This window comes from Emydura macquarii, unplaced genomic scaffold (genome assembly GCF_026122565.2).
Source record: "Emydura macquarii macquarii isolate MOO-44397 ecotype Brisbane River unplaced genomic scaffold, CSIRO-AGI_Emac_v2 contig_2825, whole genome shotgun sequence".
Classification (NCBI taxonomy): domain Eukaryota; kingdom Metazoa; phylum Chordata; order Testudines; family Chelidae; genus Emydura; species Emydura macquarii.
Window position 1 is genome coordinate 3,743,325 of NW_027132962.1, and position 72,089 is coordinate 3,815,413.

General features: G+C 38.1%; 2 long non-coding RNA genes across 3 annotated transcripts; both read left to right on the forward strand.

The window, feature by feature from the left end:
* The first annotated feature begins 9,333 nt into the window (after positions 1-9,333).
* LOC137166282 (uncharacterized) lies at positions 9,334-26,536 on the forward strand. Of its 2 annotated transcripts, none has more exons than XR_010923625.1 (3): positions 9,334-9,539; positions 23,480-23,643; positions 26,175-26,536. It is a non-coding gene; the product is annotated as an uncharacterized lncRNA (long non-coding RNA). The 2 variants fall into 2 exon arrangements; XR_010923626.1 differs by having other exon boundaries at positions 23,480-23,639.
* A 706-nt stretch (positions 26,537-27,242) lies between these two features.
* Positions 27,243-42,939, forward strand: LOC137166269 (uncharacterized). Its single transcript, XR_010923609.1, has 3 exons — positions 27,243-27,428; positions 42,325-42,419; positions 42,836-42,939. It is a non-coding gene; the product is annotated as an uncharacterized lncRNA (long non-coding RNA).
* Positions 42,940-72,089: the final 29,150 nt, after the last annotated feature.

Consider the following 72,089-nt stretch of genomic DNA (forward strand, 5'->3'; position numbering starts at 1 on the left):
GACTCAAGGTTGCTCACCCCCCCAGCCAGCTGGCAGGCACACTGACCCTGCTTGGCCATGCCGCTCTCTCCTGGGTGGCTACTCTGGCCTATATAACCTCCCCTGGACAAGTCACCAGCTGTTCCTCCTTTGACTTGTTAGTCAGGGCTCTGGCTCAGCCTAATCAGTGCAGCCAGCTGCTACCTACTCCCCTTGTAATTCCTGGCTCCACTGGCCTGCACTGCATGAGCCTATCCCCTTGAGTTAGGGGCCACAGAGGCAGCTGAGGGGTTTACCACCCTCCGCTCTGCCACACTCCTTTAAATACTTTTTGTGTCTCAGAGTGTGTAGAATGCTTTGCAGATACATTTTCAGTCAGTGTTACTGCAGCAGTGTCGTCTTTGCTTTCAAACTCAGTCTGCAATTACTTTAAAGAAAGAAGAAAAAACGGTGGCAACACTGAGCTTATACTACTTACTTACATTATCACTGCTCCCTTGTCCTTCAAATGGAACGTGATCAAACTTGCAATAGTAAAAATGTTCTAGAGAGTGGGAGCAGAAGGCAGTCTCTTTGCTACAATATTATGCCATTCCATCACTTCAGACATTGGATAGACTCTCTTGCTTCATGGGACCTCCAAAATCCATCCTATGCTTTAATTCTGCTGAAGAAAAAAAACTTTTGCATTGAACACTTGAAGAGTTAAAAATGTTTCTTTTACTTTTATCAATGTCTCTCGTCTAGCACATTTAAAATGTGAATATTCACACTAGAATAAAGATGGAAAAACCAAAGATTGCTGAAGGGAAGGAATCCAAAATGATATTAAAAATGTGACAAGAAGGGCTTCATCTGCATGATACTGCAAAATCTGACTTTTTTTTTCCCCTTCATTTTTTTTCTGGCTCTGTCAAACATTTCAAGTGTCAATGCTATGCTTAGATAGCATTTAAACAGGATCATTATACAGTCAGTTTTGGGGCAGGAGTCTTTCAGTAATCAATTTAGATTGTTTCCTCGGAGATAATTCAAGAATAAGTATAATTAAGAATGTGTACTTGTTTCTGACACTAAGTGAAATTGGTCATGGGTGAAATTTTATTATTAAACATTATTTTTAGTAGCACCTAGAGATGCCACTCAGGAGTGAGGCGACATTGTGTTAGGTGCTGTACAAACACATAAGATGACACAGTCTTTACCCTCAGGAGCTTACCATATAAGGATAATTTCAGTTCTAAGAACATGTTATGTGGCAGAACTTCCAATTACAATTGTTTGAGTTCAGATCCAGCCATTCATATATTTCTCTAATCCTTAAGAAGTGGACATCTGTAGCACAACAATGACCCACAGGCTCCCTTATATTTAATACCAGGCTTTATATGATGGCATAATAGAAATATCTATTTGTGGAATTGAGATAGGACATAAATTTATTTGTACCATCTGATGTTGCTTTAGTACAAAGAAGATTTACAAATTAAGATCTATCCCAATAGTTTTCTATTTATCCAATTCTAGTTGCTGGTTCTATGCATTAAACCTGTGCTAATTGTCCTTTCCCCAGCTTCACTTGTGCCCCCATAATGGCACTTCACTAGTGCCCTCTACCATGCAGCCAATTAAAATCCTTTATTAGAACAAAGCTATTTTTTTCTTTTGCCACTCTAACATTAAAAATCCTTCAACATTGGAAAAGTTAGAGTGATAAAAAGAAATGCAAACCTCTATAACTCAGCCACTCTGTAACTTTTCCAAAGTTGGAAAAGTTTTTTTAAAAAGTTTAAGTGTAGCAGAAAGAAAAAGTGAAAAAAAAAATCAAGCAATAAAATAACCTAAACTAGGCCCTGGACATCATTCATTTTACTGCACACAGTCGCAACAACAGAGGAGAAAATGAAAATGTGAAATGAAAAGTTTAATGACAAATTTTGAAAAGAAGGAAAAATTATTTCATTTCAAAACCTGCAAAGTGGGAATGACCTTCACATTTCAAAAGTTTTGTGCAGTTTTTTTTTCCCGTTTACAGCCAGTTCTACAAAAGGTACATATACAGACCATTGCCACATTATAGATTTTCACCCTCTAAGGACAAAGAAACCAATTGCCTCCTATAGGTTGAAAATTCCTTTCTCTTTGTGTCCTTTAGTAGCAAAACTAACTTAGAAATCTACAAGGAAAATATCGTGTGCAAACTCTCTTGCTGTGCAGGAAGACAATGAATAATGTAGGTTCAGAGGCTCTGAGATACTAATTTATTTTGGGAAATGGATGATCTCACTTTCCTCAGTTCTTTAAATACTTACACTGGAAGGGAAGTTTTTTGTATTGGTACATTAGGGAAATGAGGAAAAATAAGCATATTGGAAATAATAGCTTCAATATCTGTAAGAAAATCCTGATCATCACACCCTAAGAATTCTGTCTAATAAATATTAAATCCCTGTAGGAAGATTTATTTTTAATGCCTGCATTCTATATATATCAAGACATGAAACAGAAAGAGACAAGTGTAAATGATATGTAAATCTGACCATGTAGAAACGCAACGTATTCATAGAGCTGACTGGAGGACAACAAATCTATTTTGCACAACTTTCAAAGTGTAGACATTTCTTTTCATTCTATTTTGGAATTAGATCAAAACCTTTGAACCTTTTAAGTGTCTTTGTGAAAACCAAATTTTGTTGAAATGTCTATTTTCAGACCAAACTCAAAGCTGTGTGTGTCCTGGGGGTTAGAGCACTGGCCTAGGATGTGGGGGATCCAGGTTAAATTCCTAGTTGCGTGTGACTCATAGCAGTTTTTCATCCCAGATCATTCTCAGTCAAGTTAAGGAAGGACTTAAACCTGGATCTTCCACATCCCAGGCCAGTGCCCTAACCAGCAGGCTATAAAGTATCAGTCTTCTTTTGCCTTCCCTCTTCTGAAAACATTGTAGAAACTGATACATCTTCACAAAATATTTCATATTTGACAAAAGGACATTTTGCTGAAAATGTTCCTACCAGTTCTATTCATCATATTCTTGTCAAGGTTAGATTTACTGATAATTCCAGTTTGGCTCTTCAGAGGAAGATTCTCTAAGAGTCACATCACATTTAAAGAGGAGACTATGATAACTTTAAATCACCTTTATTTCCTACCAATCTGGGACTGCTGCGGATAAACTCGAAGGTCAGAAGGGAGCAATATGAGCACCTAGTCTGACCTCTTGCACAATGCAGGCCACAGAATCTCACTCCCCCCAGTCACACACACACACTCTTGTAATAAACCTCTAATCTATGACTGAGTTATTAAAGTCCTCTAATCATGGTTTAAAGACTTTAAGGTAGAGAGAATCTACCAGCAAGTCAGCCATGCCCCTTGCTACAGAGGAAGGCGAAAAATCCCCAGAGCCTTTGCCAATCTGCCCTGGGGGAAAATTCCTTCCCGACCCCAAATATGGCGATCAGTTAAATCTTGAGCTTGTGGGCAAGACTCAGCAGCCAGACACCCAAGAAAGAAATTCTCTGTAGTAACTCAGAACTACCCCATCTAACATCCCTTCACAGGCCATTGGCATATCTACCACCAATAATCAAAGATCAGTCAATTGTCAAACTAGGCTGTCCCATCATGCCATTCTCTCTATAAATGTATCGAGCTCAGTTTTGAAGTCAGCTAGGTTTTTTGCCCCCACTGCTCCCGTTGGAAGGCTATTCCAGAACTTCACTTCTCTGATGCTTAGAAACCTTTATCTAATTTCAAGTCTAAACTTCCTGATGGTCAGTTTATATCCATCAGTTCTTGTGTCCACATTGGCACTGAATTTAAATAATTCCTCTCCCTCCCTGGTATTTATCCCTCCGATGTATTTATAGAGAGCAATCATATCTCCCCTCAACCTTCTTTCGGTTAGGCTAAACAAGCCAAGCTCTTTGAGTCTCCTTTCATAATATATGAGGGAGATGAGCTTTAGCAACTGACAAAAATTTCACAGAGCCAGGTTCAAACTACCTTCCCCAACAGCAATGGGCAGGCCTATGCGAGATTAATCAACTTAATGAGTTAAGCAGATGCTCAGAGAAGACCCCATGGAATGCTGTGTTTAGGGCTTGAAAATAGGAAAACTCCCACTGAGGTGAAGGTGACTGAGCTCAGGGGATTGGACATTTCTGGTTTTGGGGAGAAAGGTGACCTTGCCTAGTATGGTAATGGAGTGCAATACCTAAGCCTTGGAAAACAGGCTTGCTGAGAGAGAGGATCTCTCTCTCTCTCTGGACACAGAGTAAGGCTGGAACTATGGGAAAGCAGTGGTCAGCCATGATTGGTCTTTGGTATATAGGATTTTTGGTTGTTTTGTTTTGTTTTTTGCTGTAACAACTAGAAATGCCTTACTTAGTTTAATTTATGGGGAGTTCAAAGCTAGCTATATTAGGCAAATTGTTTCTTTTGTTTAAAATCCTTTTTCCCAGTTTTAAAAAAATCTTGTTTTGAGGAAGAATACCGTTGTGTGGGTGTTTCAAGCAGTTCATCCCTAAGGAAAAAAGGACCTTGGAGAGGTGCTAAGGGGTAAATAGTTACAAGACCAAAACCACCCACTCAACCTTTAACCAAAGGCCATGATCAGAGCTGCTTCTCTCATTGAGGTGTGTTGCCTTCAGGCTGTGGTGGTGAATGCTAGGGGAAGCTTCAGCATCACCAAGGAAGAGACATGAGTTGGGTTACACTAACTTTCAGCATTCATATATAACTGCTAATATTTTGGCTAATCATCATTTTAAATACCTGCCTGAAGATCTAAGCACTTTGAATAAAGGCATATACAGAAGACATTCCATGATGGAAGTCTAGCAGAATAACATAGGACTGTTTCTGATAGTTTTCAGGGTACCCAGGATTGTCACCTTATCGCCGTCTATTTCTAATGTGAGGGAGTCTTGCTTGTGGTAACTGGATGTCAGCTCCCTAACACCACTAGTTAATTAGCCACACAAGCACTCTCCTCTGGGCTATGCCACCTCTGTCTTTGCCTTGCAGACTAACAATAGGTGCCCTCCAATACCTAAGTCCCTTTCAAGTGTTCTCTTTTGATATCTAACCTCTGACAACTATCAGAAATCCTAGATCCTCTGTCTCCAAAGAAGCAGTGTACCCAGTTTACCAATTTTCCTTAAACCACCACTCCTGTAAACCACACAGCAGTTGTAATGAAGCAAAAAGGTTTATTTAAGAAAGAATAGAGATTCCTCTAGAAATGAGAGAGCAGTAGAAACAAATAGCTACAATGCAAAACAAAATAATAAAACACAAAGTTGGGTCTTACCTTTCCTATCTAATAAAGTAGGTCCCTCCCCACCAATGTTCAGTCTGTTGGAGACCTGGCTGGCTTCACAAGAACTATGATCCAATATTTAACAAGAGCACTCCCACTCTTCAATGTATCTCCTCAGTAAATGGATCCAGAGTGCCTTTCTCCACCCTGTTTTATGATGAAACAGTCTTTTGTCTTTATTCAGAGCCAGGGTGATTCTCCATCTGTTGTAATGTTCCTTTTTTTACCTCCAAGTGGTTTAGATGGTTCACAGTTATCTCTGATGGTTTTCCATTGATGGTTGTGGGGTGGATCAAGGTTAGACAACTGAACTTTGCATTACATAACCAGTTAAACAGGGAAGGGTGACAACTCCCTCCTGCTAGAATAGAGCGTCACCAAGACACATTATCCCACAGTGACAAACTTTCACTCCAAGGCCAAGCACTCTGTCAATATCCCTATATTATTCCTTAAATATTACCCCTATATGCATCTCACAATGATTATGAATCTTGACAGGTTATGATGAGCTTTCTGTAGACATCTTACATGTTATACTCTTTATAGACAAATATCCCGCAAGTCATGTGTTTGGTATGGTGAGTTTCTTGGATCTGAGGTGAGAATTGTTTGCAAAGAACAGGGGACTCTTTGCCACTGAGTCTTTGTGTCACACTGTTCCAGTTATGATACAAGCAAGAAACTTGGTATGAATGTTGTTTTTTGGACTTGTGTTAGAGTGGCAGACTAAGACTTTCAAAAGGGATGCAAGGTTCCTCTGATGATTTATCCTGATGTCAGTTGCCTGAGCCCTGCATAAAGTGGCACTGTAATTATTGCTGCATTTTAGTGGCAGGTGCTGTTAGTTAGGCTATAAGATGATTGTGTGTCGTGGCTCTCTACAACAGCAGGGGACTGGATTCAGTGACCTGAAAGAGCTCTTCCAATCCAATGTTCTTATATGAAAAGGGTTGGACCAACTTTCCACTCATGAAAGAAGGCCTCATTCTCTCCTATTACTAGGTTATACCATTTGGATACAGACTATCATGCCTCCTAGTCATCCCTTTTAGGAGCCTGCACACCCCCGAGGAGGGAGGAGCAGTTCACTTCCAATACATCGGTGTAATTCCATTGACTTTAATAGGATTACTTCTGATTTACATCTGCATAAGTGAGATCAGAATCAGCAGACTGCTATTCTATTTGGTCTTAGCATAGGCCATGCTAGAGAGGGAAGGCCCTTCCACCTTCCCTTCCCACAATTCACCCATGTAGGTCAGATAGAATCTGGCTTTTACTTTCCAGAAAGCCTGCATATTATTCCACTCGTATGTTGTCACTATATATAAGAAGGCAGAGCTTAGTTTTTTTTCTCCCTGGTGTGCTGCTTTTTAACTTCTCGGAATTGTTTCCTTCTGTTGTGCAGCTAAGACAAACGAAACCTTTGCCCTTATGTTCCCATTGTTCTTGTTTTCTCATCCATTCCAGGATTTTCATTTTTATCATTGAAATTGGGAACATGGAGAATTGTAGCTCTTGGTGATTAACAGGGCTACCTTTAAATCAAAACATTTAAAATAATGAGATGGTCTAATTTGATTTCCCTGCTGTCAACAAATGTCTTCTTTCTCAATGGGCAGCTCTTTTCTCTAATTGGAAACCTAGTTCCCTGGGTAGACAAAGGGGTAGATCTTTCATGATTTTACATGTTTTTGCAGCTTCTCATATGGTTTTATAGCATTTCTCACATGGTTTAATATTTTGGTATCTTAATTCTTCATTTCACTGGAAGTCCTACATAACTGGAAGTCATATGTCCACAGGTGCTAGATGTATTTGCTGTGAAATGACTTCCAAATGAAGATAAGGAGGTTTTTTAACAATATATGAAGGTGAAACGTTTGAAACTGAAACAAAAACTACTTTTATTTTTTTAAACTGATGACTCATTTACAGTGTAGGTCATTGATATTTCACCTTTCATGAGCTTTAACTGATGCATGTAGTCATATACTCACATACATTGTATTTATGAGTTATGTTAGCTCACACTCTTATTGGCCCTTTTATCATATGAAATAAAATCTCAACCTGGAAGAGAGAATCTTTTGGAATCTCACAGGCCTCCTTTCTGTTAAAAAGTGGCACGGACAAATCCTCTAACACCCAGGCCCTAGTTAACACCACACTAATAATATAATAGGCACTGGTACTAAAGTTTTAGGCCTTAGAATTTTTGCAGAGGACCATAGCAGTTACTTCAAGTTAAAACAAAAATATAAAATTGAAAAATGCCTCTTCAGGAGACTGTGCTTCATGTAGCACTTATAGCTGAAATATATTTTGTGAAAGAAAGACATGCTAATCTTAAACAGAATTTTTAAAGTTAGGAAACATGTTTGATAGTAATTGTATCCATGCCTTTATTTAAATGGTAAATCTTTTGTTCTGACCTTCTGTGCATACAGAAATGAAACAATACTCTCAAGCTTTATATACTACTTTTCTTAAGTGCAAATGTTTAATTTCTGAACATAGGCATTTCCTGTTGTCATTTCTCGATAATATTCTAAAGTGGACAGTGGCACACATTGGCTACATGCTCAGCTCCAAAGATTTTAAAAGATTTTGTTTAACATCTAAAAATGTAGTGATCTATATGAAGATCTATAGTAGATTGGGAATTTACTTAGAGGCAATTTTCTGCAGCTTATCAAGCTTAGGGCAAGATTGTGCCTGCCTTTCCGTGGTATAGCAGAACACAAGAATTTTCTGACCCCACTTTGCAGATCCTACATTAGGACAAGGTTACCTATATTGCACCTCTGGTGCCTGAGGGGAGTGGATAAGCTACTCAACAGCTATTCAGTGCAAGGAGCAACTGGGCAGGGAGCAAGCAGAATCATGAGTCTGCATCTCCCTACACACCAGGCAGAAGAGTTGGTTGGCTGACCAAGGGAAGTATGCTTCACCCTCTATAAAGATGCCCCATATTACAGCACTTTGAGAAATAGTTCAGTTTGGGATATGTTTATGAGCCATAGAAGCAGGTTGGTTAAACATGCTCTGTAGGTATAAGACACTATTGTGGTGGATTTACCATGAATGGAATCAGCTATTATGACAGTGTAGGACTGAGTGCATGATTAAGGCTGTTGCTTTCAGATATAAGTGTGTAACAGGGCCAGCCATCTCCTGCATACTGGCTAGAGGTCACTCTGCAATATCCTAATACCAGCATCTCTTCTCTTCAGTCCCATTTAATAACTCACCATCCACCAGTAATTAAAACATTCCCCACATGGTATCCCATTTATTGAGCCATACATACTAGCCTTCCAGGCCCCAACTCCAGTTCAGTCATGCTCTTCTTTTACATAGGGCATCCCCAGCCCTTCTTCCCAGAGTGAGGTCCTAGTTCAAAGTCTCCCAGACTGTACCTGGATGAAGCTCAGCCTTCCTCCTGAGAGAAGGCCCAAATCCTTCTCCTCAGGTTATGTCTATTCTCCAAGCCCTAGAGGACCCCTTACTGCATAGTCATTTACTAGATGAACAGAAAGCTTCCCCCCAGTAAATCCACACACTCAAGAGGCAGCAACTGGGTTGATAAAAGAATGCTTCCATTGTTGTAGTGATGCCTACAGTAGTACTTAAGGCAGCTTAACTACGTTTCTCAGAGATGTGAATTTGTAATACCCCTGAGCAACATTCCTAAGTTTTAGGTACAAATCAAATCTTAGTCAAGGTTTCTAGAAAGATCCTCCTACTCACAACAACTCATTTCTGTTATAGTTTCCCTACAGCAACTTTCACACACTATATCACTGCCTAAGTTCCTTTTCATTACAGCCTCCTGATGCCCTTTATATGGCAGTCATCCTGATCTCACCCAGGTGTGGCTCATTCTGTACCAGGATTGGCTAGTTCCTGCACTTAAAGGGTGAGTCATGCTATTACAAAGCCCAATTTTGATCCCTCTCTTCTATCTCTAATTTCCTGAAATATGCTGCCTTCTAGAAAAGAATGCTGGGCAGTGAGCTAGGTGTAATGCCAAAGTGCCTTTTTCTTTAGTGAATCTCTCATTGTTCATGAATTGTAGTTGTATAAGAACTTCCCCTGCCCTTTGGTTACTCCCCTCTTCATTCCTTTCTGGGCCTGATCCTTTAAATCAGGTAGAGCTAAGCAGCCGTACTTCTAAAGTGGCCATTTTGTAATTAACTGCTCTAGTTTCTATCTCCTCTTCTAGATAGTAAGTACCTGTTTTGTTTTCGTCTGACTTTTCCTTTCTTATTGCTGAAGTGATGATGTATTGTGCTAAAAATGGTTTAGGCTGCTCAGAAAGGGTTTTCTTGAGTTTATGGGAATTTGAAAAATCAGTTGTTTTTTGGGGGGTGGGGGGAGGATAGACTGGGGAAATAAATATCTCAAAAGTTATAAAACTTTAAATTTGTTTTCCATTCAGTAGTCCTGAACTAGATCTGATGCATAGGCTTGCCTTTATGTAAAACTGGGTTTCACTCTTATGGTTACAAATACCTGAACGTCTGAGATGTGTGCCAGGTCTTGCACTCATGATATAATTTTTTTTCATAGGGATTACAGAGCTTATAAACTGTGTGGATAAAGTTAGTGTTTGGAAACACTGTAAATCAAATAGTCCTTCCTGTAGGAGCTTAAAATCTCTACAACCATGACCTATGGTTTTGAGTTGAGGAACTGAACACCTCTGGTTCAAAGAACTTCAGCTCTACTGACTATGCTGGTTAATCCTGTAAATTCTATGAGTAGCACCACAGAGTCTATATAAAAATTTTTATACAACATAAACTTTATAGAGAACTGTTTGTTTACCAATGGATCTGCAAATAACTGTGTACCCCAGAATCTGCAGAAAAATGAGTAGGCACCAGTCTTTAGAAGAGTATTTAATTCCTGTTGTATGTGGTATATCAATAGTTAATTATAATATGGAACAAAAATTCAAAATGTGCATGATTAATTTTTTAAAAATGTTTGCGACAATGATGTCATAAAGAAAACCAACCAAGTCACTGACCCTGGAAGAAATGAGCTGCTCGTGCCAGCATTCCAGTTACCATCAGCAGACTCAGAAGAATCCATTATAATTAAAAGCATTAATTTCAAATAGAAATGGTTGCTTCTATAAAGCAAAGGTTACCTGCTAGCTTTCAGGTTAGAGCTCACTTGATAGTAGTTTTCTTTTGACGGTGATGCTTGTCAGTGTTAACTGACCTGGTGGCTGATTCATTAATTTGAATGTATGCTAATCATTTGATGAGCACCTCTAATGGTCATTGTATGACCATATGCCTTCAGGAATCAGTGGATATCTTTATCTTTAGTTTTTCTGTCAGTAAGATATATGTGTAGTACATATTTCCTATATCTGGACATTCTATCAGAGTAAAAATGTTTGTTTCCAAGTGGGTATTTCAGCAAGGAAACCCTTCTAACCTGTTTTGATACTGCTGTATATTAAACCCCACTGATCTATAATATTATTCTGAAGCTTGGCTTGTGAACTTGCTGTAGGCTTCTTGTCAAGTCGTTCAACTGCGAGATATTGTCATTTTCCATTTTCCTGTTCTAGTGTAATTTTACTCTAACTGATCCAAAGAAAATTGCTCAAGATACAGATAGTGAAGCTAAGGGTTTCTGAAAAAGCCATAGGAGAAAAGTTCACCTGAATTTGGTCCTAATAAAGACTAGCCGGTTGTGAGATGTTCTGGGTGGGAAGGGGCTGAAGTGCATAGAAATGAAGCAGACATTTCACCTCAACTTTTTACTAGCTAGTTGATATATCTTTCAATGCCGCTGGAGTCTCTTGTGTTCTCTCTCCTGGTCCCATCTGTATGTGTGTTTCACCTATGTATTTACTGAACAGAGAGAGTAGTTGAATGGATGAATAGTTTTGGATTAGATTTGTGCCTCAGTTGTAACATTTGGATTTGTATCGAAACTTTTTCTCAAAGGCATTGGAGAGAAAAGGTGGGTGAGGTAACATCTTTTATTGGGCCATCTTCTGTTTTCAAGACACACAGGTTGTCTCTCTCACTAACAACTTATCCCAATAAAAGATATTACTTCACCCACCTTGTACCTCTTTAATATCCTGGGAACAACACAGCTACAACTACACTGCATACATCAAAGGCATAGGATCATGCCATCATGCTATCTAGAATGTGAGACCATTCGGCAGACACCCCACACTAATGGTGTTTTCTATAATTAAATTTCACTAAGCCAGTGACAAATAGTGATTCAGGAGTTCACATATCTGTTTTACCACGGAGTCACAGATAGCCTGGGTGGTAAAATAGACTGAGGAGACTAACTGGACTTTGTGATAAAAGGTCACTTAAACCAAAAATCATACTCCATTAGGTTGCTCCAAGTCCCAAGAGACCAGTCACATACTCCAGATCAATTTATACGCTGGATCTTACACTGAAGACAATACTGATAGCCAATTATATAGTAAATTAACTAAAAGTTTATTAGCTAAGAAAATGGAGTGAATGTTATAGAGATGTTAAAGCAGGTAATATATATATATATATAGACTTATATATAAGTGAATCACAGTTTATAATTCCAAATGGTAGCAGAAAAGTAGCAATCTGCCAGTTTCCCAAAAGTCTCTTAGGGCTACCCAGAATAACTCTGGGGATCTCCATCTTCTTGTTGAGTTATTCTGTCTTATTAGAATCCAAAGAGTCCAGCGATACAGGATCTTTCCTTGAATGCATAATTTATGGTTTCTTCTCACAGAAAACAAGCTGACAGGCTCACTACCCACATGGACATTTCCTTTGACAGAGAGTCAGGAATGTGTTAGTCTTTGACCTCTGGTCATCACACACAATGACCACTTGCTTTGAAAGTTCTGCATTTGCATTCCACATGACTTCTGTGTTTGATGGGTTATTTAGTTACAGGACTACATACAATGTAAATGTTTGCTACTACATTATGATAAGATATGGACTGGAGGTTTTTTTCCCCCCCCTCTTTACTGAATAGGTTACCTCAAATGATCCCGTAATGTGGTATGTGTCTGGTCACATGGTGCTAGCTCTGTTTCCTTGTTTCAGCTGTTAAATTGCATTAAAAACATGAATCAAGTTCCTAATATTTCTTTTTCATGTAAGCAATTTCTGTAGATGTGGTCTGTATAATTGCAAATGGGAGGGCAGGTGTTCATGACTCAGTCTTCTGCTTACAATGTGGTCTGCCTTATGGAAGTTGGAGAACTCATGGTTTAGGTTCTGTATTAGTCAGTGGGTGCACAATTATTGCTATGTTTCAGTTACATACATCGTATTTCTCTCAAGATTTTGCCACAATATTCAATTATTGAGTAAGATTCCCAACTGTAGCTCCATTCATTCTAGTGTGAGGCATGGCCCTTGCTCTGGCTGCTTCCTATTGGACAAGTAGAGCAAAACAGTTAGGAATCTCCCTTTATGGATATTTATTGCATCTGCTCTTAGCTCCTGGAGAAGGGGTAGACCATGGGCATGCCCAGACCACACTATTGTCTAGTGATCCCTGATCAGTGGAACAGCCCCAAGGGGATCATTCATGCTGGTGTAATTTAGAGGAGCCCTGGCAGCAGATCAAACCTGGCTACAGCAGATTCCAATGTCAGAAAAGTGGAAAAATTGTGGCTTAAGACATTTTGCTTCCCTCCTCTCCCACCTCTCCCATTTCACCAAATGCCTCACTGCTGAACCTAAGAATGAGGGTCCTAGAATTTAAGGCTGGAAGGGACTTCAAGAGGTCATCTCATCCAGCCTCCTACATTGAGGCAGGATTAAATATATCCCGGTCATCCCAGACAGGTGTCTGTCATTCTGTCTAACATTCTCTTAAAACCTCCAGCGATTGGGATTGCACCATCTCCGAAGGTAACCATTTCCAGTTCTTGAATAATTGAACCCTGAATATGTCCCTTAACTCCTACAAATTATATCACTTAAAGCAATCTAATGTTAGATGGTGGCATAAAGTGGTTCATTATATTTATGTAGAAAGAGTAAATAAACTCTAGAAAGTGTGGTTATAGTCCCCATCGCAGTCCCCTCCCAAAGATCAGGCACTTTAGTTTTTTATTTAATGATTCTTAATGCCCCTAGGGGGCTATTTTCCCCCTAACAACTATTGTAAACCCCCGCCATATTTCAATGTTTTAATTAGTTAAGGATCCTAATAAAATCTGATTAATAAAACATTTTAGATTAACTGTAAAAGCAGATCTGTAGAAGCAGATCTGTTGTACTTTTTGTGAAAGTATATTTCCTTAGGTTAAAAATACCCTGAATGCTGCCAATTTGTGAAAATTCATGCCATATTTATTTGTAGCATCTTGAATTGCAACTTAATCACATAGGGACTCATTATTAATTATTATTATTATTGGTGCTAGTTTGACTTCAATCAATGGGATTCGATCCGGATGTAAAATGGTACAGAAATTGGCCCCAAATATTTAACATTTAAGATATAGACAGTTTAATATAAAATAAGACCTTTGACAATGAATCACATTCGTATTGGTTGGTAGTTCAGATAATGTTTTGTTTGTCTTAGTAGTTTAGTTATTATACTGCATGCAAATATTGAAACAAAGTAAGTTCAGTGGCTAAGGCTGCTGGATTGTGATCCCTGAGTTCTATTATTGACTCTGCTACTGACTATATGTGAGCTTGAGTAAGTCACCTGACAGCCCTGTGCCTCAGCTTTCTATCCTTAGAATGGGGATAAGGACCCTTATTTATCTTTGAAAAATGCTTTGTGGGCCAGGGGTTACAGAAGAGCTATAGAAGTGCAAAGTAATATGAACAGCAAAATGCTGAAGTTAGAGATCTGGGCTCATCTTTAGATATGAGACTTAACTGAGCTCTGAGTCCCTGGGCAGCATATGGACCAACATGGCAGACGCAGAAAAGAACAAATCCATTCATATTCAACAGTGGGGCCCTACAGGGGGTGAGTAGTTTATATTCAGTATGCTTGCCTGGCCAGGGCCAGAGGGAAGTGGACAGAGAATAGCCACACTCCTGTGTCATGCTCCAATTCCCAAAAGTGCAGCCATTCTACACAAAATGATAGTGTTTCTTTTCTTTTCTTTTCTTTTCTTTTCTTTTCGATTTCTCTTTCTACTGCATTCACTTCTATTCATATCAGATTGTGGGACCCTTTCTCATTTATTCAGTTTCTTCACTCAAGCAGTCCCATTGTCTTCAAGTGCTACTTGACATAAGTAAAATTTCCAAAACTGGCTTTTTAGCTTTTTTCCCCTACTCTGTTATATTTTTCTCTGTTCTTATTTGACGCATTTTTCCTTTCTTTATATATTTATTTTCTCTCCTGTGACCCAGACATTAACAATTTCACTGAACCTTGCTTTGTGTGTCACACTTGTTCTGTTCCATCCACTTAAAGCTATCTGATATCCCCTTATTATACCTGTAACTATTGAGATAGGAACAGGAGGCATGGCAAAGAACTGTGATCTCTGAAAGGAAGCTGAAACATGGATTGGGCAGCTGAAAGAGGGATTGTTGGTACATGCATAGATAGGTTTGAATAGGCTTGTTTGTCCAAATAGCAACAGAGTCCCCAGGCAATGACTTTCTAATTTAACTGAGAGTCACAAAACTACCTTCTCCTAAGTTATGTCTATTATGGCTGACACTTTCAAAGCTGGCGTGGGGATTTAGCCACACAACGCCCATTCACTTCAATGGGATCTCTAAATTCCTTAGTTAGCTTTGAAAATTCATCTTTTGTCTTCTGTGTTAAATTTTGCTTCTACTCCCCCCAATGCAATTCTATTGTTAATATTCTGAAATATCGTCAAGGCAACCGGATTGTGCAAATGTATCAGAAGGCACAGTTGGTATACGAATAATAAAAGAAAAATGGTCCTTTAGCTGCATGGTGGACTAATGCTATACTGCATAACTTCCTGAATTTGAAGTCAGGTAATATATTCCAGAATTTTGCCTAGGTGGGAAAAAAATCAGAATTAATCGGCTGGAATGTAGTTGTTGGCTGAGGGTCAGAGAACATATGTTTCGATTCAGGTATGGCACTTTATTTCTCCAAAGGCGCAAACTGGAGAACCTTACTGCAAAATAAATTATAGAATGAAAGAAAAAAAAATTACAAATATTGCTGCGACTCTCACATTAAATTCAGACTCTTTTTAGAGACCTTTCTGGGCATCATTTCACTTGTTTCCCTCCCCCTTGCTACTTATATAAAAATATTAGCAGGTGCAGTGGTGCCCATTTCATTCAGCTAGAAAGAAAGTGTTGCTGAGGTCTGATAAAATCCAAATTATCTAACCCAAAAGCAAGGGAAACGGGGCTGTGAGCACATAAAAGAATCTCTCCCCCCTTTTTTTAATGTGAGACCATTTTTACCATCCTGTTCTGAACAGAAAATTTACACACACTGCTTTCTCAAAATTATCCCCTTCAAGGGGTTTGTCTTTATCTGTAATTCACAACTACCTGCAAGATTGAAGTTTATATTTTGTTTTGAACAGTGTTTCTTGGTCTTAGATGCCTCTGCTCAGAAAGCCATTCCCACTGACCTTATATTGGTCTGGCATTAATAAGCTGAATGAGCCACACTGAGCCAGTATCTCTCTGCTAGATTCTAAAACCTGCTGACTCGATGGGCCACCAGAAAAGTTCAACCTTGGATTTTAAAAGGGGTTCGTTTTATTTGTGTTAGACATTTTAATTCTGAAAAAGAGGTTCCATTCAGCTGGGATGACATTTTTGGTTGTATGCCTAAACTGGATTTTATTTAACCTGAACCCCTTAGCACTACACAACAAACCTAGGAAATGCTCAGCATGGAATGCATTAAATTGGCAAGTACTTTGCATTCTTAAGGGCACTACACAAAAGATACGGAATGCTGTTGTCGCCATGGTGTTATGTAAACCACCTTTTGCTTAATGGCTAAGCCAGAAAAGAGGCCTTATGACAAGGCCAAATCCATTCTTCATTGGGGTGCCCTCCAGAAACACTGTAAAAAATAAAAAGCTGGCTAAGGCAACAATAAAATGGCATTTTTTCCATTCTACACCTGAATACGCAACCATCAATGCTACTGCTATGGGGTCACAAGCCACTGAGACACTTTTACTTTCAAGACAAACCATTACAATATTGTTTAAAAAAACAAACAAACCACAATAACCGGGGATAATCATACTGACCTCCTTTATAACATGCTTTGAAATCTATCGATGAACCTAGCTACATAAGAGCTAGTTGTTACTATAACTGATTGTTGCTGGTAATATATATTTAACTATTTTCTTTTTGTGTCCTATTGATATGTGAGGGAATAAATGTTGGAACATTGTCTGTTTTTTTTAATTCATAAAAGGCAGCATGCCTCTTGCACATGTGACTGTCCTTCCTAGTTTTTGATGGTAGATATTAAGCAACCTTTTCTTGGTTGCATGCTATACACAAGGCAGGTGTATTGTTTGCATTCATTTCTCTAGTTGCTTCTGATCTTGACTTGTTCCACCCTTAAGACGCAACCATATTCTATATAAGATAATAGAGCCGCAACAGGGATTCACACTATGCCTTGAAGTGGCATGACTTCACTGCGTGGTGGTGATGACACGACTCATTTTAGCAAATCTTTCATATCCAAATTGAGTGATCTATAATTGTACCTAGACATCTGTTACCTTCAAAATGTGGCTTGTACCTAATCCCGGTTGACTGATTTATAGCAATGTATTAATAGTACAAAATATATATTTATATAAAACAGAAGCCATGATTTACTAACTGGACTCCATTACCATAATACAATTCTTATAATATCCTTAATTTAAGATACACAGGGCACACTTAAAATAAAGTGTTGAGATTTGTCATAGTTGATTGTCTGGCAAAGGAGGAGAGAGAAATGTAATCTATTCTAGATTTGGAGTGTTGCATATACAACATTTTATATATACACCATTCCTCTTTTGTGCTAAGTCAGCAGCTCAGGCATGCCTACAGACAATCTGTTGACTTACATTGCCTCTTTGATTAACATAACAGGGATTTTTTCACAGCAGGGCTGGCTGGTATGCTTAAACAAAGTCTGATACATTTGTGGGTTTCCAGAAATGGTCTTTTGGAATGGTGTGCAGTAGCTTCTCCTGACCCTGTTCCGAACAGTCCATGTTTTACCCCTTTTGGCGTATTGGCTTTATCTACAAAAAGAATTTAAAAATGAAATGTCACAAAATCCAGTTCAAGCCTTGTCCACAAGTATGAATTCTCCCAGGTTTCCACTGTGATGACTGTTCAACTCACTCTCAGGGTCCTCTTTCTCCACAGAGCCATTTCCACCTTCTGTGTGATAGCACATTATCATTATCTCAATCTGCCGCAACGAATCAGCAGAACTCCTCTCTCCTTTCCTCAGAGGGAAAAATATCTATAAACTGGGTGGTGTGCTCTAGAAAAACACTGTCAGGTAGTTAGAATTACCTCTTCTTAATTGGGCCTTGCCTGCTGACTGAAAGCACAACCACAGGAATTCAGCTGGGCAGTAAAAGTGAATGAAAAGACTCCTAGTGATTTTTGCTGGGAACAGGCCAGATCCCTAGAACTGATGAGGAGGTAGGGAGTATCTTATGTTGTGTTTGTGAGTAGGTTTTAGTGTGTCCTTTCACCCTATTTGCTGCCTCTGCTACAAGGGAAAAGTTTGACTCCTTCTTTCTCAAAACCAAAGAACCTGCATAATACATTCTTAGTGAATTCATAGTTACTATTTATCATTACTTTCTGATTGGCCAAACACCCCTCTTTAGGGTTATTTGGAAAGCTAATATTTTTGTCTATGACCTCTTAAAAGGAAAGACAAGCTAAAGCAAAATAGCTGAAATCTTCTGTGCAATATTCTGCCCTTCTCCGTGTTCCAACAACAACAAAATAAAAGCCTTGAGTAAGCAGAAACAAACTACAGAGCTATGTCAAGCTAAAAGTAACTTGCAACAGAGCATACCTTCAGAAGCACACAAATCATATTGTTTTATCCATCAATGGATAGGATTTAAAAAGAGAAGCAGAAATGATCCGACACCTTGTGTCAGGCAAAGTTCATAGTAGTTCACTAAGGTTAGTAACAGTTATGATTGCTGACACAGACCTGACTTTATACAGTACAGTCATGAGCCCTATCAGGCATCACACAATCTGACCGTCCGGGGCAACTCCAGAGTCATCCAAAAATTGCCTGTGAAATCCATCTAGGACTCTCACACAGACAAACAAAAGAATACTGTGTGTGCCATGGGAGGGCATTCTGATTAGTAGAAAAAGGTCCTGCTTAGTAACTTTCTGTGGTTGACTATATCTGCATTAGTGATGGGGGAAAAAGTAGATATGGTGGAAAACCGTGAGGCAATATCTAAAAAATAATCAACTATTTGGGGCAAAGAGTATTTTTCCTCCCTGTGTTTGTACAGCTGCTAGGACAATTAGGTCCTGATCTCTGACTTGGGTTACTAGGCAATATATCTAATGTATTGTAAGAATAGTTTGATATGGGAATAGAAAATATGGTTACAATATCTGATTAGACTTGACAGTATCTGACCAAAGACACTTTATAGAAGATCCAAATGGGTTTCAGATTTATCATGCTTAACTCAAAACTCATTGTTTCCATTCACTCATGCTGTTTTCTGAGTATCATTGGTACAAAGTAAATGTCTTAATATTTGACTCCTCCCACTCATAATCCTATGCCCCTTGCTTGGTATTGCTAAGGCACTCCACTAGCTCTGAGTGCACTGATATTTTTTTTTAGGTTCAGTTTCCTGTCACTGTGCTTCATGGGATATGTGTTGTAATATTCACTCTGCAGTGTATGAAACCCTGCAACCCTTTGAATTTACCAGGAGGAAATTGGAAATGTATTTAATGAATGCATTTAATGAATTTTTCGCTACTTATACAAATGCAGTATTCCCTCAGAAAAAGTCACTTATGCTTTGTGTAACTTGATTTGTGTTACATTGCTTAGGGATATGGCTGTAAAATATATAAGAAAGAAAGTCCTTGAATTTCTTCTGCTTCAGTTGCAACTCTATTAATAGAATGGGCCGAGAATTGTAATGCTTCATTGCTTTTGGCTGATGGAGAGGAATACAAGGACCTTCCTACTTTCAAAGTGGCTTTGAAATAGTGTTACCAGCAACAAGGCATCAGAGGAGTTCAGCACTGTGAAGAAAAAATGGCATTTTTTTTAAAACCAAAAAAAAGTGCAACTTTTCCCTTTTACTTTATCAGCAGAAAACTTGGTTAACTGGCTCTGTCACTCTCCCTCCCCAGGTTTCACAGCTTCTAAATGATTGGTGTCATAAAGATCTACTAATGAACATAAAATGTAATAGTAAAAGCTCTCTGGTAATAGGTTGATTAAAGTGGACAGTGCATGGCCTTGCAGAATAATCACAATCAGTTTCTCGTCCAAGAGGAAATGAATAAACAAACAGCTGATTACGTGATTATATAAGATTGCCAGTAATTTCACAGCAGCTGACTCTCCAGTCTACCTGAAATGTTTGGCCTGACCTTGGCAAGAGTTTATACAGTGATATTCCTGTGGATTACTGACATCCTGCAGTTTTCCCATTAAGACAAATTAGAGAGCCTTGACCATTGCAATTTGCATCATAAAGTCCATTATGATTTCCCTAACGGTAATTCTGTATGTTCCTTATTACAAGAGATCTAGAATAGCTGAGAGAGAATTGTCCTGCAGTATCATTGTCAAACCTCACCCATTTGTGTCCAATATTGTTACATTTTCAAAGTGGCACAATAGCGATTAAGCCATGTGAGTTCCATTAATATCAGTAGGAAAGGAATGATTAAATATTCACACACCACTTTGAAAAAGAATTATCACAACCATTATCTTGCGCTGAAACAATGCATAAATGTACAAAGATTTGCAGTCACTTTAACAAAGCCTCTCTGGTTGCCCCTAAAGAAGAAAACTATCTTGTTTATAACCAGACAGCTAAATAGACACTTGCACAAATGATTGAAATGTGAATGGTAACTATAATTAACAAATTAACTATAATTAACAAATGGTCATAACTGTGTAGCATTTCTCAGAATAGAATTTAAAATGATTCATTGACACATTTCTCCTTTCTTTCCTTACGGAAGATATACATTTCTGAATTTGTTGATATAATGCTAACCTGAAAAGAATCTTTTCACATTGCCAGTCTAATGTAGCACTATTTGATTTAATTCTGTGTGGTTTTTGTAGCAACATCATAGCTGGTGTCAGCAGAAGGGAATGCACAGTTTAGGGAGCCAGCATAGCCAGCAGAGGGAGCTGATGTATTGTTTTTGGTGTGACTCACAAAAAACAAAGAGGTTTATTTTTAAAATTGTTTGAAGAAGTGGAATTATTTGAATGAGACTGAATATGCATGAGTGTGTGGTACTGCAGGAAGGTTTGATCAACATAAGTTTTGGATTACTGCAGTGTGAGTGAGTTCTGCAAGTTTTAACAAATAAGTGGTGATTTGTACCCTTTGGTACATTCTGTATAGTTATTTATTTACTTACATCAACAAACCTAAAAAAAGGAACATCTCAATTAAAAAAAGAAAAAAACTCAGAGTGCCTTTAACAATTCAGATTCCAGGTGCTTTACGACGCTGCCATAAGTAGATCTCTCTGAAGTAATCTAATTTTGAAGTGATAAATGCATAATAGTGAGGTTTGCATTGAAAGGGGAAAAGCTGCAACCCTCTATCCAGATGCAAATGGAAACAGTCTGCCACTTAATGCCCTGGTAATAATTGGGAATCTTACCAGACTATCAAATTGCAAACTTAATCAACCTATGTGTTATGAAGCAACACTACTCTTAGAATGTTTTCAAATTTATTTGGGTGGCTTCTTGTATCCTTCCACCTGAAAAGGCAACTGACTAAATTGCCATAACTCCAGTACTTCAAAAACATCCTCTAACAGTTTTTTAATTTTTTTTTAAGAAGTCAGTTTTAAAGTCAGGTTTCTCTTGTCTTTTCAGGGTAAGAAGTGGGTCCCATGTATCTGGGAATTTCACTTCCTGTTTCATTTGCAATAAGTGATGAGGCAGGCAGAGTTACAGGAAAGAGATTTTTATTGGGCATGCATAGAAAACAATGCTACATGCTGAGATGCCATTTGTTCAGTATCAGCCACCTTGCAGGCCACACCACCTTGCATTCCCCAAGCTCCTGGAGTCATACCACACATCTCTTGAAACCTGCCCTTTTTCTCAGTTCTTCCCTGTCATAGTACACTTCCCAAAGCATAAAGCCCCTGTGTATAGCCTGACAAAGCTATGAGGCATCTGAGTTTTCAAGTTGTTGTATTTTTAAATGTAGAAAGCCTGTCACTGGTCTTGGGCTGAATCTTTCCTGTACTGAGTTTCAGGTAGATGTAATTTTGGAGTGAAAATTTCACATTTTTGGGAGGAGGAGGAGGAAGCTTTCTCTGACAGTCTGGTAGTTACTTATTTTAAAAAATTAAAAGTAGCTGTTTGAAGCTGCTTAGGCATTTGGTATTTTAAAAAAACTTCCAGAGAGGTGGTTTAATTGGCCAAGGATCACAGGAAGATCATCAGAGTTGCATGGTAATCATGTCCACCCATGTGGTATTTGAACACATTTGTATGCAAGTTTTCATTCTTCCCTCATTAAAACAACTGAATGGCCACAATATGGCCTAAAATGGAAGAACTCTAGTAGCTTGTGATACAGCAAAGTGAAATCTCTAACCCCCAAACAGAATGATTTTTCTTTATTCTGACAGGTATCTGTAAAACATCACAAAGATACTTCATATTATTCATTTACCTTGCAAGAGGAATTAATTTTCAAATTAAAACCAATCCAGCTGAGATTTCAATTCTAATCAAAGAATTACATGCCTTTTCAGAAGAGGCAAGACTCCAGAGATTTCTATATTCTGTTGTAATTGCAATTACTTAATTGTCCATCAGTGAAAGCTGAACAAAAATGATAAAGAACAAAATGATTCAATTGTTACAATCATTAGGAAGACTAACTTGGACCAATCCCCCAATGTAAATGGAGCTATATTTTAATAAAGGTCTCAATAAATCAAATCAATAACAATGCAAATGCAATAATTAATGGAAAATCATGGATTCTTACCTGACCCACCTCAACTTTGGTCAAAATTGGTCTAGGAATTTAAAAATTTTTTTTGTCTCTTGTGAGTTTTCATTTTCTTGCTAAATACTAATGATCCAGCAGAAGAGATTGTTGAATATTTTTTGACAGAACTGTTTTCCACTGGAGCATGTCAATTCTGTTGACAGTTGCAAAAAAAACTAGATAGGTAGTCCCTGAGTTCCTTGGGATCTCTGGTTTCTTGGTAGCCCACTTAACAGCTGGGTGAGCTGCCTGGCTCCTTAAGTGGTCAGATGGCTGTCTCCCTGGGGAGCCAGCCAGCCAGCCTGCCTGCCTGCCTGCCTGCCAGCCAGCCAGTTAGAGATAAGCTAGCTCTCCAGCTAGCTTGCCAGCCTGGAAATTTTCAAAATATTCCATGTTAGTTCTTCTAAAATGGCATTAAGTTTTGTGTGGGACAGATTTTCTTCACACTTCCAGTTTGCTCTGACTTTGAACAGCAAATGGAAATTCCAGTTCCTGCACAGCTATAGTCAGCAATAACACGAAAACAAACTCTTCTAATATTTTAGCACTTCTGACTTCAGCCCCAGCTGGAATCAGGAAGTGCAGAGGTACGTAAAAATATGAACTAAGATATTAACTAAACTGTTCAACCCAGTGCCTCTGAGGTTGGTATTTGCATTGATTTCACAACCAATCTACTATACTGGGATATGTTTCTAATCTAAATTTAGCTTCCAGGACTTCTTTCCAACAGCTCCCCTTGGTACCAACTTGTAGCATGCATAGCCAGCAAGCAAACCAGGAGCTGTCTGTTTGAAAAGCAGGATTTGAAAGATGTAGCTAAACTGAAAACAATCCCAGGAGGCACAGTAGACCTGCAGGGTGGGAAGCAGAAAAATCAGAGCATGACCTCTAATATTGTTTACATTATTTACTTTTAATAGTTGTGTCCTTGGGGTTGGAGTGTGGCTAAAAAGACTGGAGGGACTGCATCTTTGGCATGCTGATGGAAGAAAGGAGAAAAAGGATGAAGGGTGAAGAAGAAAAACTAAAGGTGGGAGGGACGAGGAAAGAGGAAGACGCAGAAGAGGCTTTACTATGGATGTAGGTAAAGAACTTAGGGGTCATGGTGGATAACCGGCTGAGCATGAGCTCCGAGTGAGATGCTGTGGCTAAGAGTGCTAACATGATCTTTAGCTATTCAAGCAGTGGAATATTGACTAGGAATAGGATGAAGGTATTGCCTTTGTATATGACATTAGTGAGACCATTACTGGAATATAGTGTCTAGTTCTGGGGTCCATGGCTCAAAGAAAAGTTCAGAGAAGAGCTACAGAAATAATTCAAGATCTGAAAAACCTGCCTTTATAGTGAGAGATTCAGGAAGCTCCATCTATTTAACTTAACAAAAAGAAGGTTAAAAGGTGACTTGATTATGCTCTATAAGTATGTAGATGGAGAGAAGATTTCTAATCATAGAGGGATTTAATCTAGCAGACACAGGCATAAAAGAGCCAATGCCTGGGAATCTGAAGTTGGATAAATTGAGACTAGAAATAGGTACAATGATGTTAACGGTAATTACCCATTCAAACAACTTACCAAAAGATGTGGTGGATTCTCTATCATATGAAGTCTCTAAATCAAGACTGGATGTCTTTTTATAAAAGATATGCTATGGCTCAACCTGAAGTAACGGTCTTAATGCAGGAAATGCTGGGTGAAACTGTGTGTTATGCAGGATGTCAGACTGGGTGATTATAATGGTCCATTCTAGCTTGCTTTTGTTTTGGAAATGTCCCTATTTCTTCCTCTTGGCAATCCTACTCCCATCTCCACCTTTTTCAACTCCCCCACCACTGCACAACAAAAGTTATCTCCATCCTTTTCCTATTTGCTACCATGCAATCACTGCTATTTACCTTCCAATCCACCGCACAACCCACCTAACTGACTTTCACTCAGCACAGTCAATAGAAGCATCAACCCTCTTTTCTTTGTCGTCATAAAAGAGTTACTCAAATTATTTTTTCAAATCTCACCCTAAAGCCCATTTCTCAATAAACTATTACTTCTAATTACCTGTAACTGTAACTTGCTAAGACACTACCAGCATTTGAGAAACGCTTGTGAAATCCTTAGCTACTCATTAGATTTAGAACAAAAAATTTGATAATTTATATGTTTTGAAATGCATTTACCAAACTCTTATTAAGCATTGACTTCAACTGCTTAGACAAAATAGAAATGCTTATTTGAGATACATACTGAAGACAGCTTGAGAAACAGCCAATAAGTAGTTTAGAACAGTAGCAAGTGCTAGTTTCTGCCTTATGATCTTTAGTTCTGTCTATACTGATGTTTTTTTCACCTTGCAGAATATAAAACAACCTTTAAATAAGGAAGAAATAGTTTCATTTTGGAAAGCAAATGTTTGGTCAAAAGCTGAAACCTCTAAGTAATAAACTCTCTCTCTTTAGAGAAAGAAGAATGAAAAAATCAGTTGTATCCTATACTCTAACAGAAGAAAAATAACTCTGACTGGTTAGAGAAATGGTAGTGCTTAAGTTAGCCTGTTACATTTTTCTGCTTAATGTTTGCCATTTCACACCTATACTTTGCCATAAAAGACTCTCCAGAGGGTCAAATTCTGATGACTTTACTAACATAAATAGTTCCGTCGATTCCAGTAGAATTACCTCCCATTGACTAGTCAAAAGACTACAAGCAGATTTTGGCTCAGAGTCAGTAAGCAGCAGCTGGTAAAACTCTGCCCAGATGTGTGCTCTAAAGAGCTCCTTAGACTGGTTCTCAGAATCAGCAGCTGGAAGAGAGCAGCCAATATACTTAGTGCCTTTTGCTGCCTGGCTATTAATTGCTACTGCACATTTGCTCAGTTAATAAAATACTAGCAAAAGCATTGATGGTTGTGAGGATGTTTTTATTATTTTTTTTACCTTTCATATTTGGCAGATGTTGGTTGAAAACAATTAGGCAACAAGCCAAAAGACTAAAAACTTCTACAATAAATTACAATACAATTTAAATGAGAAAATTTACATTAGCCATCTTTCAGAATAATTATCAAACAATTACCTAATAATGAAGCTTCTAACAGATGGTCAGAAAGTTTAAAATATATTGGATCATGGTTAATCGGCAAACTTAATGTGCATGGTACTTGTGGCAATCAATCTATTCTCTTGCTATAGAACACTGTGGAAGTCTCCAGGATCAGATGAACATTAGTGATTCTCCAGTCTCTTCCTCTATTTGGGGTGATCTTGGCGTTCAGGTTTTTTGTGTGAAAGACTTCTAAACTTGTAGCTGTATTGCATTTTAAATTTGCCACTTAGTGTAATTCTAGTCATGTCACTTTAAAAACACTCTAGCACAACTTCAGGTCTCATTATCATTATGTTTCACATTCAATTATTGTATGAGTACAAAATTACTCCCTGTTGGTTGTCATTCTAGGTGGTTATAGCTACTGCTTGTTTTATAGTTAACCCCTTATGAAATTTCAGCTAAAAAGTAAGAATACACATCTGTTATTGCCAGATTATATGTACACTACCATATATACACAAACCAACGGTGAAATTATGTAATGCTTTGTGTTTTAATTTCCACCTGCAGAATCAGATGCTATTCACCTGACTGAAGTGAGTAGTTCTATTGACTTCAGTAGGTCTACTTGGATGAGTAAAATGAGGAGGATCCAACCAAAATGTTTACTGGACTAAATAGGCTACACCTGACTATCGTCTCGATCATTTGGGCCAAATGCTGTCCTCTGTGAACCCTTGTCATCCCACTAAGGCCAATGCAGTAATATGGTCGTAACTGGAAGCAGAACACATTCCTTTATCTCTTGTATGCTAGAGTTTGGACTTGAAATGTTTTATATTGTGTATAACTAACAGACAATTTGTATTTAAGTCTGATCCTATGCTTCAAAGCCAATAGGAGTTTTGCCTGAGTAAAGAGTTCAGCATTGAGCCCTCTTAATGAGAACTGTTCATGTTCTGCATCATAACAGAAACAATAGAAATATATGAGGCATTTTGGGGGGAAAACTACAAAGATTTTATTTCCTAAAATGTAAACGGGGGTTCAATCCAGCCTCAGTAGCATTTAAATGGGGGTGGGAAATGTGGTTTTGGTTTTCTATTTTACTTTTAGGGCAATGGATGGGAATGACTGAATAGATATTTTCCAATTTTAGATTTTATGGTTCGATACTTAATGGTAAACAGTGTCAGCTTCACATATTAAATAGATTAGTGAAGTGAACAGACTTCACTGTTGCTGGAAGCTGTGCCATATGTTCCAGAGGCAGTTTCTTATGCAGAGCTGAAGTAATCAAAGCTTTTTCAGAGAAGCTGAAAAAGATCATAATATTCCACAGCTAACTTGGGACTAGAGATGGCTGGAACAATGTTAGTAATTTAATTTGTGAGGAAGCTAAAACACTTCACTTTCGACTAAGACTTCATCAAAAAGGGAAGACTGTCACACTCTGTAGCCTGGTATGTAGGGCACTAGCCTGGGACCCAGAAATAGTATGTTCGAGCCTTGCTCTGCCTGAATTGGAGTGATCTAGGTTGAAAAACTCTAAAGAATCAGGTAGAGCAGGGTCTCACACCTTCTAGGCCAATGCCCTAACCCCAAAGACCACTTTACTCTTGTGCATTTTGACATCTCTTCCTGAATCAAAAACCTCAGGTTTTCGACTTGAAAATGGACATTTCAGCACAATTCCCTTTGCACTAAAACACTGATTCTTTTGTTTCATTTCAATGCAGAATGAAAACAAATTCTGAAATCTCAAAAGTTGCTCTGAAACGGAATTGTCGTCTTCCGTCAGCTCTATTTAGAACTTCAGTTCAAGTGAGTTGCCATTTCAACACTGATGATCTGAGATGTAAAATGACACAGCTTGAAACAAATTAATATGAACCTGACTGTAACTGGCCCATATGTGGTTATATGGGGACTCCAAGGAGCCCCCACCTTATGCAACTGTGTCCATCATGGCTTTGCAATATCCACATCATGGACTTGCATATTTAAGAATTTAGTGGGGTCTGTAATGTATATGGAAACTACATTTATTTAACTAAATAATTCTGCTCATAATACATCCTCTGATCCCACTCAAAAAGGAAATAGGGGGAGACTACTCAGAGGCACCGGATCACCATAATCAGAAGATTAAAACACATTTGGAGCTCCTAGGCTAAGTCCTTTTTCAATAACAATGAATCAATCTTCAGGAAATAAGATGAGTATGTGTTTGTTTGGTTTATACCTCCCAAATGACTCATCCCATTAACCTCATTGTTTCAGAAAATCCCTAGTATAGGAACAGATGAGAGGAATTTTAGGCCGATTGGTATGGTTTTAATGAAGTTATGGGTGGGTTAAAATCATCCTTGTAATGGAATAGCAGTGTCTGCCTTAAGGAGTAGCTGTTGTGCATTCTATACAAAGCCCTTTATGTGTGATAGGGAAGGGAGAGAATTGAGAATCCTCCTAACTTAGGACACCACAGACCATCTTCCTTAAAGAATGCCTCTTGGCTATCCACGGGAGCAGCCGTAGAAAATACATTGTTATCTCCAAGGGACCCATGTCTCTGCCTACTCTACACCCCTTCTTGAGTGCTTTGTAGCAATAATTGGAGAGCAGTGCCTGAACTCTATTTACAACATGGACCACAATTCTGCCTGGTCATTATGCAGTCCACTCAAGAATAGAAAGGCTTCCCACTTCTCTGCAGTCCCAACTATGGGACTACCAGAATCTAGCCATAGTTATGACAGGACTAACGTGAAGGCTAGCCTGTCTGATGGGCACGTAAACATTTTCATGCCCATAACATGATGTAAAGGATTGCACAAAGTGACCCTCTACTCCAGATGTTCCATTCCATCAATAACACAGTAAATGTACTAAGTGGAATGTCCTAATTCTTTCTTTTTTTTTTAAATCAAAATATTGTCTTTTAGAAAATCCTTAATTTTATTTTCCTGCTAACATTTTATTTTCCTTGTAAGATGCACTGACCTCTGATGTAATAGCCTAGTAGTCTCTTTTGCCATTTAACATGACACTGCAACCCTATCACATAGCATGACATTTTTAGTAGTGTTTTATTTATGTGAAAAATAGAACTAAAGCACTAATTGCATTTTGACCTAAATATATAATTGAAGATGCAATGAGTAAGATTTCTAGTTCATAAATGAAGACCAGTGGACTCATATATTGTTTCTAAAACAAAATGGCTACATGTGGATTCTAGCATTCATTTAACTTTCGTGCTCTTACTTTCTTTTCTGTTTTCTGAATAGTGACTCTTACTAAATCTATTGGCAGACCTTAACCCCCCCCCCCCCCCCCCAACACAACACAACCCTCCAAAACAAATAATACATAAAACACCTGCAGAAAGTTGCCTTCTCAAGGTTATATTGGAACTTCTAGGAAGGCCAGGGTGCTTTCAGATTTTACAGTTGCTCATCTTCATCCCCTCAAATATGGGTGAGATAGAATATGAAACAGTTGGGGATCAGTGAAACTTTCTCCACTCTCAAGATATCTTTAAAAACTATAGACTAAAATTTTAGAAGTTCTCTAAAAATTAGCTTTTAAAAAGGAGTGTGTGTGGGGGGGGGAAGGAGTATTTATTTATTTATTTATTTTTTAAAGACCGCATCAAGAGCTTCTAAACCTGAATCAGCTACATGTGGAAATTTGCTTTGCTTAATAAAGGATGTGATAACAAAAGTATTCCTATTCAAGAAGGGCATTTAAGCATTAACTTGAAATCAGTGGACCTAAGCACGAGCTTAAAGATAAGTTTAAAGATAAGTGCATGCTGAAATACTTGCCTAAATCACATCCAACATTAGCATTGATTTGGTTTCAATTAGGATTTGAAGTTCATGCCTCATTGAGATGAGTGAAGTTGGTTACAAGTGCATTCCAACTTTCCTATCTGCCTAGATAAAGTTTTCTGCAAGGCTGGGTTACCAATGCATCAGCCCAGCTGTATATTATATACTTGAGATGGATGTCTCATGTTAATGGAAAAACTGGCTTTGGTAGAGTTGCACTGATGTAAAGTTGACATAATGAATGGACCCTTCCTTTTTTTTAAATGAAAGCTTAAAATTCTAAAAGTATAATTGTGTAATGCAGCACAAATAGTAAACAGGCTGGATATCATGATCATATGACCAGGGTATTTGCTTGCCTGTGATTAGTCCTTATTGTTCTGTTGTGTTTCGGTCAGAGGCTTATAGTCTTGCTCACCTTCCAAACTTTTCTATTTCCCACAAAATATAAAATGCTTATTTGAGATGCATGCTGAAAACAGTGTGAGAAACATCAAATAAGTAGTTTAGATCAAGTTAGCAAGCACTAGATCCAAGTAATCAATATTTTTTTTTTGTCAAGATCCAAATTTCTGGGTCAACATATAGTCAAGGACCAGAGTCCAGAGTAAATAATACAAAAATAATAATAATCATAATAAGTAAATAAAATAATTGTTGTGGTCTGTTTAAAAGCGTCTGGTGATCTGGATTTGGCCTACAGTTCACCTATTGACCACCTCTGCACAAGATGTTAGGTTGTTTCTTACTTTTGGTAAGTATATGACACAAGGAACTTAAAATCCAAATAGATAAAACACAGACGGAGGAAGACATTGTCCCTATTGTTCATAAGTGTCTTACAGTTGTATTAGCCAACTACTCTTCCTCCCCCTTCCCTCAAGCTTTAGCCATATACATATAATATATATATTTCAAGGAGGTTTAATATATGTCAATTTTGAAATTCCAGCCATTCTTGAGTCATCTGTAATGTGAGAAGGGGAAAGCAGGGCACCCTTACAGAAATTACAAAAAGGTGAAGCAGCAGTATTTGTTCAAACGTGACAAACATTTTGGGGTTGTTTGTTTTTTATCTTTAAATAGAGCTGAAGAATAGAAAATGGTATATATGAAATAAAGGAAACCAGGGAGTTACTGAAGCTTTTTGGAGGCATAGTCTATGTGAACACTGCCAAAGACCACTGTCTTAGTAGTGTTGTTTATGGTTTTGTTGAGTATTTGTTTTTAGTATTGTGTGTTTTTATTTTCAAGTCAGATTTTTGTTCCAATGTTAATGTTTTGCATAGAGTTTTCTGAAAATCATACATGTTCTCTGTTGAATCCAAGTTAGGTCAAAAATGAGAAGCGTGTTGTATTTACCTTTTTCAGTGACATTTAATCTCCCTCCTCCCTTGTTTAGATTGTTAAAGCTCAAAAATAACTTTGGAATGGTTTGAGATTTTGGCATATTTACTTCCCATTATGATGAGTTATCTCGCATTGTGGCGGTTTATTTTGTTATGTAAATGATATGTGAAGGAGGCTACATGATGAATAAAACTATAAATCCTGAAATCATAAATATTTTTGGCTTCTCAATATTTTCAGCATGTAGTGCTATGGCATAAATTGGCACATTCCAACTGAAGTTATGCACATTCCGACTGGAGCTATGCTAGTTTACACCTGCTGAAGATCTGACCCATAATATTAACATTTCTATAGACTTCCAACTTTTCATCAAAGTGCATTTGTCCTTTCATAAAGTAATCTATAAATGAAATTAACCTATAAGTAAATAGCCACAATTCAGGAGAAGAAAAGCAAACTTTGGCAAAGAATTTTCATATAATAGAACAAAACCAGTTATTGATTTATCCTGGCAGCATTCACACTTCTTAAACACTTTACATCTAGTTCTTTAGTCTTTGGATACACAACTCCTGTTGAGCTCAGTGATAATTTCAGGAGTGCTAAAATATAGTTTGACTCCATGGGCTTGGACTTAGTTTCCTTCTGATCCTACAGTGCGTTTGTTAGAATGGGGACCTTATGCATAATATGTGCAAAGCCCAATAGATAATATGTAAAACTGTAGAAATACTTCAATTTTCCTAATTAAAAAAAATCATACATATTATAAGCATAGTCCAACATGGTAAAAGGGCTATCTGAAGGCTTCATTCTTATTATCCAGAAATATATGACTATCAGCTGGTGAGATTTTACAGCTAAAATGTCCCAAAGAGGCACAGGCTATAAATAATTTTAGTGGGATGGGTGGTAATGAGTTATAGGTGTCTGAACTAATGTAGAATGAATATTGCAAAATGTAATGCCATTGGAGACTATATTTTGTATAGGAGGAGGAAATAGGAACGTTGTAGTAAGAATGAGTCTCATTTTCATTTGATTCACAGTTCCTGTGGAAAAAGTCTTACTGAAGTTATTTAATTTAAATACAAGTGGGTAGAATTTGCTGTTCCTCCATTACACTGCATTGTTGATTTTATAGCCATCTCTAGGAGGATCACTCCTACATCATAGATCCCAGGCTGCCAAATCAGCTCCTCGGTACCATTGGCAGCCAGTGCAAGCTGGGAGAGTAGTGTAGTTTTTCTGGAACTTGTTTTATTTGTCTTTTACCACTGGGGTGTCTCTTATCCCTCACTCTAGGCATTTTCTCATGTCCATTCTCTCCTGGTGTGTGTGTCTTTGTTTCTCCTTTGGATTCTCTTTATCTTCCCCATCTCTTTATCATACTGTCTTTGTCTCTTGACTATATTGAGTCCCTTTCTTCTTTACTCAGTGAAAATCCCTCTTTGATTTCACCCTTCCCTACAAGCAACTAGATCAGTGGTTCTCAACCTATTTACCATTATGGGGTGCATATGCACTTCTCTGTCTTCTGTGAGCGGCATGTACACAATATGTATACTAACTGTATGGCTCTGAGGATGTCACATGGGCCACAACTGTGTGCTGATTGGGCTGCAGGCAGGCCACTGGTTGCAAACTATTGCATTAGAACTAGGGTGGCACATGGAGGATTTAAAGAAAGAACTTGCTCCATCCTCTCTGCTGGGCGTTCTCTTGCTGTAAGGTAGCATGGTATGCAGAATGGATGCAGTTGCTAGTTGAATTAGTATTATCAGCAGCAACCCAGCCACAAAGTGGCTGAAGAAGGTTGACACAACAGAGTAGGTCATCTACTGATGTAATCCCTAGAAATCCATTTGCAGCCAATGGAACTATGCTGATTTACATCAAGTGAGGAGGATCCGGTGCATTGTGTTTCTCCTGATGACTGCAACATGCAGAACATATATGGGGTATTCCTAATAATGACATATTAACAAGGGGGTCTTGCCAGCTCCTCCAGCACATCACTGAACAGAGAACTGAGGAGTCAAATAGGTTGGATTTTTATCAGTTTGATGTTGTCCCCCTCCATCACTAGACTTGTATGCAATTTTGCTCTTCTAAGGGTAGTTAACTTAGTTAACTGAAATTCCTCCTGTATGGACAGCCCAAAACAAGGTTTAGCTTAATGGGATTTAAGTGATGAATAGGTTTTATGGTTAAAACCTGCATTGATTAATTTTGCCTTTTATGTATTCTTGCAATAGTGAGGATTGTTTGCTTTGTAGTTTTAGACACCATTCTACTGTGACATTACAAGTGGTTCTATTGCAATATCGCATCATGACTGCAGACTGATACAACACATGACAACATAACGAGCTACATGAGCATGACATGCCAGCTCCTGAGTTTTCTAATTTCTGCACCTGTTAAAACTGTATGTGCATATGTGTCAGATGTCAAAATATCAGTAGCAGAGACAGTTTGTGATACTGGTAACATTTTCTCCCATTCTGAACTTACAGCCATCTCTTAAGGGCCTGACTCAGCTCAGTCTCTCTTTTGGGTAAGGAAGGACTTTTTGCCATTGTTTCTTACCTTTAGTCATCACTCTCATGAAAATGGACTCAGTACAGATGGTTATAATGGTATTACTTATTAAATGAGCAAAGAGAACTTCCAGTGGTGACAAAGATTTATTTTTGATGTATGTAACATGATTTGTCCCAGGTAATATGTATGCTTTTATCCATAAACCAGTTACTACTTTTTAGTTTTTTGGATAAGCATCTGGGTAATTCCTTTTAGTTTGATCCAATAAGTAAATATGGATGCATTAAAAAAAAAAATCTTTGTTGCACTAGTTTAATCAGTGGTTAAATGTACATATTCCACCAGAAATCAACTAATGTATTTCCTGTGAGAAGTTGCTGGATTTAGACAAGATGTTTTTTTCTATTTGGATAGACTAAATGTAAATGCTAGAACCTAGTCCCTTCCATGACAACTAGTGTCTTGGAGAAATGTTCTGTAGTATCACTATACCGTTTAAAAAATGTTCAGCAAGAACATTCTCCATCAGGAGATTTCCTGCTGCAGTGTGGTACTCAAGTGGGTTTTAGGTACACTTTCATAATAGCTAAGGACATGTAAATCAAAGTATTTAAAAATATGATCTATGAACCACATGTTCATATAAATGTCTCCTTAAGTCTGAGAAGGTGGAAGTTAAGAGATGAGCAGCAACAATGTAATTACTTGTTGTTAGATCTATTTGTGGCAATACAAAACTATCTTATGGAACAGTGGTGTGCAAACTAGTGGGTGAGGCCCCCAGGGGGCGCAAGAGATTCTCTGAGGGAGGGCAGGAACAAACTTCAATCTTTTGCCCTTTTAAAAAACAAACATACAAATAACGCTTTTCACAGCAGACTTACTAGTGCTCTATTGCCAACCTTTCTTCTGGGCTGTTGTTGGCAGTGGTGCTGCCTTCAGAGCTAGGTGACCGGAGAGCAGCAGCTGCTGGATGGGACATTCATGTTGTTCGCAGTTTAGGAGGACTTTTTTTTTTTTTTTAATTAAAATACCGCTCCCAACCTGTTCCATAATTCACACTCACCCTTTCCCGCATTGTTTCTTGAATTTTTATTCTGTTCCTGCTATTATGGGAATGGGTTCTGCAGGATTCACAGAATCACAGTCGTGCTGCAGGGTAGAGCCAAGTAATGGGGGGGTGACAAATTCCATAAATGGTAAGGGGAGGAGCATCTGGAAAAGTTTGCGTACCTCTATTCTAGAAAACACTTCACTACTATACAGAAAAAGGACACCTGTGCTCTTTCTAATACATGATACATTTCCTAGTAGCCAGCACGATGTAAGGTAGAAACCTGGGCATGACAATTTTATTTTCACCAGATATGAAAGGCTTTGCATGTAGAGTTGGTCAGGAACCCGAATTTCTGTTCAACTGGAAATTCCAATACTTAAATATATATATATATATATATATATTTTGAATTAGAAGAACAGTACAACATCTTGACACTTCCCACAGAACATAAATTCTCTCCCCCCAAAAAAATATTAAGGACCATCAAAACATTTTAATAATGTTGCTACATTTCTCTTCAACTTTTCATATATATTCAAGATAATATTAATTTGAATATTCTTTGTATAATAGAAAATTCAAAACAAAATGTTTCAATCACTGTGGGAACAAAATGTTTCAACCTTTTCCCTGTTCAAAATCAGGTCAAAATTGAAGGGGTCCTGCATAGGTGTGCACACGCGGTGTGCCGGGTGTGTGTAGGCACACCCTAATGCAGGGGCATCATAGAAACCTTGTGTATCCGAGCCGCAAACCTTTTTTATGTTGCCCGCAGCGCCACCTCTGTCTGTTCAATGCTGCCGCCGAAAGTGTGAAGCGCGTGCGGTTTCTCAATGGACGGAGCTGCGTGATCTTGCGGCGGACGGGAAGACCCTGTCTCGCGTCATTTCTCGGCAGAGACGAGTATGTTGCAAAAATTTTGAAACCCCTGGTTACCTGGGTGCACAACCTAATGAAAATGTGCTGTGCATGCCTATGGGGTCCTGGAAAATGCTTTGATTTCAACCAAACAGCATTTTTTGATGGAAAACTGTTCTACTGAAAATATTTCAATCACTTCTGTAACCTTTCAATCAGGTTCTTCATTACTATGAAGTAACTAGTTAAACCATTTTTCACATGTGAAATGAAGCTCTGGACATATTTTATATGTCATAAAATAAATAAGTGGCTCAGGAATCAATATACATTTGTAACAGATGTGCTCTATTGAATGTGTGTTTCCTTGGGATTGAGTACAGTGCTCCTATTCTGATTCACCTCTACCATATATTGACATGTAATGTGGAAATACAGAGCATCTTCTGTTTTCTACCCGGAGAATGCCTCCATTAACTGCCACAGGTGACATTGCTTCTCCAGGCACCCTTGAAAGATTGTGGCTTTGATAGCTGTTGTCTAACCTTCTATGTAATATGGCTGAGATTGTCAAAGGCAAAAAAGTCACTTAGGTAGATTCTCCATGAATTTCAGTGGTACTTGGCCTTTATGCCTTCATGGTCTTTTATCAATCAAAGACCTATGAAGAGATTTCAAAGGACTGTCATTTAGATAATCTCTCTGTTTTATGTTAAACCTTATAAAAACAGTAATTTTTAAATCCTAAAAAGAACCCTTTAAACCATCTTGCATCCATCCCTGACAGATGTTGTATGGGCACAGAATTATATCTGCAGGACACATGACCCAAAATGCAGTTGTCCCTCAAAGTAGATTTAGGACCCATCCCCATTATCTCACTGTGTTGCAGTGTTTCATGTTTTCTGTTTTGCTTCTTTCATGGAACTTTTGCTTGAAGCAACAGTGAACTGTAATTAGCCAATTAAGATTCTAAGACTCAAATATTATTGACCTCTTCTACTCCCTCTATTGATTAGCAACAGTGGATTTTTTTAAAAATGTATGTAAGACACCGTAGGGTATAGTTTCTAATTGCATTCTCAGTAATGTGCTCTGATAGCAGTATATGCACAGGCTATATCCTGCTATCTCCTTGCATGCAGTTTTGCTGTGCTAAGGAGTGTAGTGAGATAAGATCTGGGATGGGCCATGAAAGGGCCATACAGGTGTATGAACAATATGGAAAACCGCCTGGCTCTGAAAGCATTCCTTGTGACACTGTATGGAGGGGAGAGGAAACCAAGACTTGGTATTCTTGATATTCTTAAGGAAACAGAACCTTTTTAAAAATAATTAAAAAAAAATATTTAAGCCTTCTTTTTGTACATTGTAAGGAAGCCAAAATGGCCACAAACACTACAAGGATCTTCAAAGCAGCCAAAACATCTTTTTTTCATTTTTCTAGTTTCATTTGCTGACTTCCATGAAACAATGTTTTAGAAGAAGGTAGCATACTACACCTGCTACTTAAATAACCTGCAGCACATACTGCACTATAGTATCAGTGTTCTATGGCAATCAGACTGGTACTACTTCAGAGATCCTCAACTTACAGCTGAATCATCTCTAAACCTCCAGTAAACCTATTGAATTTCAATTATTTACTTATCTGTCCTATTACCCGTGGGAGAGTCATTACAGCAATATTTACAGCTGTCACAATAGTAAATGCACTCTAGACATAGCAACTTCACTTGTTGTGGAAGTGATGTGACATTTTAATAGCAGTCATAATCACTGCTATATAAGTCTGGAGAGAATTTTTTAGTCCCATGGAATTGCTGTTTTTATCTTGCTACCAAAGGCTTCAAACTTAGTCCTTTGTATTAATGCACTTTACTAGAGGCGTTAAAGGCTGTTTTTAGCTTTATCAGTGACTTAAACACCAAGCCATTTTATCTGCCTCCTAAAAGAGGAAAGGGAAAAAATGGCAAGGATGTTTTTTTTTATTCAAGTGAAATAGAGTATCCAGTGGGAGGAGGAAATAAAAATAAAAGTTGTGCAACAAGATGAAAAACATATAAAATCAACTAGAAGGGTGTTAAATGCTGAAACAATAAAGGAAACATTGATGTAAAAGCAGAACAATTTCAAATACACTTAAAAGTGTTCACAAAACACATTGCTTAATGTGCTTTTCCAGTTATTTCTGGATTTAATAAGTTTGTGTTTGCCTGTGTTTCACCAGGTCAAATCAAATTCATAATCCTTAACAATATTTTGAAAGGAAGACACTTCAGTGTCCAAAGACAAGGCTTCCATGTTTACAGATTTGGGTATTTTGGATAAATCTGAAATCTTTTCCCCAACTCTCCTTCATCTTAACACCCAACACTCCAGAGATCATAAGCAAACTTTTGAGTTTGGTTATTTTTAGGCAGAGAACAGTCCTTCATTTCTCTTTCTTAGCAAGTAATTCTCAGATGGTAACACAACAGACCATTGCATTTGCTAAGCTCTTAATCTTAATGTCAGCCAAAGCTTCACCAAGTGAATTGAGGTTTGACTTTCGCAGTTGTGTGAATGTTTGCACTATAGACGCTCTCTTGAGATACTGTAGTCGATTGTTATGTCTATCTGTGACTGGTGCATTAAAAAGCCAGAAATAAAGCTCTTGTGTGACTATTCAGTGTGAATGAGTTGACAGATCCATCCAGGAAAGAATTAAACCAAAGGCTTTAAATGAAAAGGCAATGAATTTATAACAGGATTATACAGCAGTTTGAATCAAGTTTGTACAATGTCAAGCTAAGAGTTCAAAGGAAAACAAGAGTGTGCACGAAGTATTGGCATTTATAATTGGTTAACAAGAGACTTCAGCAACACGCAGGAATTGTACAGTAGAAGAATTTAACATAGTTAGAAGTATTGAGGAGGATTTTAATTTATCTGCTTGACTAGTTTTCTTTACTAGAAGACAGTCTCAAACTGCAATATTTGATTCTGGATTTCCAGCCCTTCAAAATTTTGGAGGACTTTGGATCAAAGATTTCTGTTCATCCCATTAAACATCAGGCCTGATCCAAAGTTCATGGAAGTCAATTTTCTGGATCCTTGTCAATCCATCCTACTCAGACTCAATTGTGTGGAGTCTGAACCCCCTTAAATCTTAAAGGTATTCAACCCCAGCATACGGATGTGGGCCCCTCTGTTTAGTTATTCCATTTTAAAGGTGATTATGTGGTTGTTTTCCTAACAGTAGAGATAGACGGACAATAAAAAATATATAGCAAAGTCAACAAGAGTTCTGTGGCACTTTAAAGACTAACAAATTTAATATTTGAAGACATTAGCTTTTGAGAGACTTAGCTCTTTTCTTCAGATTCAGTAATACAGAAAATAGGAAACACAGAGGTATCTTATATGTTTCCAGGTGCACTGAGAACAATGGGGGAGGTGGAGTCTGGTATTTAAGACCTAATGACGACCATTGAGTAGGAGGTGAGAAAGTTTTGTATAGAGTGGCTTATACAAAATATATCCCAAATGACATAATTACCAAATTCAATTGGGAGGGAGGAACACAGCAAAGGTAGCTGGAAATTAAGAAGTACAAGCAATGGGAGAGAAGAATATTTGCAGCTGGGATTTGAAATGAGATTAGGAGAGTTGATGAGGCAAAGCAATACAAGAATGCTATAATTTCAGATATGCTGTACATGTTGTTCCAATTTTACACAGTTTCAAAACAAGTGTTTATCCTTCAGCTGTCATCCCAATTAACTATTCAAATGCTGTACCAGGATATAAAATCAGCTCTGTACTTCTATAGAAAATCTTACCAGAGCCTAGATCAGAGGGAAACTCATTGTTTCACACATTTTACATATACCCCAATCCGCCTTTTCTCTTAATTGTGGGTTTGTTTTTGCCTTGGTGGTGGTTTTTTTTTTTTTTTGTTTATTTGTTTTGTTTTGTTTTTTTGAAGTGAATCATTATACTGTACTTCTAGAAGAGACATTACCACACCAGTCAGACAAAACTTTGGAAAATTTCAACTTCACCCTTGAAACAACACTTTCCAGGATAAATATCCTAGACTGATAACCATGAGCAGGTATTTAAGCTCTAGCATGCTTTTAGCCATGCTAGGTGACCAGCCAGACAGCTCTTTGATTCTCCTGCCTCTTGGACCATTCCTTCAATGTTTCTTTCAGCAAGTCCTGCTTGTCCCCATCCTCTCCCGTGTCTGTGGAAGTTCACAGGGTTCTCTTTGGTGGATTTCATCTGCTCAAGCAATTTCTATGTTGATGACGATTCACAAATCCGGTTTGTCCACTCCTAAGTTGTTTCACTTATGGGCCTGCTGAAATAAGGAGGTGTTTGGAGTCAATCAGCTGGAGCCCGTGACTGTTCAGAACAGGATGCTTTGAATCTCCCAGAACACAGGATACTAAACTCAGGTCATCACTATCTTCTGGTTTCAACTTCACCCTCAGCAGCTACCAGGACCTCCTCATCACTTGCACCCCCTCATCCATCTTCAGCAACAACTCCCACTGCTCTTTCCATAACTACCACCTCAGCATTGCAACCATTAGTTTGTCTCCACCCATAGCCTCTTCGAAGCAGGTGTATGAGATTCACACCCCCCCCCCTCACCACCACTACTCCTCTTCATCTATTCAACACGGCTTCTCCATTGCCTCCCCTCCAAAATTCTCCCTCCCCATTTTTATCAGCCACTGCAATAATTGGGCTTGAAGTTTCTTCTTTGAGCAAGTAGCTCTTAAGTCAAGAGACCCATTGTCTGCAATGAGACTCCTCATGTGAATAGGGTTCACAGGTACTTTTTGTAGGTAACTTTTAAGATGTCTCCAGTTCTGCTCTTCCTCTCCATACTAAGCACTGGAGAAACTCCAAGTCTTTCCGAGACTTGTTCTAGTTTGGCGACTTGAACAAAATTAGTCACAGATATAGAAATACAAGCTACATCCGTGTTCTGTTCAGTTCTGAAAAGAAGCATTTTGCCAAGAAAACCGGGGTTGTTTAGAAATGATTAAACCTGACAGTTTAAGCTCTACCTGCTCCCATTTTGACGATGATAAAGAAGCTCCTGCAGCCAGTGTGTTTCAGATTAAATTGTTCTTTTGAGGAGTGTCGGCCCCACAGCTACTTCCTACTGAAATGTTAATGAAAAATATGCATCTTGCTGAATTTACCAGGATTGATTAAAAAGTTCTGTAAATTTCCATATGAACACTTTTCTCTCAATGGACATGATATATATGTTGAAATTCCACTGTGTTTCCCCTTACCATAATAAATCCAAGAAGCCATGATTTTTTTCACTAACCACTGCATCTAACATTGAGCTAGTGGCAAGTCAGTAAATAAGCTTCATATAATCCAGTGGCATATTTCTGAAAATTTAGTGACATGCAAGTGAATTTACATAATTTGATTCACATCAGGTCTAAATGTTTAACGATTTTCACAGCAATCAGTCATTCGGGAAATCTTTGTTAGCCTGTCTCCTTCAAACCCGACTTTCACCTCACTCATGCTGATGTAAATCAGGACAACCTCCATTGAAGTCAGTGGAGTTGTAATGATCTAAAATCTATTTGAGGAGGGAACTGGGCCATATCTGCCTTTGCCTCCTTCTGACAGCTGCCTTAAAGTGAACATGTTGAGAACCAATAGACGCTAAACAATATTGACAGAGTATGATAACGGCACACAAGCTACTAAATGTCAGAAGCCTTGCCAATCGATATGATAATGATTGCTTGTTTCTTTGCTTGGTTATATAGATAGCCACTTATTGTTTGTGGTTTGCATTGTATAACTTTAAACCAATAAACCAAGGGGTTCATGAAACAGCACAGGGCCCAGTCCTGTAACCTCTTCATGCACAAAACTCCCACTGGACTTGGTGGGAGTTCAGTGTTCAGAGAGCTTGCAATATTGGGCTCTGAGTTTACAAAGAGAAATAATTTATTGCTGTGTATCGGAAAGTGAAGTGAAGTGATGCACACTTCAGCAAGGTAAATCCCTAATGTTGTTTGTCACTTATTTTCTATGTAGTTAACAACAACATTTTTTCTGTGCAATTCTGCACAGCAACTGCATAAGTAATTCTGCACCCAAGCATGATCTAAATTTTAAATAGCTACAGTATTTAACAGCATTTTCCAGAACATTTTTCATGTACAGCCTATGCAATTATATGTTTCCTGAATAAAGAGCGATGAATTGTGCCACCAGTTTAAATATATGGATGAGGACATGGCACGCATTGTCAAAGGTAGAAATCATTAAAGGCCTAATCTTAAATAGTCATATATTGAGATTTCATAGTACAGCAACATAGATGCGTCGTGCTTTCTATGCCTATTCCGTCTTACCCTTAAAAAGATAGTATAGTATCCTATAGTAGTCCCAAACAACTGCAGTATCTCCATGGTGAGATGTAAAGTCATTAGTGTAGGTTGCAGGAGCTCTTTGAAGTCAAAAGAGCTATTTCGACTTACAGTTCATATTGTCAGCTGGAGTAGCATTTCTAAACCCATTTTATAGACTCATAGACTTTAAGGCCAGAAGGGACCATCATGATTTAGTCTGACTCTTGCATGTTACAGGCCACAGAACCTCACCTGCCCACTCCATAATAGACCCATTACCTCTGGCTGAGTTACTGAAGTCCTCAAATCATGGTTTAAAGACTTAAAGCCACAGAGAATTCACCATTTAAGCTACTTTAAACCTGCAAGTGATCCATGCCCCATGCTGCAGAGAAAGGCAAAGAAAAACAACCCTCAGGTCTCTGACCTGGGGAAAAATTAATTCCTAACCCTCCAAAATGGCGGTTAGTTGGACCCTGAGCTTTTGGCAAGACCCAACAGCCAGATACCTGGGAAAAGATTCTCCATTCTAACCCAGAGCCCTTCCTATTTAGTGTGCCATCATTGCCCTTGGAAATTAGTAGCAGTTTTTTAATACGGTTAGGAATCAAGTGGAAGGTGCCAGTATCCTGAATAAAGGGTGTTGACCATTGTACAAAATATGCCTTTGTTTGCAGAGAGGTGGAGGAATATATGATGACCACATTAACTTGTCTTGTCTTCCTGTCATTTTGTGCAATATGGTGAATTCCAAGGACAACTTTAGAAATACGTAAGTGAGAACTAAAAGTCATCCATGTCATGGATTCCAGAAAGGTTTCCAGAAAGGAGCATTGACTTCTAAAATACGGTAGTAAAGTCCACCAACACCTTTTATCCTGCTCAAGAGAATATTCATACTGAGAAATCCAATGCATGTGCACACACACACAATTTTACATGTATTCTGATAAATCCTATTTACTTTATCAAAAAAAAAGAAATACAATATTCGCAATCTGTAACAATGTTAAATATTTTTTTCAAATTGAAACCTTCGTTTTACAGTATTGGGATTGACTGAGATTTATATTTGCCATTTCCAATTTGAACATGTATCTATTGTACACATCCAAACTAGATAAGATGCTTACAACAGCAACTTTCAAAATAATTCATAACCTAGTTGCACTTTCTAATTGTTTCCAGAAAAAGTCAAGAATATTGAATTGTGCTGGAGCCATTTATTTCCATCAAGACCAGTAGAATTTTAACTAGCTTCGTTTCTTCTATTCAGAGGCAGATGTATATGATCCTTGATCACATCTTTTGTGTTTTGTAATTTACTTTTGTACTTTGATATTGTAATTGCTTTAATTAAGTATTATTTTAATTGTAAGACATTTTTCATTGTTAACCTAATTTAAGTTTGTTCATTAGATATTCCTGATCCACACAAGCTCTGGACTGTGTGTAGCCTCTCTTTCTAAGGTCTACGTTTTGGAATCTGACTAAAAGCTGAGCCAATAATTTGATTCACTCAAGTACTGCTTATGTTCTATTACCCAGTAGTTGATATCTAACAGCGCATGCAGTATAAGCTTTGTTTTCCACTGAAAGTCATGACAATAACATTTGAAACACCTAGTACAGTAGAAATAAACCTCTCTCTCAACCTATACAGGATCAAAGTTGATGATGAATCTGAGGTATTGCCCTGCTAATCCTAATTGGAACTAGATTTTGTGGTGGGGGCAGGAAGTGTATGAAATCCACTCCAGTGGTTAGTGTGACGTACACGACTTATGCTTTACTTACTAACATATCCTGAGGTTATCTATACAGAACCACATCTCCTTATTGGAATTACTGCCTAAGAAAGAGGAACTTCTGTGAGTTTAAATTTGCCAGATTCCCTAACAATTCGTGAGGATGCACGGTTTGCTGAAGAAACCAGAGTCCAATTCCCTAAAGTTATAGGTGAACTATGGGAAGCACTGGAACATCAGCACAAAACCTTTGATGGTATTCTTGGCCCATCTCCAGCTTTCTGATAGTGTGGCTTGTCAGCTGCATATGTCTCTGGAACCCTACAGGACAGCGGTCAAGCTAGGAGAAATCAGTAGTGTCTTGGTCTGTTTTCATTTTTGCTGCTCTTCCCCCCAATTTTATTAGAATTGGAGGTAATGGGGCTCCTTTGCATTGAGCCACTGCACTATTTGCATCCTTATATCGTTTGGGTGAGATATTTGTAGCTATTGTCTTAAAGCAAATGGTAGCTTAAATATGCATTGACTATAGGTCCATTTTTTCCTCCAGACCATCTGGATTTAGACCAATGTCTTATCTAGTTTGGTATCTTCTCTTCAATAACAGTTGATGGTTCTATGGTAGATGTAAAGCCTTCTATAATGAACCTAATCAGCAATACTATCATTGTGGTGCAAGTGCCCTCCTAACATCCAGTAGCTATCATTTTGTGTTGAAGCATGAGGAAGAATAACACTTTTCATTGTTACTTGGATTGGTATCACTGTAAATGTTCTTTAACATTAAAGAATATATTTATATTAATAAGTATTTGCCTCAATATTCTCTGGCAGAGAGTTCTATAAAGTAATTCTACTCTAACAATTTGGTATCCAGGAAGCTAATTCATGTCACTCCTGTAATCCCTGGCTAGCCAGAAATTAAAGGTGACAGTGGAGGTAGAACTACTTGAGCTAAAAATGAGCTTCCTTTAACTAGCACTATAGGGCTTATAACATTCATTGGAGTGCTTCTGATTCAGTAGAAGGCTGTGGTATACATACATATATTCTCTATGCTGTTGCAACATGTTCTCTTCAATTAACCCTGTATAAGCCTAATTTTTCTCACCTTGGTGTCCCAGAACATTATAGTTCTTTTTCCCTTGGTGCCCACAAAAGAAGTCTTTAAGAATGAGATTATCCATGGGTTCTCTCTGTCTACATGTTCTTCACAGCAGCTTCGGACCATTATAAAAATTAAAAACAAAATATATCCTGCTAGCTGAACAGCCCATGATTGAGAGTTAGCAACTTCATTGCCAAGGCTTACACAAGTTTTTTGTTACCAGCTGATTGAGACCCCCACCTACGCAGACATGTTTGCATGTGGTGGTGGGTGCACTGGGGCACTCTATTTGACTTTGTGGTGAAAATTTAACAAAAAATAAACTATCATAGCAAACATCCATTCAAATATCAGAATTCCTGGCAATCCTCAGAATATTATGTCAGTCTGGTGAATTTCCTGACATCCATTATTCAGCACATACCAGGTTTTTTTAATGAATATATTTTTCAGTAGCTCACATTTGCTTTTGTGATAGATCTTGTCAAAAATCTTTCAGATAAACCTCATATGAAGTCTCTGACATGCCATATTCTAGATAATAGAAAGAAAAGAAAAAAAAAGCAGGAGTTCCTGGAGTTCTTTGAGGTTAGCTGATGCTGAAAATCCAGTGCCAGGCAACTGTCCTAGAGTATCCCAGTACTGCCAATCATGAGTCAGGAGCCAAAAACTCATGTTTAGCTTAATAGTTTCAAGATACAGTTTGGGTTCTTTTTCAGCCTTTTGTTTTTGAGCCTTTTGGTTTACATATTTGTTTTTCTCTGCAGCCATGAGGGCTAGAACCTTTTATTTTGTTTGAGTAAACTGAGATTCTTGCCTCCAGTGCTTCTGGAGTCATTAGCAATCTTTTTGTTTGTCTACATATCAGGGCTATCTGTGTACATTTTTTAGGAGGGGGACGGTCAGCTCAGCACATCACGGTAGAACAGTCTTGCTCCAAACCTCCAGGGATGTGTTGGCACTAGAAAAAAAAGCATACACTTGGTGAACAATTTCTTCCTAGAAGCAATCATTTTGAGTAGTTCTATGATAGAACAGAAAGTTCATTTACAGGATCTGCATGTTGTAAAGGAACTAAATCTTAAATCCTCCATGCTCTTCATGGGCTCATTATAAAGTGGTTATTGAAAACCAGTTTTATCACATAAAGGGTTCTTCTGATCCTATGAAATCAGTCACATAGCCAGATCAACATGTAACTCAAATCTTACTCAATAATCATGTTAATACCAATCCTTTAACTATAAACAAAATGTTTATTAATAAAAGAAAGAAGAGTTAATTTTAGTTAATAGATAATATACATAAAAACAATCTCTGTGTTCATAAATCAGGATCAAAGAAGTGATGGAATAAACTGCCTTGTAAAGTCTCTCTGGTAACTTCCAAAAGATTGGAAGGTTCTCAGTCCGTAGTTCAAATGCTTCTCTTAGTTGTGATTCCACAGTTCAGAGAATCAGGGCAGGAAAGAGGCAAAATGAAGATGTTTCTAAGGTCTTCTATACCCTTTGCCATGTGCCTGGAAATTTACTGGCACAAAGAAAGCTCACGGCATCTGTTTGTGGAAAATTACTAGTCCAAAAAGGAGTCCAGGGTCACCTGAGCATATCACATATGCTTACATGACTCACAGGAGCAGCCATCATCCGTGACCACAGGAAGGGCCATTTGAGCAGAATGAGTTTATTCTATGGTCCATTGTGAGAGCTAAGTGTCTTTGATGGGCCATCAAACTTGAATACTCCATTCACAATATGCTGGCTAGACTGGATGTAAACTGCCTTGTGGGGACCAACACATTTGGGATCAAATACATAGCCAAATCCATAACTTTAGATACAAAGATGCATGCATATAAACAGGACAATCATATTTGATAAATTGTAACTATTCCTTTGATCCCTTACATGGCCTACTTTGTATAAGATTTGTTGCAATTATATCACAGTGGCAATATCAATGATGTAAATAGTCCTATTTATAGACTCATAGACTCTAAAATCAGAAGGGACCAATGTGTTCATCTAGTCTGACCTCCTGCACAATGCAGGCCACAGAACCTCACCCCATCTACTCCTGTAATAGATCCCTAATCCATGACTGAGTTACTGAAGTCCTCAAATAATGAATAAAAGACTCCCAGGTACGGAGCATTCACCAGCAAGTGAGCTGTGCCCCATGCTACAGAGGAAGGCTAAAAAACCCCAGAGCCTTTGCCAATCTGCCCTGGGGAAAATTCCTTCCTGATCCCAAATATGGTAATCAGTTAAACCCTGAGCATGTGGGAATGACTAACCATCCAGACACTCAAAAAAATTCTGTGTAATAACTCAGAGCCCACCCCATTTAACTGGCTATTGGCATATTAACCACCAGTAGTCAAAGATCAGTCAATTGCAAAACGAGGCTGTCCCATCATACCATCCCCTCCATACATTTATCAAGCTCAGTTTTGAAGCCAGCTAGGTTTTCTGCCCCCACTGCTCCCCTTGGAAGTCTATTCCAGACCTTCACTTCTCTGATGCTTAGAAACCTGCATCTAAATTTCAAGTCTAAACTTCCCTATGGCCAGTTTATATCCATTAGTTCTTGTGTCTGATGCTGAACTTCAATAATTCCTCTCCCTCCCTGGTATTTATCCCTCTGATGTATTTATAGAGAGCAATCATATCTCCCCTCAACCTTCTTTTGATTAGGCTAAACAAGCCAAGCTCTTTGAGTCTCCTCACATAAGGCAAGTTTTCCATTCTGTGGATCATCTTAGTTGCCCTTCTCTGCACTTCTTTCTGTTTTAATTCATCTTTCTTAAACATGGGAGACCAGAACTGCACACAGTATTCCAGATGAGGTTTCACCAGCACCTTGTCTAACGGTACTAACACCTTCCCATCTCTACTGGAAATACCTTGTCTGATACATCCAAGGACCGCATTAGCTTTTTTCACGGCCACATCACATTGGTGACTCATAGTCATCCTTTGATGAACCAATACACCCAGATCCTTCTCCTCCTCTGTCACTTCCAACTGATGCGTCCCCGGCTTATAGCAGAAATTCTTGTTATTGGTCCCTAAATGCATGGCCTTGCACTTTTCACTAATACATTTCATCCTATTTCTATTACTCCATTTTACAAGGTCATCCAGACCTTCCTCTATGTTATCCCAATTCCTCTCTGTATTGGCAATACCTTCCAACTTTGTGTTATCTGCAGCTTTATTAGCACACTCCCATTTTTTGTGCCAAGATCAGTAATAAAAAGGTGAAATAAGATTGGTCCCAAGACCGATCCCCTCAGGAACTCCCTCAGTTCCCCTCAGTTCACCTTTCTTTTTTTGTAGTCTCACCTTTAACCAGTTTTTCCAAGGCCTTGCATACTACTGAGGTCAAACTAACAGGCCTGTAATTACCTGGATCTCTTTTTTTCCCTTTCTTAAAAATAAGAAGTATGTTAGCAATTCTCTAATCATACGGTACAGTCTCTGATTCAGTTTACAGATTCATTAAAAATCCTTCCTAATGGACTTGCAATTTCATGTGCTAGTTCCTTTAATATTCTTGGATGAAGATTATCTGCCTCCTCCCCTGCCCCCCTTATTTAGTCCTATTAAGCAGTTTGAGTTTGGCTTCTACCTTGGATGTGCTAATATCTATCTCCATATCCTCAATCCCAGTAGCCATCCTACCTCTATCCTCAAGCTCATCATTAGCCTCATTAAAAACAGAGGCAAAGTATTTGCTTAGATTTTCAGCCATGCCCAGATTATCCTTAACCTCCACCCCAGTCTCAATGCTTAGCGGTCCCACTTCTTTGTTTGTTTTCTTCCTATTTATGTGGCTATAGAATCTTTTGCTATTGGTTTTAATTCTATTTGCAGGGTCCAACTCTGCTTGGCTTTTGGCCTTTCTCACTTTATCATGTTCTGACCTCAATGCTTCTTTATCATGTTCTGACCTCACTGACTTTCCTTGCTGATACACTCCCCCTCCCCATACTACACTCCTTGTAGGCTTTCTGCTTTCTCTTAGTTACCTTTCTGAGATGCTTTCTCTTTCAGTTTGGTCTACAATCCTTGCTTAGGATTTTTTTCCCCTTCTGGGGTGCAGGCTTCAGATAGTTTCTGCAACTTTGACTTGAATTAATTCCAAGCCTCCTCCACCTTTAAATCCATGAGTTCTTCAGTCCAGTCCATTTTCCCAACTAATTCCCTTATTTTTTTTAAAGTTAGCCCTTTTGAAATCAAAGATCCTAATCACAGATCTATTTTTTTTATCTTTCCATTTAGTTTGAACTGAATTAGCTCATGGTCGCTCGAACCAAGGTTGTCCCGTACAACCAGTTCTTCTATGAGATCCTCACTAGTCACCAATATCAAATCTAAATTGGTATCCTCTCTTGTTGGTTCAGTAACTATTTGGTGCAGGAATCTGTCAGCTATCACATCCAGAAAAATATGGGCCCTATTATTACTACTAGCACTAATCTTCCAGTCTATATCTGGGAAGTTAAAATTTCCCATAATCATACAGTTCCCAGTAGTATTTACTTCATTAAAAGCCTTAAAGAGGTCTCTATCCATGTCCAGATAAGATCCTGGTGGTCTGTAGCACACCCCAAGCACTATCCCAGGGGAAACTCTAGTATTTTTCTTCCCCAATATGATTTTTATCCAGACAGATTCTGTTTTATCAATTCCATTACAGACTATTTTATCAGTTCCATCTCTTTTAATTTCTTTACAGTCTACCTCATCATTGATATACAATGCTACTTCACCACCTTTGCCTTTATATCTGTCTTTCCTAAACAGCACATACCCTTCAATACCTGTACACCGCTCGTGACTACTATTCCACCATGTTTTCTTATACCTTTAATATCTGGTTTCACTTCCTGCACCAGTAGTTCTAGTTCCTCCATTTTGTTATCCAGGCTCCTCGCATTGGTATACAAACATCTTAATTTTTTCTTTTTGGCTTTGCTCATGTTCCTTACCTGATTTGGCACAGTCATTCTACTGCCAATATTCCTGTTAGACTGGTATCTGCACTACCCTTCCTATTAATGTCCATTCTGCTCCCCATTGCTGAGTTCTGTCTTACATCATCTTTCTCCCTCTCAATGCTAAAATCAGGCATGCAGATTACCTGGGCATCTCTCAACCATCTCCCTCAACTCCCTAGTTTAAAGATCTCTTAATCAAGTGTGCCAGCCTCCATCCTAGAAGTGCATTTCCCTCCCTACTCAGGTGAAGTCCATCCCAAGAGAGCAGTCATGAATGCCTCCCAGTGACCAGACATCCCAAAGCCCTTCTTATTGCTCCATTGCATGAGCCATCTGTTGATCATCAATATCTTGTCATGCCTTTATTGTCCTCCTTTAGGGACAGGCAAAATCCTACTGGAATTCACCTGAGTCTCAATTTCCTTTAGAGTCTTCCCCAGCTTGGCTTAGTCTGCTTTGATATGTTCCAGCGAGAATCTAGCTATATTATTTGTACCCACGTGAAGGACAGTCATTGGATTCTTTCCCGTTCCCATTAGGATCCTCTTCAGCCTCAGGTCCACATCCCATATCTTAGCACACGGCAGACAACACACTTTTCTGTTCTCTGGATCAGCTCTGGTTACAGGCCTGTCTGTTTCTCTCAGCAGGGAGTTCTCAATCACATAGACTTGCCTTTTGCTTGTAATGGTGCAATTCTCTGGCCTATCCCCCGTTCTTTCTGGCTGCAAGTCATCTCATCTACTATTCTCCTCTGCAATCTTCTACAACTGTTTCTGTATGTTTATTTGGTGGTATCTCCATTGGCTGATTCACTCTTTGTATAGGATTAGTTGATCTTCTCTTCTTCCTTGCCCTCTCAACTTCAGCAGCCACCTGCTGTGCCCCTAATTCATTCTCCAACTCTGCAAACCCGTTTCTGAGCTCTATTTCTCCATCACTAGCCCTTCTATTCCTCTGTTGGGTTCTCACAGTCACTTGCTTGTACTGGCCACTTTCCTCACCCAGGGTTCTCCCCTCACAGTTTGTTGGTCCTGCATCCATCTGCAGGTCTAGGTTTTTCTCTTCAACCTCCTCATTCTTTTGCTCCATCATCTGCTTGAACCCTCTTCTAAACTCAACCAGAGTTTCCACCTGCATCTCCAACCCTTGAATCTTCTCTTCCATCAGCTCTATGAGGTTGCACTTCATATAAACTAAGCTCTTTTGAGGTACTCCCTCCAGGATCATGTACATCCCACAGCTTCCACATCCAGTCATCTTCATTGTCTCTTCCACTGCTTGAGTGACTACCACTAACGCCTCTGTATCCATCATAGCCTTTCCCCCTAGTTCCAGTCAGTGAGAGAGACTAAAACAAAAAGCCTACCAAAATAACCCCAAGCGAGCACCCCAACAATAACAGAACACCACACACTCCCATTCTAACTCCCCTGTTTTCAGCTCTGTTTACTGGCTACAGTGCCGCTGGCTGACTGAGTGGCTGCCTTTATAGGGCGCCTAACTAGGGCATCACACAAGGTAATTTCAATTATTGTTTGTACTATCTTTTTTTCCTTTACTGATCTGATGGATATTTTACTTTCAATTTTATGATTTATATAGCGAACATGTCAATAAAGAAAATTGCTGTATATCCTAGGATCAGCACTCAATGATCTTTGGATCAGGTCCACTTATGCAGAATACAAGTAGTTACTGGAAGAGCTATTATAAACAATGTCAGCTGACATCTAGCTTACTAGAATACTGACTTGTATATCCAGTAACTCTTCTATTCCTGCTCTATATTGCTTTGTGCCATTTAGTGTCTTGCCAGAAATTAGATAAAGTCTTAACTGAGTTAAAAAGCACTCTGTCTCAAAGATACAATTCACACAGTCATTCTGAGCTCTTTTTTTTTTTTTTTTTTTTAAAGGCAGCCTTCAATCCAGCCTCTCTGGAATTCAGGATCAGTTTTGTATACATAGTTTTAAAATGCTTTCGAACATATGAAACCCCAACATTCTTGTTGCTATTTTTTAACATTTAACCTAATAAAATGTATTCTACAAATAGCTGACAAGTAGCTTCAACTGTTTTAAAAAGTATATTTATTGAATGCTCTCAGTAAGTAGTGTAAAAATAAAATGAGTTCTACATCATGGTAATATTTGTAAAAGGCTATTGTGTGTGTGTGTGCGTGTGTGAGAAACAATAGTAGAAAGCTGCATAGATCTCTACCTAGTCATGCATTTATCAGGTGCTTGAAGACTGCTGTAATTACTGCTGACTTTTATTAGCAGGTAGATTCAGTAGTGCCAGCCAGAATATAAGAGAAGATGAAATCTACTTTCCTCCACCCCTTAGAGACAGTTTAGGACAAAGGATGTACCTGTGGGAAGAGTAGGAACAGCCAAGCTTGGGAAGAAAGTCTAGGTTTAAGTGTATGTTCTTTTTGTCTGTTTTTACTGCATTTATTTTATACATTTCTTTATGGGGGTGGGGGAGAGATAGAAGGTCTGGCCCAGTTTTTAGATGTCAGATTTTTTTAAGATGTTGATTTAAATAGGAGCCAGGTGCCTACGCACTTCTGAAAATCCTACTAACTGCCTACCTGTGTCTTTAGGCACCAAAATACCATTGGAAATCTGGCCATAGGTGCCTTTGACAATAATTGTAGAAACAACTCAACACACAAAACAAAACCAACACCACTTCCACCATATAACTACACTCTGTAACCATTAAATTCTGTTAGGAATAACCTCTGGCACAATCAGCATCCCATCTCAGACAACATTTTACTCCCCAAAAGCCTCATAGAAACCTTTTGATTTTCTTTCAGTTCATACTTTTAAGCGGGCTATTTCACATGAAGGTGGGGGAATTAAAAGTTGTGGTATCGCCCTGCAAATATTACTCAGTTAATGTTGTTTGAGTTTCCAGTAAGGTCAAACTCCAAGACGGGATAAGGTTGGACTACATGCAGTGTGTACATACTTTGCTGAAGCATGATGTAAATTCCACCTGCTCACAGTAAGTCTACAGTACAGCTAGTAACTTGTTTAATTTAGTTAAACTGGCTGATTCTTTCGGCATACAGCTCTACCGTTCTGCATGAGATTTGAGCTTGAAAACTTTCTTAAAGTTTTAAATTAGAATTTTGACCGCTGCTGAACTTTTGAAATTACATTATCAGATATATAATTCCAGTAGCTCGATAACAGTAAAATGCTAATTATTACTTTAAGTCCAAATGTAAGTTGAGTTTGGGAAATGCAATAAAGTCAGATTTGCTAAGAACTTTTTATAATGTCCCCTTGCAAATGTCATAAAATTTTAAGATACTAATAATTCTATTACTTGGCAGCATTATGAATTATGAACCAAGCATATTCTGCCTTTGATGCCATTGTTGAAGGTTGCTTTTAATGCAGGTAATAAGCAAAAGTTTCAATTTTTAAAAGTATAGTTTCCTTGGCCAACTTGGCAATTCTGAAGCCAAGTCAGATCTACTCTATAAAGGAGCTTCCACAAAGAATACACTGGATATAAAGGAGGAAAAAGAAATTAACAGTGACAGAGAGGATGAAAGGAGAGAAGAGGGAATAGGGGGGAGGGGGAACTGACTCACAACTTGAAGGCTAATATGTCCTATTTAACTTATGAAAGTTCTAATGCTTTATTGTGTATCTTGGGCAGAAAGGGAATAAAAAGAATGTGGGAATCCAAATATGGTCTTTGAGGGTTTGGGTAAGGGTAAAGGAAGGAGTATAGTTGAGAGTTCTATTCAAAGGTAAGTGCAGAGGGAGGTGACGCACACTAGTTACAGTTATTTACTACCATCTAATATATAAGCCTCTGAAAATCTGTTTACACATTCTCAATAAAGACTAGTTATTAGTTTGGCAGCTAAATTCTCCAAAGGTTCCATCTATATTGAACATACTCCTGGGAGCCTGGGGCTGTGGTGGTGGGCACGGGAACTGAAAGAGCAGAAAGATTTTCACTCCTCTGCTGTCAATGCACCCTATGCCATTAAGGTTGCAAAGTCAAGAACTCAGTTTAGGATATTCCAGAATTAAGGTTGCTCATGTAGCCTTAATTCACCTCCCTTGTGTGTATATCTTATGATAATTTTTAATTTATATGACTCTTCCTGCAGGAGCCCTGCCTTATTCAGTGCACAGGATAGACAGCACTCACTGAACAAACAGTTATTTGCTATTTTGTTTTCTTCTCGCTGCTGAATGTGTGACCCCAGGCATTATTTACTGCATATTATTCAAACTATGCTCTGAAGACTGAATTACTGATTTCCTCATGGGCCTTCCTATGGCATTCATCACTATGGTATCCTACACATAAGCATTAATTTATCTTCAGAACATGCTTGTGATAGAAGGGTGCATTATTATCCCCATTTTACAGATGTGAAATTGAAGCACAGAGGGATGAAGGTCAATAGTATACCCTAAATTGAGGGGGTACATAAAGCATACACACAAAAGGGATGAATTAAAACTTCATGGGGTATCTTAATCCTGGCATCTCCTGGTGCTTGACTTTGCAACCTTAATGTTCTTTTAATGTAGTTTTTTGGATATGCTTATGAATTGCCTGTGTGTCTATTAGACTCATTGCATTTTTCTACATTTGTTTACTAAAGATGTTGGAGAAATGCAAATTCCTCTCTGAAGCTACTTCTCTAGAATCCTACTAAAGGCTCATGGGGATGGGTTGATTGTTCAGCAATAATAGTACAGCATAAATGGGTATAGCATATGCTATATTAAGCTGGTGAACTCTCTGCATAATATTGAAATTTTAGCTGAAGCCTATCAATGAAGAAATTTTCTTGTTTATGTTATCTTTGCATGGGATCAGTTAAGTATCTGTGTGCTCAGTGTGTCTGGATGAGATGAGTTATGACACATTTTTGTGACATGAAAATAGTATGTTATCGTATGGGTTTTGTTTAGCCTATTAAGCTGCTTTCAAATACTGTATTTGAATATTGTTGCCATATGAACAACCAGTACCTAAGCACTGCTTGTACATGTAGGTATCACATGATTTTTGGCACGCTGCAGGTTCTCAGTGTAAGATTTTCCCCCCCACACACATTTTGTAGCAAAATCTCTTCAGTGAAGTGAGGGACAATATATTCCTTATCCTGATAAAGTTCCTTGGTCAGTATTAGAGGAAAGTGATTCTTAGCAGATGTCTACACTACAGATTTAAGTCAATATACAACCAGTGCAGTCTTTGCTGTGGTTTTCATTCTGTTGGTGGTGCCCATCCTCACCAGCAGCGCTCGCACTGATTTCAGAGGGGTAGTGTGTGTGTGTGGGTGGGAGGGGGGCTGAGACTTTGAGCTTTCCATGGGGAGCCTGGCTCCTGTCCGCCACCTACCCCAGGGTGACAGCCCGAGCTGTGAACCTGGCGCGGGGTTCACAACAGGGAGCTTACCAGCCTTTCTTGTCAATTTCAAAGCTGCATCAGGCTTAGAGCAGCATTGTGGGGCTCACAGCTGAAGCTGTGAAATTGACAAGAAAAGCGGTAGGCTCCATGCTGTGAGCCCTGCTGGTGTTGTCACTCAGGGCAGGGGGAAGGGGAGTGCCAGCAGTGAGCCCAGAGCCCAGCTGACAGCTGTGTGTGTGTGTGTGGTGGGGACAACTGTGAGCCTGATGCCAGGCTCAATTTCATAGTATGGAGCCCATCAGCCTTTCTTGTTAATTACAGGGCTCCAGCTGTGAGCCCCTTGCTGCAGCTAGGAGCTGTGAAATTCACAAGAATGACAGCCAACAGCTAATGTAAGTAACAGCAGTGTCTGCATGGACACTGGACACTGCTTCAGCTTAACTATACCGAAATAAGCACTACGCCTCTCGTGGAGGTGGAGTTATTATGTTGGTATAATAGGGCACTTACATCAGCGAGAGCAAGGGTGTAGCATAGACACTGACATAATTAGATCAACCTAAGGTGCCTTATGTCGACCTAACCCTGGAGCGTAGATCAGGCCTCAGGCTACACATATATTAGGAGCTAGTGGTATGGTTCTCAGCCAGAATAGACTATCTCTTGTCACTCTAGTTCACTAAACATAGTAGCGAATCTGTGGCGGCACTAGCTGCCCTAAGTAGGTATCCGTGGGGTCCAGGTGGATTTGTACTCTGTCCGACTAGCCCATGCTGCCACTTGCTGCTGCCCGTGCTATCATGGTTACTACCATGGCTACTACTAATTTTAGAGAGCTAGCCTGAATATGTCTCCTGAGCTGGGAATCATATCCCCAGCTCCAAATGTAGATTTAGCCTTACTGTGATTCTTTACCAGTGTCCCATGATATTCAATGCCACAATATAGATATGGAGGCTGAATTAGGCTCTGTTGGTCTCGTCATAATTAAAAGATCAACCTTGGAGTTCAGATCCAGTTAAAATGACTGGAATTCTTTATGGCTCCTCTTACACAGTTTTGATTATTCACTAGTCAGGTAAGCTCAGTTTTAAAGATTAATAACTCATCATCCTTTATGGAGTTAATGAATCAATGGTTTGATAAGAAAAAATTTAGCTTTTTCAGATAGTTTAGTGTTTTTTTTTTCTTTTCAAATCTATTTAAAACTGATTAATAGAAATGTATGTATGAATTTGTTCATGTGAACATAGATAACATTTAATGAAAATATAAGCTCCAGACATTTAACTTAGATAAGAAGTTATTTTAATGAGCTACTTATAAAACCAAAGCTGTTTAGCATAAATAATCACATTATGACTTATTGCACTTTTGCATAGTTAATGAAACAGCTCAAGAAGTGATTAATTTATGTTTTTAACTTTAATTTCTTTGCAAAGTAAATATTTTCCCATTAAAATCTGTATATTTTTTATTGATTACTGTAATTATTTTTAATAATGCAGCCACAAACCATAGCAAGTCTTTAATCTTGGCCTTTAAAACAAATGACCATCATAGACAAGGGTAGATAATTTTATTGGAATAATGGATGAGATAAAAAGAGATAAAAATCCTTACCTCCATGTAAAGCAGCTGTGCCTGTACTTGGATTGTGAAACTAGGAATACTGCCCAAATAATTATCCATCTGTAGGATACAATTCACTGATAACAAGCTTAAAAAATCAGAGAGACTAAACTGGCCCATAAAGGTAATTACATTTGTGATGGTTAGAGGTGTCTTTATTAGTGGCTTGCTAATCTGTAGCAACATTACTTTTCATAAAACACATGAACACAAGGTTACACACCTCATAAAGACTAGAAAGATGAGCATAGAGAAGGCAAAATTCCCTCCTGAGTTCTGCATGGTGGATCTCCAGTCTGATAGTCTTGTCTCTCAACATGCATGGATCTCACGTTGAGATCAATAGATGTTCTATGCATGTAAGAGAAAGCAGCTCAGAGCTGCCTTGTAATTATTAGAAGATTTTGCACTTCGATTTGAATAAAGTATTCCACTTTAATAATACAGACAGAACTAACCAGACTTAACAGTTTGACTTTCCCGAAAATTTTGATTAATTCAGCATATTTTGGTAGGCAGGAATCCAAATATTTTGTCTCTAATAATAGGTTAAATCATATTTCGTTAAATATAGTAGATATAATTTCTGGGTTATTTGTTTTGTGCTAGTCTAATTGGAGAATACTAAAGAGCTAACACTGGAGCACAGACACTAATGATATCTTGCATGTGTAATGTACTCAAGATGTGGTTGCTGCAAAAATCATTACCCTGAATTTGCTGATTTTTTGTACCTTTAAAACTTCAACCAAATTTGACATTTTTTTTCAGTTTGATGCCATTACTTTTTAAAAAAGGAAAAATAGTAGCCCACTGACATTTTAAAAAGAACATCATTGCTGCAACATATTTTTGTCAGTGTGTTTACTTGATATCACAACTGCACATTTAAGAGGAGAATCAAATACATTGCTACTTGTGTTTATTTGAATTACACATTGCACATTTACGTGTTCAGAATGTGTGGGGGATGTGAGTCAAGTCAATGCATCCAGCAAATTCTCTGTGGTAAAGAGAAAATGTGTATTTGATTATGAACCAAATGTGTTCCCTGAGCCATGCTCTGATTTTTGAACTGGAGTGTTTAAATAAGACTTGTCACTATGTGGAGGATGTGCTTCCTTCTACTGCCTCTGCAGCCCCAAGAGAAGTTCTGATATGACTTGGCAGCTCTTTGAACTACTGCTGTCCCTTCCCTGCTTCAGCTCTTGATGAGCTGAGGTCTGTCTGCTGCATCAGAGAGGGGAGAGAGACAGCAGCTCTGGCTGCTCCATTTCCTGGTTCCCTGCTGGGCAGTGAAAGATCACCAAGGGTAGCCAAGAAAAGGAGAAAAAAGCAAGGAAACTGAGACCAATCAACCATGCGCAGCTCCCTGACCCTCTGCCCCATCCATGTTAGAGCAGCCCGGGAGCTGCCCCAGTTTGCATGAACTAGCACGGTTCCTTAGGGACTGTATAACAAGTAGGGATAGCCACAGTACAGGGCACTCCAGCCATTCTCCCTTCCTACATCAGGGGCTATGAGGAGAGAGGCATGGGGCCTGGCTATTCCACAGTGGGGAAATCACCATCAGAAGAACTGCAGGTAGTTTCCACTCCTTTTGTGCTGCCTGGCAAAAAGAAAAGGGAACGTATCTTAAAGTGTTGATTGTGGTCTCTTGATCTCTTTGAAATGTTTGGTATTCAGGATGGACACCACTGACTGTCATTCCTTGGTATTTTATGAAAAATGCCTATAGTATATTTTCTAACTATGCCAATGCTGTTTCATCCTCTTTTAGACATAGAGTTGTCCTTGAAAAGACACAAATCCTATTGCTGTTCTAAATCATTTCCCCCTGTGCTGGAGACAGTTCAAAGAATGAATTAGACTGATATGGTGGGAAACAACAACTCCATTGAAAGCTACCAACATGCTAACAGCTACCCTCAATATCAAGTAGCTATAATTGACTTTAGATGCCTTTTCCTTTGACAAGAAATGCTCACCGTGGCCAACGTTTCTCTTATTCAAATTAGTCTGAAGTTGAAAGCACATCTCCAGTGAGTCAAGTTCCAACTCCCCAAAATATTAATTTATGACAAGGATCATCAACTTTAGCTCAATTAATTTCAACTCCCAAAGAGTGCATTGAAATTTCAATGAATATTTCTGGTGCTAATTACTCAATTTCTATATTTATAAGAGAACTGGCACCTCATAAATATCACATTGTGCTATTATCTCCATATGTGCCTGTTCCCTCTAAATATAGAAAATCAGCAATTAGCACTGGAAATATTCATTAACATTTGAAGATAGATAAATAACAAGTAGGAATGCCATTTATTTATTAAAATTTACAAAGCAAGGAAGATTTACCTGCTACTGATTTGATGAAGCCTAATACCACCAGTGATACTGAATATTTTATCTGGCTGAACTACCAATACATGGTATCCATAGAAACAAACAAGATAATGTACCAAATGGCTGGCTAGTTTTGGCTTGGCAAGTTACACTGGCTAATTTTGCTTTGCAAGGTCTCTTCTGTAGAATCTACAAAATCAACTGAGGTATTCTTTCCGGATCCAGGGCTAGAATATCCTCTCCTCTTCTGCAGATGGTGGGTAAACCAGATGGGATGCACTAAAGCATGAAGCTCTCTCCCTCAGAAAGCCACCTTCTGGATCTCCATGGGGTTGTGTGATGATAGTATGATGATACTGTTCATGTGTATGTGTCATATTTGTATTGTAAGTTATGATTATGTATTATATATCTGTATTTCAATTTGTGTTATGTTTCTGGGCGACACCCCAGACAGGATGGAAGCAACAATAAGCCTGCTTAAAGGCCTATCAAGAAAATGTACAGGTTACAATGAGGCCAGGGAAAGAAGCCAGGGCTACACCTGACGAGTCACCAGGACATGTAAGAACATGCCCTCTGGACAGGGGATTCTCACTGAGGCTTTTCCATGCCATGAATTGAGGGCTTGTGTTTAAAAAAAAACACATGGCAATCCACTATAAAGGGCAGCTAGCTGCATCACATCCAGATAGTCTTCAATTTTCAGTCTTCGTCTTCATTCCTGCTTCCTACCTCTGGATCAACTCATCCACAACTGCAGCTGTGAAACAAAGGATTGAGACCCAGCCAGGTACTGGATATACACCAGAGGCACTCCACAATTCTACTGAAAACCTGATATCTACGTTTCAAATAATTGTATGTATCTGATTGCTTTAATCATATAACACCTCTCACCTTGTTTGTTTCCTTTTATAATAAGGCTTTAGTTTTACGTTATTAAAGGATTGGTTGGTGGTGTGGTACTTTGGATAAGATCCAAACTCATATTGATCTGGCAATGTGGCTGTCCCTTTGAAGTCAGGAAAACTTTTTAGTAAAGAGCATAGAGTTTTAATAGCTTCTCTCTTTACTGGATCTACTGGCTGATTGGGAGTCTGAGGCTGGAATGCAGTAAAGGGGGCTGTGTATTTTTTTGTTTTAGTTTCTTGATAACTGGTGTGGGGAATCAGAAGCACAATTTGTAGCTGGTTGGGGAGTCTAACTTCAGTATTATCCACCAGTGCTGGGAGAATCTGCTCTTCTTTTGCAGCCTGCCCTGACCTTGGCATTTTCAGGTGGTCTACCCTAGGCATGGATGGGTCACAGGGGTGTCTGAACCTGGAGCCAGAGCTGAGTCCTTAATACCCACCCTTCCCTTCCCTGGTACCACAGTTCAGTGCAGAAGAGAATCCAGCCATCAAGATCATTATCATCATAATGTCATGTCATATCTCCTTAAATGACAAAATCACACTTTACATTAAATGTCTTCTATTTTTATGATAAAAGGCTGGTACCTCAATAGTTAGTCTAGTGCAAAGGTTAGTTCTCTACTTTTTTCATCCTGGATTTATGTTGGCTTAGGCAGGACAAGGACAAAATAATAATTAACTTAATACCAACATTTTTTTAATATGAATGCTAGATGGGCAGAGAAATAACCTCATTTATCTCACAATAGATGTGCACGAGTAGCCAAAAAATCACCTGTTTTTCCCCTTACATATTTTTGAATTATTGCTGAGGTATTTCCTGACACTGTGTCATACACACTGTCACCAACCACCATCTGTTTCAACATCACCACCTACAAAAAATTAAATGAGACTGCTCTAAGCAACACATTTCCCCTAAATGTACATACAGTGGAGAACATTAAAAAAATAAGCATTAGTGCTTCAATTAGTTCACAGGATCTTAGATGTGAGCTTTTTGTTTCTGGAAAATAAGAGCCATGTAACGCAGAAGGGAGTCGGCACATATTCATTGGTGGTGTTCTTCATATGGTCTTAAGCTTCTTCAGGCAAATTCAGACCTAGTGGAAGCGGAGCAGCTCCACTAAATATCATGTTCTTCTGAGGAAATTACTTCCAGGTAAGTGAATTTCAGACATGGAGTACAATTCCCATTAAACTAGATGGAGTCGCCCCAGTTAACAGCAGGCCTGAGTTTTACCTGTTACACTTAGCTTCCTCAGACACATTTGTAGAATGATTAGGAGAGACACCAGTCATGCAAAGGCAGTCTGTATTATATTAATTACATGAGCCTCTTACTGAGTCTGGAATGACAAGGTCTTCCACTTGTGTACAAAGTATTCATCTTGCTATTTGAATTAATGCGTTGTTGAGAAGAAAGTGGTAGCCACTGACTCTTGTGTTGATCTTTGGCCCCCCAGTGGGGTTGCATTGGGGTGTGGTGATAGAGAGATATTGCAGGGGGAGGAATGAGACTTGAAAAAGCGTTCTTTTGTGTGATGGTTCTATGTGTGAGACTTTGGCTCAGTTAGACTTGGAATTTCAAACAATGTGGTCTCATCTGATTCCACTGGATATCCCTGATGCTGCAGTATATTAGGACACTGGGATATTTTGTTTTTCCTCATTTTGCTCAATAGGCCATGTTGAGAGAGTTATTTCATATCTTGAAACCGTTTATGATGCCCAGCAAGTCAGTCAGCACTTACCGAGTCACATTATTCTGCTAATCTATGGAAAATGAAGGTATGGAGTTAATAGTGGTCTGAAGCAATAGCACGCGAGCTACTTTAACACTAATGAAACTTTATTTCTTGCTTAAGAACATCTATCGTTGATGGCTGCCAGGATTTCTGTGTCTGTTTTTTATGTTTTGTAGAGAGCGGGAGGCCAGCCAGGAGTTTCCAAAGATCTAATTGAATGAGTGTATACAGCACTGGGAACGACTGGACAATGTCAAATATTGTCATGAAAAACATTGGGGGTAAGGTGGAGGAAAGCAAGTGAATGTGTAAATAGCATAGAAAAAATAAGTAGTAATGGTTTAGTCCATTCTTCAGGTCCTTAATAAGGCAAAGTTGTGTTCCAATAAAGAGCTCAGGAAGGGGACATACGAATTGGTCAAATGGAACACAGCAATGGCTTAATCATTTTTTTTTTTATAGAAAAGATGAAGAATAATGCAACCTTTGCTACAGATGTCTGTATTTATGCAAGTTATGTAACTACGTTTTGCTTTCTAGTTTAGGGTATTGACTCTGATAAACTTATCAAAGCAAACATTATATGATGGTTTTATTTCTGAGACATATCAACTCTGCTAATGGGTGCTTCATAGTCTTCATGGCTGAATATTGGCATTGCAGGTCTTCAGAAAGTCCTAATCTATTTAGGATTTTCAAGTGGCGTAAGTACAACTGCTAGGGGTAGGCTATGAAGCTAGTCACCTCTAAACAGGTAGGGAGGATGAGGGGATATGTCTCCTCTTCCATACCAAACAATGTAGTTTGGTGGGTTGGGAGTAGTGTATACAGTAAAAGGATACTACAGAGGCTGTTCTTCCTAGGAGCTCTGGAGTGCATAGTGCATATTAGAGTAACTGTGAGTCCCCATCTATCACTGCTGCACTATCCTCATTGTGCCTCGGTATAACTCAGCATTACTACTTGAAAACAGGTAAATATTTTAGATTCTTTGTGAATCTTCACCCATTATGGTTATCTTCCACTGTTATCACAATTATATTTTTCAGTGCATCAGATGAGACTTCCCTTAACTTTGCCTTTAAAACTTATTATCTTTCATTTAAAGAAAAAAAACCATTTACACTGCTCAAGGTGAATAGATGTCAAGAATGATACATTAGTTAGATGCCTAAATGTATTCATATTGAGAAACTGAAAGACAGATACTTAAATGCAACTGGACTGAAGGAAAATAGATGACAGAGAGTTCTAGTAGTGTCAGTTAGTTTTTCATGGTTGTCAGTCATCTGAAGAGATTTTAGTGTTACTGTAACAGGGACTCTAATTATGTAAAAAAAGACAAATGTGTTTTTTACATGAGAAGAAAGATGGGTTTATATTTTGGCTCTTAAACTTGCAAAATCTTTCAGTCTCAACACTTAAAATCTCGTTTTCTTCTAACATTTATTTTCACATAGGAAATGCATCCATACTATGATCATGATATCTGAGTGCCAAGAATTTCAGTGTTCATCTTTCACATGGTGTCCCAAATTTATTATCTAATTTGATTAAAAAAATCTAGTGCACTTTTTTCTGATATATGTTGAATAAGACCTGCGTAGCCATGATTCTTAAGAGAATGCTTAAATCAGACGTTTTTCCATCACCCAATAATAAAAAGGGTGTGATATTAGTGGGAGTCACCAGTAGACGCAAGTTTTGTTTAATCAAATGTATTTTCAGTTAAATCTTGCAAGAACTGCTGTGGTGTTAGTTGTGATGCAGTTCTTTTACAGCAGCTGTGACGTAAAGTAATAGTTTGTTCCTCTGAATGTTTGACTGGAATGATTTTAGGCATGTACTACACGCAGTGGAAGATGTTTCTGCATTTCTAAACTCTCATAAAACTACCACTAGGCATATAAACTTCTAAACGTTCAGTCTAACCAATATGAGAACAAAAATGTGATTTATAAAGGTAATTCCTAATAAGACCTATTTGTAACAGAGCTCTCTAAGAACAATAACACAGTATTCTGAAAAAAGGCATTGATTTTTAAGTCTTAATTATAGCCTTGGAAAATGACATCCATAAGTTAAATTTATTTAGCTTTCATCTTTCTGCAGAAATGTTCAACTATTAAGCAGTGTGTTTAACACTGCATATTTATTATAATAGTTAACATAATATTATGTCAATCAAGGCCTCTATCCGTGTTTTTTCTTTTTAAGCAAATAAGATACTTCAAATTTGAATGCTTTAAAAAAGATTGTAATAAGAAGTATATAACAGAAGCTAAAACAATAACTAGTTTCCAACAAAAAGGATTTAAAACATTTCCAAAGTCAGATTTAGAAACTAATTGCTGTATTTGAACAATACTAATATTGTTAGTATGGATTCACAACATGAAACATAATTATGCAATTCATAAATTGTTTGTAGGCTTCAAAAGTTTTAATTTCATATGATTGTTTTGTTTGTCTGTCTCTCCGTTTCTAGTTTTTGTGTTCTTTGTGTTTATTTTTTGCTTAATTTTCATACTAGTCAACACACATTCCCAATTAACAATTTTCAGTGGCTGCGGAACAAGTTCACTGGAAAAGTGGACAATTCTATGAATTCTGTGTATTTCTATATTGTGATCAGTGTGTGACTTACCTGATCTAGTTTTAATTCAGCTATCTTGGGTTCTGGAATTTACTTCAGTGTGAGCTTATCCCACGAGTAATTACCTATGCTCCTGGGCAGGCTCGTACAGTGCACATTGAAATTTGCACCACCACAGCTCTGCTACTTCACTATCTTGATAAAAGCTAGCTCAGGTATGACTGCTCAAACTGCAGCTATACCTTATGTCTGAATTTTATTAGCCTTTGAGGATATGTCTATAGTGCAAAGAGAGACTTAGTGTAAGCAACAATGACCTTTCCAAAGTTTTAGACCCCAATCCTACAACTACCTCTGTGTGGGCTCACCCCTAGGCAAGCCCACATCTCCACTGAGATCAGAGCATTCTGCATGGGCACAGGGATTTGCCTGTACACATCTCATTACAGGACTGGGTCCTAAAATTTTAGATCTCAATCCTGCCAAAGGCTGAGCACTCTGATCTTGATCCAGCAAAACACTAAGACACTAGGACTACTCCTGGGCTAAAAGCTAAGCACATGCTTAAGTGCTTTGCTGGAATTTGAGCCAGAGTGTTCAGCAGACATGTTATAGGATCTAGTTCTTCATTTAAGGACAACACACACTAGGTTCTTTGTACACTTTTAAAGGCACAGCTTCACATTTAAGCCAGGAAATATATGTATATATTTAAAGGTTAATATTAATATCTGAATCTTAATTTGTTTTATTTTAGGCATTTTTCTGTGTGCTCACAATAACATTTGCCACCCTAACTTTGTGTTTTTCAGCAAACTGGCAGGAACAGGAATGATGAAATCAAGGGTGAAATATGGTGGGTGCAATTCATTGCAAATGAAAAATTGTGCATGCAAAATTAGAGCTAAAGAAAAAAAGAATATGTATACTAAGGCTCCAGTTTTGCAAACACTAATGCACATGCTTACAAAATCCCATTGGATGCATCTCCCAGTATTTTTAAAAGGCAGTGGCTCAAGGAAGCTTGCACTATTATTGCCTGTGCTATACCTGTTGTGTAAATAAAAGGGGGACTTCTGTCTGTAGACTTGTCAATCCGATATTTTACATGAGCACTATAGAGGGTTTTGGATGTAAAAAGAAAAGCACAATATGAGAATAAAAAGGGTCATTTATTCATTGTCATAAATTAGAGCTAAGGATTTAAACGGCTGGTGTATAATACAGTTATTACAATCTAAATTCCTTCTACCTGACAGGTTTTTTGAGGGGGACAGGAGAAGGAGGGAGAACTAGCTACTCTTTCCTGCATGGCCTCCCAGGAATTCAGAGGCAAATAGAAATGGGGTCATTAGAAATGGAAGATTCTGCATACAAAATACAGTTAATGGCAAAATTTTAAGGGCACAGGAATTTGAAAACTATAATCAAAATGTAATTTAATGCAAATTCAAAAAGTAGTATCAAGACAGAATTATAAATTTGACACTGAAGTGTCTTTTATAAATAAATACCCAATGAAAGGTTAGGATATCACTTGTCTATCTTGTTTCTGTTTGCTTTTCAAACTTCTTACTATTTCAATCTCAGAAAAATAGGTGGTGTCACAGCCCAATATTTTTGTAGCTCTAATTTCTAATTTTTGTAAAGGTATTCCAGCCTTTCATTGTCTTTTTAAAAGAGAGCTGTTTTGCTTGTGTAAAAGTATATGGCAAAGAAATTGCACACAGCCATTAAGGGGGTACTCAAACTGCAGATCAAAGCATTCTATATATGAAATGAAACAGGACATTATTTTTAAACTTGATACTGTATGTTTTGTTAGAGAACAAAAAAAAAAAAAAAAAAAAAGGCACAGCAGACCAATGCTTATTTTGTGCTAACACATTCACTGGGAAAGGGTAACATAATAAAATACTCATAGATGATACATCTGCACTGAATTTTTCTTGTTCAATAAAAAGGGAGAAAAATAGATCAATGGAAGCTATTATCCAAAGGTTCACCAAATGTTAGCTTTTGGATTTAATTCAAAACAAAATAAATACAAATAATATAAAGTGGGAGCCTGGATTCTAGACATGTTTTGCTATTTGCAGGTAATTTCATTATCCATCAAAACTGTCTGTGACTCTAAACCAATACAACTACAATAGCCCAGCTGTACACATGTAATGCAAGGAAGGATAGTCGTGTTGTTAACACACACGACTACAAGTCAGGAAATTGTGGCAATTCTATTTCCAGCTCTGCTACTGACCAACTGTATGGCATTTAGCAAGTTATGTAGGGTGAAATCCTGAACCTACTGAAGTCATTGGCAAAATTTCCATTGATTCCCATAGGCCCAGAATTTCACTCATAACCTCTTTTTGCTTTAGTTTCTCTGTTAAAATTGTGATATTCATACATCTCTACCTCATAGACAAGTTGTGAGACTTAATTCACTAATGCATGTAAGGCATGTTGATCTTGTTGAGTATAAATTGCTATTAGTATAGGAAGTGTAAAGTACTTTTAATTATGTAGAGGAGACAGAAATGTTTAGCTCCAAAAGCACAACCTTATCCGGTAAGATACCTCAGCTTGCTAGAACTATTTACTAGTTGACAGGAAAGTAGCAGTGCACACAAGCTAATACATTATACACCCTGGGTAACTGAGGGTAATCTCCTGTTCACACCATGAACAATACATTTTGAAAATACAGTCTTCAGAATTTTGTACTTCTGAAATGGTTGTTTCAGCACCACTGATGCTAACTCATGCCTGAATAAATGATTATGTTTTGGTATGGCACTTTGAATATAACTTCATTTGTTATAAACCATGATACATCTTTTATACAAACCACATCCCAAAGTGCATTAAAGTGCAAATCATACAGGTAGAATAAAATAATAAATATTAGCAATGGGAGAAGTGAATGATGAAGTTTTGTATGGGCAAGGGAGAAAAATATATCTTAAGGTCTTATTTAGAAAGAAACTGAATGGAGAAACTGAAGAGATTAGGAAGGCCAAAAGAAGTTTACTGACCCCAGAAAAACTTAGGTATGTGCAAAATATAAGGTTGGAAATTTTAATAAAAAACCCTTTAAAACTACTCTTGAGGTCAAATCCTAGTCCCACAGAGTCTTTCAGTTGACATCAGTGACACCGGGATTTGGCTGTTTGTGGATCCCACACTGCGTTCCTTTTCAAAAGTACTAAATTGCCTAAATCTCTGGCATAGGTGCTTGAGTCACAGTTTTAAGCTCTACTGCAATCCATAACAACTAACCACTGGCACAGCAACATCTAAGTCCCTTTGTAGATCCCACTCACAAAGGCTAGAGTCCAGAATTTTAAATAAACTAACTCACCCAATTGTCATTTAAGCTACATATATTCATATATTCAAATATACATATATTTAAGCTACATACATGTTCACTAATTTACACTTAAATATATGTTGTTCCTTGAGCAAGCTTATTCCATATCGCCCTCACCATTCTTTTATGATATGCCTCCCACTTTTGTGACCGTGTCCCTTCCATGAAATGCAGTACATGCTGATTTTCAACTTTGAGTCTTTAATGTGCATTAATGTAATTTTAAAACGAGCTTTTTTGAATGGCTCTTACTTTAATCAGTGTTCGATTGAGTCCTAGAGTAAATAGAAAGACTTCCATTAATTTCAATAGGTGCTGGATTCAGCAAAACGGATTAAAAGTTCTTAGAATTTGAAGTAGCTATTTTGCTGTTGTCTCTGTGGCTATATGTTCACTTAATGGTAGTGATATGATGACTCCACTGTGTGTGTGATCTTTTGAATGCCAGACAGTATTTCCCTTATGCTGCCAAATGGCTTCTATGCTTTTTTGACTTCATCACCTTATTCTCAGACAAGATATCACAGAGATCAGTAGCCTTGCTTCAGCCAAGAAACAGAAATGCTAGAGTACAGCAGACTTTATTAGGACTTGCAAGGGCCCTGGCTGATTTCTTCATGGGCAGCTCTTTAGTAGAGAAGTAGTGTAACAATATGTTTTAGACTTTGTATCTAAAGTCTAAATAGGCACTTTGTAAGGGCATTATAGCCAATGATTGTATCACTATTTCACTGAGTGTACAAGAAATGCCAGGATTAATGGCAGGTGGGACTGCAGGATCAGAGATGCTACAAACTGCAATCCTGTCTTTGACATTTGGATTAATTTCTTTATACCAGCATTGCCCTTCCTTTGTAAGAGGTGTTTCAAATATTGGGAAGGGCAGATTAGTTGAAAACTTGGGGCTGCATTTCCCTGAAATAGCTTGTCCAGGCTATCAAGAGAATCATGGTTGGGTGAGGAGAAGGATGAAAGAGAAAGCATTTCTGGAATTTGTTTTTGCTGATTGTGACATTGCTGCTACTACTGTGGAAATGCTTCCAAAACCGTATTTAAATGATGTAGTATGGGACCATATACTACTTCAGATTAAAAGGTAAGAGCTTGGAGCAGGAGGGAAATATCACAACTCCTTCGGACATAATGTGACATAGACCAGAACAAGCTTGAAGGCCTGCATTCCTCTGGGTCACAATTTACAGGAAAACCATTTCATATGCACCGGGAATCAGAGTTAGTGAGCTTCCCATCAAATCACAGGTACAGGTACTGTCATCACAAGATTTTGATACCAACAATAGAGATATTTCTTCTTGCCAAAAAGACACATTAGAACTCTTTGGGAGGGACAGAACAATTAGAATGACTGTCATCTTAACAGATTCTCAAAAAGAATGCTGAGGAGAACCACGGACGTCTAAAAAATTATCATCTCTGTCAATATCTTTATGCATATTGACAGATAAATGTATCTATCACTTCTGATAGACCTCTGCACTTTGTGACTCTGGCCAAGTCAGAAGGAGAACTGTGAAATATTTAAGGAAGGGGGAAAAAAGACTACTCTTAGTCTTCCTCAGTCTGGAAATACAGCAAGAAGAGTTTAAAAATCTCAGTAGGAGGTTTACCCTCATGAAATTCCAAGCTTAATAACCAGACCAAAAAGTTTTGGATACATTTAAGTAACCTATAGTATTCATTAAATTAATTTTTTATTTAGTCTTTATCTAGATTCTTTTAATCTTCAGAGAACTTTACAAGCCATCAGTAAATACACTTTAAAACTAAACCAAACCTCTGACCATTTTACAGTTCATCCCTCACTAACCATGCTCTACTTGTGACTCTTCCACTCAGAGATTATAAACCACCCTATTCCTTTAAGATAAATGCAGCGTCTTTGATGGAAAAATAGACTCATATTAATCAATCAAAATATACAGCATTATTTTTCAACCAACAAAATAAAAAATTTTCTTATGACAAGATACAGTAAATATGCATTGACAACAGTGAGAATATGGAATTTATCTTTTGCCTGGTAATGCACATTCAAGTTGGCCATGCAATCCTCCTCTTGCAGTGTTATTTTGGTGTTTTATTTATTTTGTTAAATATTTTCAACTCACTCAGTTTGCATCAGGGGAGTGTTGTGTTTATCCAATCAGCTAGAGAAGGAGCACAAAGATGGCATATATGCTGGAAAAATATTCTCAGGGCATATGTGACAAGTGTTCTGAGAGCTCCTGTGAAACGCCTCAGTGGTATACTGTTTAATTCTCACCCATTTTAATCAGCACAAATGCCAAACTGTTGTTCTCTTCCCACTCAGTAATGCTTTAATGCCCAAGGGCTGTTCTGAGGTCTCATTACTAAGACTTCATTATTTTCAGACATTTATTAGATATATTATTAAAACAAAAGAGCAACATTACATGGATGGTAGGAACTTCTGGGCATAGATCTTTTGCCAGATTCATCTGTGTTACACCAGTGATAATCCAACATAACTGACAGCAATATCTGGCACAACATTTTAACTATCACTACTGTCTAAATATCACTTAAACGGGTCAGACTTCCCTTGGTTTCACCCTTTAACCTCTAGATATACAGCAGATGCTTGTATGATTTAGATTACAATTTGGACCGATGTCTTCATTTCTTTGTTAAATTCTATATCCACCTTGGGTAGTATGCTATCATTATTATTAATATAATTATCATATAATCTTAACACCTAGAGTACTGGTCCTGGGCCAGGATCTCACGTGCTAGCTGCTGTGCAAACAAAACGAAAAAAATGGTCCCATGCAAATGTTTTAAAATAAAGCTAACAAAATAAAATATTTTAGTGCTTTTGGTGATATATCATCGCTTTGTATTATTTATTCATCTATTCACCTGATCACGCTGCAGTCAGTAGATAAATTCCCTTTGACTTCATTGGGGCTCAAGATTTGGCCATTATTATTGTTAATTTGCAAATGTTAGTCATTCACAATGGGTCTCCCAGCCACTAAAGTCTACTCTACATGTGTGTAGAGTGTAACCCATTGAGGTGAATACAAACACAATGAAACACTATTTATAGGGAAGTAGAATGAGGGTCCCAAAATGTTTCACTGCAGTGCATTGTGAAATTACAACTTCAGGTTGTAGTGACCTTCCATGCAGTGTGTAGTTTTCTATGAAAAATAGAACTTTCTAATAAATCAACAGACATACTTTGCACTGAAGGGAAAAGAGAGCTGACCTCTTAGTGGCAGAACTGATAGTCTCTTGTTTAGATACAGGACATCTATATATTACAGTGAGAAATGTATTAAAAATTCTTAAACTTTAACAATAAGAAATAAGAGGATTTTACTATAGGTACAGCAATATAAAAGCAAGTTTATGAAAAATATCTACAGTGCCATCTGTCGGAATGCCTTTCTTTCATAAGTGGGTTTTTTGTATTTTGTTTTGTTTTTGTTTTTTTTGGTTTGTTCTTTCAGTGTTGGATATTCAAAGGAACCTGAACAAGTAAGATGCCCATAACCTACTGAACTTCAATAGGATTTGGGCATCTCATTTCCTTAGGCTGCTTTGAAATGCCCTGCCCTAAAGTTATTTGATCAATGCTTTGTTGTGATGTTAGCTTTTTAAAGTCCTTTTCTTGATGCCAGAACACATCTGACATTTTGTTAAAGGTAGCAATTTCAAAACTCTGGGATTCATCTTTCATTAGTTAATGCAACGGTTCATGTAAGTGGGGATTAGCGATCAATAACAATAATCACAGTTTGAGTGATTTGAAAATAATTCAGCACTTACTCAAGTTACAAGGCAAATATATGTGTGCTGTCTTTCCAGTTAATTTATAGCAGAGATGCTACTGACAATTTTTGCTCAAAGATATTACATAGTTACACTATGGGGTTTTAGAGTCCATTCTAAATGTCTGGGGGAAATGTGATGTATCAGATTCTGTTGAATGATAAATGTTTAAATTCTACTATTTAAAATTGACAGCTGTATGGTTATTACCAAAATAATAGGAATCCTCATCAAGCAATCATTAGCAATTTTATACCTCAAAGCATAGTCATAGAAGTTAAGGCCAGAAGAGACCATCAGATCATTTGGTCATGTCTCCTGTATATCACAGGCCACCAACCTACCCAGCATCTGCACATTAAATTCAACAACCGAAATTACACTTTAATATTACAGCCCACAGGATACTAGATTATGTGTCACAGAATAGGAGGGACAGAGGTGCACCAATAGCTGAGATCCCCCACAATGGCAGGGAAATAATTAAGTGAGAGAGACTGTGATGGGGTGCCAGAAGGCCAGAAGAGTAAATTAGGCCAATTAATATTAGGTTTCACCTTAAGGAAACCCAAGGAGTGCTAGGTCCTAATTGTTGATTAGCTCCAGCTGGGAGAGGAGCTGGGTTTTTATCTAAAAAGAGAGGAAGTTGGTATGCTGCAAGAAGGGAAACCTGCAGTTGCGCTCCCTGAAACAAGGGGAAAGAGCAGGAATCGGTAAGTGGAGAGAAGGAAGCAG